Source organism: Eulemur rufifrons, chromosome 29 (genome assembly GCF_041146395.1).
Source record: "Eulemur rufifrons isolate Redbay chromosome 29, OSU_ERuf_1, whole genome shotgun sequence".
Classification (NCBI taxonomy): Eukaryota; Metazoa; Chordata; class Mammalia; order Primates; family Lemuridae; genus Eulemur; species Eulemur rufifrons.
In genome coordinates, this window is record NC_091011.1 from 80,428,516 (window position 1) to 80,500,604 (window position 72,089).

Below are 72,089 nucleotides of genomic sequence, written 5' to 3' on the forward strand. Positions count from 1 at the left end.
CCTCTCCTCTCCCCAGCGATCCTTTTGTGTGTGTCAACCGTTAGGGAATGGGATGTTAGTCTGCAAAGCTGGCGGAACACTGTACTGCCCCCAAATGTGTGTATTATGTGCAAATCTTGCGTCTGACAGCAATGTTTATGGGAAAGAGTTCCAGGATCCTAACCTGCCCGCAGCACTGGCCAGCGCCGGGAGCCCTTCTGCAGGCGTGGCCTCTCTCGCTCGGCCTTCGATTGGCCCGCCTGACCCCGCTGCGGTTGATGCGAGAGATGAGTGGCTGCTTCTGCCTTTCTCTCCCCCCCACTTTTTTTTTAGCCATAGCTATGGTTACCACGTCTCTCTCCGCCTCCCTTCATCTACCAAGAAGACGACTGGCCATTGGCTGCCTTGGCCAAGGCGATCAGTCATTGGCCTCTGGCGGGACCGGGCGCTCCCCCTTCGCCTGTCTCCCGGGTCTCTTGAGGAGCCCAGGAAGGAGGCTCCGCTGGTGCCGCCGGGTTAGGGACTCCCGGAACCGGGCTGCGGCAGTCGTTAGCCGGTCATGTCGGCCGCACAGGGCTGGGACAGGAACCGCCGGAGGGGCGGAGGCGCCGCCGGCGGTGCTGGCGGAGGTAGCGGGGCCAGCGGGGGCAGTGGGGGCAGCGGGGGTCGGGGAACTGGCCAGCTCAACCGCTTCGTGCAACTCTCCGGGCGGCCGCACCTGCCAGGTGAGTTGTGGGACAGGGCACTGACAGCTTGCGGGCACGGCTGGCCTTTTCTCCCTGGCTTTCTTGTTCTTTGGAGAAGGAAAGGCAGGCCCCACGCATAGCAGGACTGGGGATCAGAGAAAAGGGAAGGTGTCTTTGAGGTCAGGGAGGGGAACGGGAGCATCACGAAGAAAAGTATTTTTGCTCTGTTGAAAGCTCTGTGCTGAGAGTTGTGTTTTCTTTTCAAAGGAGAGGCTGCTGTCTCTGACATTCCCAAATGTTTCGCTTACTCGGTTCCCAAATCTCTTCCCCTTCCGCAGTTTGGTCTTGTAAAAGAAAGACATTGACGCCTACTTGTGGGAAATTGTTTCAAAAAGGACGCCAAATTAAGGAGAGAAGAGGGAAGCGCATTCCAAGGAGTGATTTTGTAAAATCCACCCCGAGTGTGTAAGAGTTAGGCATTCTGAAACGGGGGGCAGGGGGCGGGTGTTGGTTGGGGAGTGTATGGGAAAGAGAACCAAGAGGATTAGGGAAAATTAGTTGAATTATTAATATTTTGGAATGTCCAGAGACGGAATGGATAATGGTGTCTAGATTTTAAGGGGAGAAAAAAGAAGAGAAAGAATACACTCAGTGACAAAATTATTGTGTGTCTACCATATAAAAGCAAATGAGAATGGGGAGAGTGTACCCCATACAATTGTTTCACATTTTGGGCCACAATACCCTATTCTTGCGGTCAGATGCCTTAAAAAACAAATACAAATCAAGTGGATATGTATGTGTAGACAATTTTAAAGAGATACATTTGTGTGTAAATATTCAATCTAGCAGAAGAAAGGTAGGGGATTAAATAATGCACAGAATGTCAAATGTTATATTGGGCAAGCTCATTTTTACCAAGAAAACTGTCAGGAATGATGTGTTAATCATTCACCATGTTTTTTGTGAATAATGTTGAAGTTGACTTTATCAGTGATATATTTGTTTAGCTGATGAGTTTTGAGAACATGATGAATTATTTTGTTGATTCGTGTTTATGATGGTGGCATGTACTTCTAAGTGGTCAAAAATTATTATTTGGTTAATTTGGAAATAACAAAGGGAATTTAGCAAATCAGTGAGGCAATTGCTTTAGTTTGTGATGAGGTTATTGATGTGTGCTAGGAATATATATTAACCTATTTATATGCACCATTAAAATTAAATTGAGGCATTTGTAAGTAGTCAAATATATAATACGCCAAGAGTTGGGTTTCAGATGATAATATCAGACCGGGCATCCTAGAAATATGGGATTTTTAACATGAAAAAGACATAGGGAGAAATATTTTTTCTTATCCCAAATTAATAACAGAAAGATTTTAGTGCATTGACAGCTTAGAAGATAAATATCTTAGCAAGGACTATAACCAATTTGTCCTCTACTACCACAATCTTTAGGTCTTTGGTCTTTGATCATGGATTAATTATTATACCGTGGGCTCCATGTGGGCATTTTCAGGCTCCTAGAACCTGGGTGGTGCATTTCCCCACTGCTACCACCTGATGGCAGTGGAAGCCATGATTTCTGATGAGGGGCTTCGGTGTGGCTTTATCTCTGCATTCCGTTAGCATACAAGGCCAAGAACAGGCATTTGTCCAGAGATAAAGATAAACGTGTCTAAACGGTGAAAATTTGTGAAGTGGGGTCATGAGCCTCTTTTTTCTGCTTCCTTGACTAATATTTCATTCCTCCTTTCTTATGTAGGCGTCCTCTTTTCCTCACTCTCAAAATTGGGAAACATCTGATATCTCAATATATACTTTGAAGTTCCTTCATACCAATTAATTATTCACCCAGGTATTGCCTTCTAAGCACTCCCCCACCCCCACTTTTCTCTCTTGTATTTTGAGAGGTTTAAAAAGATTTTAGGTGATGGAGAGGAATAGGAATGTCTAGTCCTGTTTTATGGCTGACCCTGGAAGTAAAATATTTTTTTTTTAAGTGTGCTATGGTTAACTTTATCTGTCCTTTGACCTCTAATGCCATTTTCCATTTTTCATCTTTCTCTACCAAGACTTCCAGATACTGAGTACCCAGAACCCTTTCTTAGTTTTTGCATCTCTACCCTCCATCCAGCCCCAGATGAAACAAAACAACCTGGTCTTCCTGGAGTGTTCTTTCTCTCTTTCCATGATAGCATTATCTTTGTCCATCCAGTTATGCGAACCTGAAATTTGGGCATCCTTCTTAACATTTTTCTCTCCCTTGCACTTTGTGTGTAATCAGTCATCATAAATAAATCAGTATTTATTTTACTTCTTCCGTAACTCTGGTCTATGCTACCATCATTCCTAATTTTGGTCTCCTTCAGTAGCTTTCTAAGCACTATTCCTGCTTCTACTCTTGCCCTCCAATTTGTATAGCACACTAATCTCTTTTGCAAGCACAGCTCCATTCTCATCCTTGCTTACAGCCCTCGACTGGCTTTCCATTGCTCTTAGGGTAAGGCAAAAATCCTTAATGTGACCTAAAAGGCACCACATGGTCTGGTGCCTCTGTAACAGTTAATCCTGTATTATGTTCTCTTGCTCTTTGATCTTTTTTTACCTCCTTGGACATATGACATATCCTGCTTCCTCCTGCCCCAGGGTCATTGCACATGCTATTCCATCATCCAAGAGCCCTCTTACTCCTCATTCCATTGTCTTAACTCCTCTTCCATTGCATCTCAGCTTGACCACAGTTCAGGGAATCTTTCCTTGACCCTTCTGACTATTAAGTCTCCTCTCCCTATACACGCTCATAGCATCATGTGGTTCTCCTTGGGCATACTTACTATTTGTATGTGATTCCTTGATATGCATGATTCGATAATCCTGGAATAAGTATATATTATATATAGCACATATGTGTATATGCACACATATACCACACATATACATATCTCTTCTAAAATTCTAAATTAATACATTGGCATTATGTGTAAAGACATTAGTGTCTAGTGCATTTGATTAGTGGTTCAATCCCCGTTAGTCCCACTCTGGACAAATAGGTAAAATCAAAATCTTAAACATGTAAAGCAGTGGACTAGACTCTGCATTCATTGTGACAGCACAAATGGTATTTTGTGAAACCTTGTTTGAGCAGCTTGCCTTTCTACTGTTTTCTACAATACAGTAGTGATTATGTGTTTGCCTGGTAGGCCAAGAAATTGGTAGATAGCTTCTTACTCTTGAATTTTTTACTAACTCATAATCTCTATACACCCACTAAAGAACAGGGAACTGTTCTTTTTGTAGAATACACAGAGATAGAGCTCAGAAGCAAGGGAGGCGTGTAGGTAGTGGAATTCAAATTACTGTTGTGATTTAACTGTGTGTGTTTGGTTAAATACAATGTATTAGCTGGGAAAACAGCTAATCATTGTTGCTAACATAGGAACTGAAAAATTGATACAGAGGAGGAAAAATGTAACAATTAGTAGCATTTAGTTTCCTGTCCTGACGGTGCTTTTCCTGGGGTGAACTAAACCTATTGATTTTTTTTTTTTTTTTTTAAGATTTTTTTTTCCTTTGGATCTAATATACTGAGAAAGAAATGGGAGACTTTTGAATGTTAACAAGATCCATTTTAGGAATGTTTTGGGTTGTGTATTAGCCGTTCTGGAACACAAGAACAGGATTGTAATAAAATGGAATGGAATGGAAAGGAAAAAAAAATGAATAAATAAAGCTCAGTAAAGGTAATACTGAAGTCTTAACTTAAAAATTCAAGCAAGTAATATGTGTAAAAATTCAAATGGTTCAAAAGAACATATGGTAAAAGGCAAGTTTTCCTTCTATCTTTGACCCCAACTAATTAGCTTCCTTCCCTAGAAGCAACCGATGATAAATTTCTTATGTATTTTTTCCAGGTGTGTGGGGGTTGGAGATGGTAGTATTGCTTTGTTTGGATGGGAATTTAAAATGTTTACCGTCTTGCTAATACAGTGATACAATGAATATCCCTATACATATATAATTTGCATATGAGAGTGAGCCTGTCTTTAGGATAAATTCCTAGAAGTATAATTTCTGGGTCGAAGGATATATATGATTTAAACTTTGATGGATACTGTCAAATTGCCCTCCAGAGATGTTGTACCAGTTTATGTTCCACTGTCGGTGTTTATGGTGCTATATTCCTTGTTCCCTTGGTAACAGAGTGGGTTATCAACCTTTTTTTAAATTGTCGATTTAATAGGAATATTTTTCTTAACCATCTTTTCAATAGGTATGAGAGCCATGTTTGTTTCCTTTATCTGTAGTATATTTATGCTTTTCGTTCATTTTTCTTAATTAGTTAATTATTTTAGAGACGAGGGTCTCACTTATTGCCCAGGCTGGCCTTGAACTCCTTGTTTCAGGAGAGCCTCCTGTCTCAGCATCCCGAATACCTGGGACTACAGGCATGCACCACTGCACTGGGCTTGTTCATTTTTATATTGGGATGATTCATATTATTTATAGGAACTCTGTGTTTTAATGACATTAGTTTTTATCCTTTCACACATGTTACAGATTTATTTTCCACAATTTTTCATTTGTCTTTTGACCTTGTTTAATTTTTTCAGCAGAAATTAAAAAATGTTTTGTAATTAAATTTATCAGTCTTTCTCAGCTTAGGTTTTGTGTCATAAGAAAGACCTTTCCCATTTCAATTATTTCTAATTAAAATTAAAATGCATATTCTTATTTTTTCACCTGATACTTTTACAATTTTATTTTTAAGTTAAGGGCACTTATCCATACAAAATATAAATTGAGTAAAGTATTGAAGTAGGAATCCAACTTTACTTCTCTTCCAGGTGGTTACCCAGTTATCATACTATCCTTTATGAAGTAGTCCAAATTTTCCCTACTGATTTGAAATGTTGTCTATAGGTGTACTTAGTTCCTACATATAATTTGGGATTATTACTAGACTTTTTACTGTTTCATTTACCAGATTATCTAATGAGCCCATTCTTTGGTTATTCTCTTCCCTCATTCTGCTTCCCAGTTTTCCTGGGAAATGTTCCTTGTTTATTTTTCCATAAAACTTAGAATTAGCTAATCAAGCCCCCCCCATCCTGTTGATATTTTTATTGGTACTGCATTATATTTGTAGATTGATTTAGTGATAATTGACATCTTTTTGAGGTTTAAGAACAGGATCTATATTCATTTCGTCTGTTTAAGAACAAGATATGTATTTATTTTTTGTTGTTCCAGTCTTCTTTTGCATCTCTCAATAACACTGTAAAGTTTTTTTTTTTATATATAGGCTTTCACATTTCTTATTATGTTTATTCCTTGGTGTTAAATCTTTTCTGTTGCTATTATTAATGGGGTTTCTACTTCTATTTTTTCTCTGGTTGTTTGTGGGAATGGTATTCATTTTTTAATATTAATTTTGTACCTAGGTACCTTTGGAATTCTAATGTTATCTGTAATAGCCTCTCAATTATTTTTCCAGAAAATAGAAGTTACAGCTAAATAATATTACCAAATAATAATAATTTTATCTTCTTTCCATTTTTAATACTTATTTCTTTCTTTTGTCAAATTGATTTGGCTAGTACTTTCCAAAAATATTAAACTGTAAGATAGTAGTGAATCTTTGTTTTATTCCTGACTTCAATACGATGTTTTTAATGCTTTCGTATTAAGATTAGATCTGCTCTAGCCTGGGCAACAGAGTGACACTCTGTCTCAAAAAAAAAAAAAGATTAGATCTGGCTTTAGATTAAAGTGTATATATTTTATCATGTTAAAGTGTCCAGCTATTATCATTTTAAAAGATTTTTTTAATCAATGGAAGTAAATTTTGCCAATGCTATTTCAGCATCTATGGGAATTATTATGTAATTTTTCTTCTTTGATCTACTATTATGGTGAATTGTGCTAATAGATTTACTGTTACTGAACCATCCTCCTCGCTGCCGAATCAACTTGCTTTGTCTTTGTGTGTTATTTTAAATATGCTGCTGGGTTCTGTTTGCTAAACTTTGCTTAGACGTTTTTGCATCACTCCTCATAAGCATTTTAGTTTTCTTTTCTATGTGTTACTTTTGTTGGATTATGCCACTTTCATAAAATTATTTCAAAGCATGTTTGCTTTTTCTATGCATTCCTCCCCACCCCCCACATCTTTCTGGTTAAATGACATTGAAGTTAAAGATTTAGTTGTATTCCCCATGCACTCATTTGGTCCCCACGGTTTTTTTTGGGGGGGGGGCGGGGCATGAGTAGTTCTTGGACAATTATATCTACTTCTATGACAATTTGGCTGCTTATAATTTATATCTTTCAGGGGGAGCTTTGGTAATTTATATTATCCTAGAAAATCATCCATTTCACCCAAATTTTCAAAATTATTTGCATGAATTGAGCAAGGTATTCTTTTATGATTCAAAAAAATAATTTCCTGTGTCTGTGACTATTTACTCATTATCATGTCTCATTTTGTATATGCGAGGTCTTGCATTATTTTCTCATTTAGAACCAGCTCTTGGATTTTTAAATATTAGTTCTACTGTTTTCTCTTTTCTTATTTATTAATTCATTTTCATTATTTTAAATCCTTCCCTTAGCTTTCCATAGCTTTATTTTTGTGGTGGTTTTTACATCTTACATTGGATGCTTAATGTTTTCATTCTTCCCATGTGTTTAAATAAGATTTCTTCTGAGCACTGCTTTAGTTCTGTTCTATAGGTTGTAGGTTTCTCATTGTTATTTTCTAAATATTTTGTCATTCCATTTTGATTTTTTGTTAACTTAGAGTCATTCATCCTTTTTAACTTTTTCTTAAAATTCCCATCTATATCTTTTTTAATAGCTTTATTGAGATACAGTTCACATGCCATATAAGTCACCTGTTTGAAGTGTACAAGTCAATGGTTTTTATTATATTCACAGATATGTGCAATCATCACCCTAATCAATTCTAAAACATTTCATCACCTCAAGAAGAAACCCTGTAGCCTTTAGCTGTCACCCCCTTATCCTAATATTCTCTTCCCTCACTCCCTCGCCCCAGCCCTAAGCAACCACTAATCTATTTTCTGTCTTTATGGATTTCTCTGTTATGGACTTTCTCATATGAATGGAATCATATAGTATGTGGTCTTTTGTGTCTGGCTTTTTTCACTTTGCATAATGTTTTCAAGGTTCATCCATGTTATAGCAGGTATCAGTACTTCATTGCTTTTTAAGATTGAATAATACTTCCTTGTGTGGACATGCCACATTTTGTTTTATCTATTCATCTGTTCATGGAAATTTATGTTGTATTTACTTTTTGGTTATTATTAATAATGCCGCTATAAACATTTTCATACAAGTTTCTGTGGACAAATGTTTTCATTTCTCTTAAGTATATTTGTAGAATTGTTGAGTCACATGATCCAATTCTATGTTCTGTGTTCAGTCATTTGAGAAACTGCCAGAGGGTTTTCTAAAGTGGAATTTTGTGTTCCCACCAGCAGTGTATGAGGGTTCTGATTTCTCCACATCCATGCCAACACTTATCTGAGTTTTTTATTCAAACCATCCTACTGGCTGTGAAGTGGCCTTTCATTGTGGTTTTTAATTTGTATTTCTCTGATGACTAATGATGTTAAACTTTTTTTCATGTGCTTTTTTTTTTTCAGGATATTATGGAGGTACAAACATTTTGGTTACATGTTATGACTTTGCCACACAAAAACCATGATTTTTGACCATTCGTATGTGTTGGCCATTCTCCTCTTTGGAGAAATGCTTATTCAGATCCTTTGCCCTATTTTTAATCAGGTTATTTGTCATTTCACTGTTGTTGTAAAATTTGTATATATATTCTAGGTACAAATCCCTTCTCAAGTACATGATTTGCAGATATTTTCTCCCATTCTGTAGTTGTCTTTTCATTTTCTTGATTGTGTCCTTAGAAGTACAAAAGTTTTTAGTCTTGATGAAGTCTAATTTATCTATTGTTTTCTTGTTGCTCATATTTTTGGTGTCATATCTAAGAATCTTTTGCCAAATCCAAGGTCATGAAGACTTATTCCTGTTTTTCTCTGAGAGTTTTATAGTTTTGCTCTTACATTTATGTCTTTGATCCATTTTGAGTTAGCTTTTTTTTTTTTTTTTTTTTTTTGAGACAGAGTCTCACTCTGTTGCCCGGGCTAGAGTGAGTGCCGTGGGGTCAGCCTAGCTCACAGCAACCTCAAACTCCTGGGCTTAAGCGATCCTACTGCCTCAGCCTCCCGAGTAGCTGGGACTACAGGCATGCGCCACCATGCCCGGCTAATTTTTTTGTGTATATATATTTTAGTTGTCCATATAATTTCTATTTTTAGTAGAGACGGGGTCTCGCTCTTGCTCAGACTGGTCTCGAGCTCCTGACCTCGAGCGATCCACCCGCCTCGGCCTCCCAGAGTGCTAGGATTACAGGCGTGAGCCACCGCGCCCGGCCCAGCTTTTTTATTTGGTGTGAAGTAAGGGTTATCTCAACTGCCTATCTAGTCCCAGCACCATTTGTTGAAAAGACCATTCTTTCCCCATTGAATGTTCGTGGCACCCTTGTTGAAAATCAGTTGACCATAAATTATGTGTTTATTTCTGGACTCTCACTTCTATTCCGTTGATCTGTATGCCTGTTCAGGTGCTATTACCACACCGCCTTAGTTATTGTTGCTTTGTAGTAAGTTTTGAAATCAGGAAGTGTGACTACTCTTATTTTATTCTTCCTTTTTCGGATTATTTTGGCCATTCTGGGTCCCCTTCAATTCCTTATAAATTTGAGAATCAACCTGTCAGTTTGTACAAAGAAGTCAGCTGGGGTTCTGGTAGACATTGGGTTGAATCTGTAGGTCAGTTTGGAGATTATTGCCATTTTGGTAATGTTAAGTCTTCTAATACATGCACATGAAATGTTTTTTCCATTTATTTAGATCTTTAATTTATTTCAACATTGTTTCGTGATTTTCAGGGTCCATTTATACCTTGCTTGTCTTTCTCAGTCCTGTCATCCATGTCCATTACTATGTTTTCAGCTGTGTCTATATTCCTTTGTGCTACTTCTAATGACGATTTCATTTCTGTTTTGGTTTTATTTTTCCCTTCCATTTCTTTTCGGCTTCCTGACTGCTTATATTTTATTTCTTTCTGTTTTCTGTTTTTCTTGGGGTAGAATCTATTTTAAGTATTTTATACATTTGAGACATTACAAATTTTGGTAAAGCCTATTGTCTTCCATCTCCTACTACCACCACTATAAAAGGAATACAAGATTATTTTTATATTTTGAAGAATATAGAAAAATTGATACAAGGGGAAAATCATCCATAGTAATTTCACTTAAAGACAACTATATCAACATTTTTGGTATTTTACTTTGCTTTTAGTTTTTTATCAGTGAATTATGTTTTATTTAATATTACATAAATAATTATTACATATCACCAGTAGGAACTTGGGATTCTCTTAGAAGTGTTCTATATTTAAATGTTTTACTCACAAGCTTTGTTTATGTTTTCTATTATTTTATCAGGAGGTGGAATCTGTTTCTCAGTTGACCATATGAATTACCTATTAGGTTTTTCTTCTAGCTGGTGGCCTATTTTACCTCTCTCTTTGACTGCCAAGCTTTCAGAAAGAATAGACTTTGTTGTTTATTCTAATTTCTCTCTTTTTTTTCTCTTCTATCTATTGTAGTATCACTTCTGCCTCCATCTTCCACTCGAGTGTTCTCGCTAAGGTAATAACTTCCTAATTGCTAAATCCAGTAGATACCTCTTAGTCTTCATCCTACTCAACTTCTCTAGAATTTTAACTATCTGCTATGCTAGACCCTGGGGATACATAATAATTAGACAAAGTTCCTATTCCTGAAGAGCTCTTAGTTATTCTTTTATCTCTTGAATGTCTCATTAGTTTTCCTTTATCTGCACTTTAATATTGATATCAGGAGTATATTTTTGTTCGTTTGTTTGTTTTCCCTTCCTACTCTTTTATTTTCCCTGAGTAATATCATTAATATCCTGACAACATCCAAATCTGTCTCCAACTCAGACCTCTCTTTCTGGCCCATTTGCCAGTGACCACTAGACGTTTCCACCGAGTGGCTGATAAGTACCTTAAATAGAACATGTCTGAAAAACAATTTGATCGTCTTTCCTGCCAAACTTGTTCTTTATCCTGTGCTCTTTATCTTGATTATTTTAATGGCTACATCATCAGTGTAGTGAATCAAGCCAGAAACATGGGAATCACATTAGATTCCTTCCCTTTATTTACCCCTTATCCAATTGGTCACACAGTCTTGTTGATTCTTCCTCCTTATCCGTACTCTATTTGTCCCTTTCTAGCTCTCCAGCCTCACCATTTATGTAACAACTTGCAGTTTCTTGCATTATACTGTTTCGTGATTCTGTACATACCATTTCTTCTTCCTAGAGTGACATTCTCATAATTGTCTCTAAGACCCACCCAAGTATACCTTGATCTATACAGTGCTTTTTCTATTCTTTCTTAATAAATAGGTTACATTTATTGAGTAGTTACTATGTGTCTGGCTCTGTTCAGGGTGTTTGACAGCATTAACATATTTCATGCTTATAACCTTGGGATGTAAGTAACTTTTTCACCCCCTTTAGTGATAAGGAAATGAAGGCTTAGAGAGAAGCTATATAATCTACCTGAAGTTTATACAGTTCACAAATGTCAGAGTTAGGATTCAGACCCAGTCTGTGAGCTTTTAAAGCCCATGCTATTCTGCCTCTTTGTGCTACCACTTTCATTAGTGTATACAAAAGACCATAGTACTGTACTTACACTGAATTGCAATTATTTGTTTTCAAACTTACCTGCTTACTAGTATGGGCTGCTTAAAGGCAAAAATAATGTCTTATTCCCTATTATCTTCTACAGAGACTGCAATACTGCCTGGCTCATTGTAGGCTTTTAGTAAATGTTTATTGAATGAGTTAGTAATTGTCAATGTCCCTATTTGTTCTTGCAGGAAGGTCCAGTTTAGGTTATTTTCCATTTCATAAATATATTTTATTTTTTTACCTAGGAATTTAGCACATACAGTTTTTGAATGGCTTTTCTAAATATTCTTTTTTAGAATACAATTTAATGTTGAATATTATCATTAATAGTTGTAGCATCCTTCCACTTGTGCCTTGATTCCATCTCCTCCTGCCTTTTCAGATAACTGACATTATTATTTCTTTTCTGTCCTGTATATTCTTTCTCCCCATTGAATCCTTCCTATAGTATTTTTTTTTTTTTTTTTTTAGACAGAGTCTCACTGTTGCCTGGGCTAGAGTGCTGTGGTGTCAGCCTAGCTCACAGCAACCTCAAATTCTTGGGCTCAAGCAATCCTACTGCTTCAGCCTCCTGAGTAGCTGGGACTACAGGCATGTACCACCATGCCTGGCTAATTTTTTCTATATGTTTTTAGTTGTCCAGTTAATTTCTTTCTATTTTTTAGTAGAGATGGGATCTCGCTCTTGCTCAGGCTGGTCTCGAACTCCTGACCTCGAGCGATCCTCCTGCCTTGGCCTCCTAGAGTGCTAGGATTATAGGCGTGAGCCACTGTGCCTGGCCCTTCCTATAGTATTTGAACTTGCTTAAACTTTATCTCTTCTGATCCGCCCCCCCCAAACCCCACTTTTTTTCTAGAGTGCAGTGGCATCATCATAGCTCACTGCCACCTCAAACTCCTGGGCTCAAGTGATCCTCCTGCCTCAGCAGCTGGGACTACAGGTGCACACCACGGCACCTGGCTGACTTTGTTTATTCTCCTCAAACTATTTTAAGGCAGTTCCCCACTTTTTTTTTTTTTTTAAGTCTTTAGTGGTTTTGTACTCTCAATATCATTAGACTTTTACCAGTATCTATACTGGGCAAGCTTGTAGACCACATAAAGGTTATGCTCACTTAAATATGTTTAAGTGTGACTTCCTGTTATTGAACTCATCCTGCTTTCCCCCCAGAAGTTTTTTTCATTAATTTTTTAAACTCAAAAATATTATATATAATGGTAAAATCAAGTAGTATGCAAGAGGGGAAAACTTTCCCTTCCACTCGAGATCTCTAGTTTTCCAGTCTGTCTCCTCAGAGGTATCATCTGTTAGAGTTTCTGGTGTATCTTTCCAGAAATAGATTTTATATATATATATATGCATATATGTTATCTTCATTTTTAAACAAATGAGAGTACAAAAACACCTGTCTTTTTTTTTTTTTTTAACTTAAAAATACATTTTAGGGATTGTTCTGTTAGCACACTTAGATTCATCTTATGCTTCCTCCTGGCTGAAAGTATTTTGTTAAAAGAATGTGCTATAATTTACCAGCCACCCAATTGATGAGTATTTAGATTATTTCTGGTTTCTGTTATTTAAAAATATTGCCGTACATAATGATAAATATTACCAACTTACCTTTTAATATCTGTGTTTTTTAAATTTTCTTCAAGTTATACAATTTAAAACTTCACATTTACATTTATCCCTTTATTTTACTTAACTTTCCCATTCAGCTAATCTTTTATGCCCTTATTATGTTTTATCCCTGTAATAATATTAGCTAGGCACTTACATAAACATTTACTCATAACCCAATGAGGGATAGAAACTATCATTTTCCTCTTTATAGGTAAGGAAGCTGAGGCACAGAGGATAAGACCTTGTCCAAGGACGTATAGCTAGCGAGAGACAGAGCCAGGATTTGACCCAGGCAGTGTGGTTCTAAAGTCCATGCTCTTAACCACTATGCTGCACTCTTCTCTGCCCTCTGCCCTTCCCAGATCTTTTTATTACTACTACCATAATTCAGGCCTTCACTGCCTTAAACAGGACTACACTAATAATGTTTTTTGCCATTCCCAGTCTTCCTTTCCTAATCCATCCTATATATTGAGACAAGATTAATCTTCCTTATGCACAACTATGGTCATATTGCTTCCCAGATCAAAATCTTTCAGTGGCTTCCTGCTGCATTTAAAATCCAGCCCAATCTGATCATGTTCTTCCCTTTTATATCGGCTATCCATCAGTGATTTTGCTCCACACTTTATCTGAGATGTGAGCATTGAATTGTCTGTAAGACTAAGTAGTGAAATTAGAAGTATGATGACTAGCAAGAAAGTGAGATAAATGGTCTTTGGAATTGAATGGTACTTTTTCTTTGTTTCTTTTTTTACCCATAGTAGCTCCTGCCATATGGTTTCATCAACAAACTGTCTACTCAATTAATTTGGATCAGATGTGTAATTGATTAAATGCTAACCACAAATATCTTGGTGTCACATAAAACAAATTCCTTGAAACAACACACGTATAAACAAGCCTAATGCAGGAATATGAAATTTCTAATGTACACTCCAAACTCAATACTTTAGAAAGAAATAAAATATATTTAGCTTTGAATACATGCATACATATAAAACAAAACATTGAAAACCATTCAGAGAGATAAATAACTTCTTAAAGCTACATCAAAAATTTTTCTGCTCAGTTATGATTTTAAGTCCTAAACTTGTCTCTGCATTTATAGAAAAAAATAATGCAAGTATTATTGCGAAATGTTATCTTTTGAAATTCTTATTTTGGAGTAAAGAATTGCTGTTATTTTTTATTGTAATACTTTATGCAGATGTCTTACTAGAAATCATGTGTCCTTTGGCGGTAATCATACCTGACTTCTTCTAGTTTTATATTTAAGATACTCTCATTGTCTCTCTGCTTTTTTGTATAACAGGATTCTCATCAATTATTCAAAATAGCTTGTTTTTAAGTATTATGCTTTTTTAAAGTTTAAAAAATATCAGATATTAAGAATTTGCTACTTAGTAACTATTATTTGCCTTTTGCCCAGGTTTAGTTCAGTGTAAACTTTTATTGCCTTTGGTCGAGTCTAGGTATTTTCTTGGAAGGCATTGCATTTGCCAATAAAAAATGGTGGCCTGAGAGAAGAGAAAGTGAGTTCATAAAGAACAGTTGTGTCTTCACTTTCAAAATTGATTACTTTTCTGGTTTTAATCAAGGAACAGAATGAGTAGCAAAAGTAATCAATGACATATCTGGATACACCACTTAACTATTGGAATTTGCAGATTTTCTTCTGCTTAGTTCCTCAGTTTCCCTTGAAGAAACAGTGAGGGCTTCATAACTCTAAAGATCTATGCCTCTTTGGTGTTCTTTAAAGGAGGTAGGTTGCAAAACTTTAGTTCATCAGACATTGTCAAAATATATTAATTTAAAAAATCTGTTTTTCTTAGTTTCCTGCATTTATACTCCCCTAGCCCATAATCTTTCTCTCTCAAGGATGTTTTTAGATAGGCTTCTATGACTTGGGATGTGAACAAAAAGAAGAATGTTTTTTGGAGAGAATGGTTATTCCCTGTATACTCAAATTAAGGTGCGATAAAAAGAAAAGACTAAATAATGTATTCTGATCTTGAGTGGGTTATTACAATAAATTTTTATTTCATTATAATCAGGATTCAAATATTTAGTTCTTAGTAAAGAAACTGGGTTACTTTTTAGAGTTTTACGTCATAATTTATATTCATTTTATTTTTTATTTATTTTGTTTCTTTTGTTGTGTTGTTTTTGTTTTGTTTTTTTTTTGAGACAAAGTCTTACTCTGTTGCCTGGACTAGAGTGCCGTGGCGTCAGCCTAGCTCACAGCAACCTCAAACTCCTGGGCTCAAGCAATCCTTCTGCCTCAGCCTCCTAAGTAGCTAGGACTACAGGCACGCACCACCATGCCCAGCTAATTTTTTCTGTATATTTTTAGTTGTCCATATAATTTCTTTCTATTTCTTAGTAGAGATGGGGTCTTGCTCTTGCTCAGGCTGGTCTCAAACTCTTGACCTCAAGTGATCCTCCTGCCTCGGCCTCTCAGAGTGCTAAGATTACAGGTGTGAACCACCGTGCCCGGCCCTGATTGATTTTTGAATATTAAATCATCCTTTTTTTTTTTTTTTTTTTTGAGACAGCGTCTCACTCTGTTGCCCGGGCTAGAGTGCCGTGGCATCAGCCTCGCTCACAGCAACCTCAAACTCCTGGGCTCAAGCGATCCTCCTGCCTCAGCCTCCCGAGTAGCTGGGACTACAGGCATGCGCCACCATGCCCGGCTAATTTTTTCTGTATATATTTTTAGTTGTCCATATAATTTCTTTCTATTTTTAGTAGAGATGGGGTCTCGCTCTTGCTCAGGCTGGTCTCGAACTCCTGAGCTCAAACAATCCACCCGCCTCGGCCTCCCACATCCTTAAATTCTTGGAATAAATTTTACTTGGTTATGACATATCCTCTTCATATAACTTTGATTTGATTTACTAATATTTTATTTAGAATTTTTGTGCCTGTGTTTATAAGGGATATTAATCTATAATTATTTTTAATGTTCTTATCAGGTTTTGATACCAAGATTATATTATACTAGTTTCCATAACTGAGTTTCTTTATTCTCTGTAAGTGTTTGTATAGGATAGGTATTATCTCTTTCTTAAATGTTTGGAGGAATTTACCAGTGAAGCCATCTAGTATTCTTAAGTTTTTTACACAATACTTAAATTTATATTTTTCTATCCATATCTGTATTAATCACTTTCTTTATCCTTCTTCTGAACAAGACAGACTTTAAACTTCTTCTGCTTTTCCTTCTCGCAACCCCCCTTCCTACCTAGTCAACAGTTATTCCTGTTGATATCAATATAGTTTTGAATGTTAGTAAGGTTTTTGTTTTTTTTTCTTCCCAATCAGTGCTTATTTAGATATAAAGATTTTATGGTTTTTCTGCTTACTCTTCTCATGCTTTGTTTCTTATTCTTGGATTAAATTTTATTTCAGATATATATCTTTGAGTAATTCTTTCTTGAGAAGTCTAAGGGAAACAAACTTTTTGGGTCCTTACCCATCCAAGGATCTTGTTCACTCTCCTTCTTGGACAAGAGTTTGAGTAGGTATAAAATTCTATATTTTAAAGTATATCCAGTTGTCCCAGGACCACTCGTTGAAAAGACTATTTATTGCCTACCGAATAGCCTTGTTACCCTTCTCAAAAATCAATTGACGTAGATGTTTTTGGGTTTGCTTCTGCACTCTCTATTCATTCCATTGATCTGCATGTCCATCATTATGCCAATACCACACTATTTTGAATACTGTATCTTTTTAGTAAGTTTTGAAATCAGGAAGTATGTATGAGTCTTCCAACTTAAACTTCTTTTTCAAGATTGTTTTGATATTCTGGGTTTCTTGCATTTCCGTATGAAGTTCAGGATTAAACTTGACCATTTCTGAAAAACAAACAAGGCAGTTGAAATTTTGATAGAGATTGCTCAATTCTCTTTTGGATCTCAGCTTTTTAGAAGTCTTTTTTTTTTGTTTGTTTTTTGTTTTTTGTTTTTTGTTTTGGGGACAGAGTCTTGCTCTTTTGCCCAGGCTAGAGTGCCATGGCGTCAGCCCAGCTCACAGCAACCTCTAACTCCTGGGCTTAAGCAATCCTTCTGCCTCAGCCTCCCGAGTAGCTGGGACTACAGGCATGCGCCACCATGCCCGGGTAATTTTTTCTATACATTTTTAGTTGTCCAGCTACTTTCTTTCTATTTTTTTAGTAGAGACAGGGTCTTGCTCTTGCTCAGGCTGGTCTGGAACTCCTGACCTCGACAATCCTCCTGCCTCGGTCTCCCAGAGTGCTAGGATTACAGGCGTGAGCCACCGTGCCCAGCCTCAGCTTTTTAAGAATATATGCTTTTCTACTTTTTAATATTTGGGTCTTGATTTAATGCTCATTCATCTTTATTTGAGTGTCCTTGTTAGCATTCCTGTGAATATTACATCTATTTATTGCAGCGAGTCCCCACTGATTGTGAGTAGGGATGGAATGTGCACTGAGATGAAGTGTACTGGTCGCTGTTCTTCTTCAGTGTGCCTCTTACCTCTTCTGTCTGAGTGTTAATATCCACACAGGTCTTTGTCCTATCTCTCTGATCCAGGTGTTCATACTTACTATTCCTAGCTGGAGAGTGTTTGTTGCCACTGTTCCCATCTGGGAGCAAATACCTCTAGTCTACAATGCTTGAGTTAGAGAGGGTGGGAGGAGTTGATCTTCTTCGTAACTATTGTGCTACCGTCCAATCAGTCATGCTGTAAATTTTGTCAGTTGTTTCATTTCATCCAGCTGTCTTCCACCTCTGGGCTTAGTTTTACCCTGAGAGCTACTCTCACCATCTGCCCTAGTCCTCTGCTCTTCATATATAGGAATGTGGTTTCCTCCTTTAGTCTGATTCTATCAGTTTATTATCTTTCAGTGATTCCTTATAGTGTTAGTCCACTAAGGGCATTTCTTGCTTTCTTTTGATTATGGATTTTTTTTTTAATGGCTTTTGTGTCATTTGGGAGATTTGGGGGGAAGGTGAGCTTGCTTGCAGTGTGCTTAGCCTACCATCTTGATTCAGTCTGTGAGCATATTATATTTACAGTGAAGTAAACTTAGTAAAAAGGAGAACAAATTTAAAAACCTAGCAAAAAATAAAATTATTGATGAAACCATTGGGGAAATTATGGTTTTTGTTTTGAAGGGTAGAAGCAATCACTAATGAAGATTGGCACTTTGCATATATAAAAATTAAAACTTCAGTGAACAAAAGTTCAGACCAGGAATATATTTATATGAAATTGGAAAGACATATATTTCTTTAAAAATAAAAAAAACCCATTTTTCTTGGTGTTACACTGCTATGTTGCTGGTTTCTCTTTTTTCCTGCTCTTTGGGTGAAAGAATGAAATGTGGGTTCTGAGGCCAGTGCCTACCTTGCTTGAAAAACCTGCATGGGGTCAACATTAGCCTCTGCCTGTGTTGGTTGCTGAGAGAAAAACATGCCAAAGATGTTTCACGGAAGCTCTGAGAAAACGTAAAAAAGGATTTCAGATTACAACTTTGATTCAGTAATTTTTAATGTTATTCCCTCAGTGTTATTCTAAAGTAGTTTTATATTTTTGCATTATAACATAATATGTCTTAGAATTTTTGGATAACATAGAACGGGTAATAACCCCAGCCCCAGTCATAACCACTGTTAACCCTGGTATGTTTCTTTCCATTTTTTTAATCATTTTTTAAAATTAATATGGTATTGTTTTCCTTCCAGTCCAAAAGTAATACCTACTCAGTGAGAAAGCTTGGAAAATAAAGATCAGCATAAAGGGGAAAAAACAAAAATGACTCATAATGACCATCCAAAGATAACCACAATTAAAATTTGATGTATATCTTTCCTGTATTTTTCATGAATATATAAACACTTTTCTTTACTAAAATGGTATCATAATTTAATGTTATTTTGTACCTTGCATTTTTCATTTATAATACATTGTGAATGTTTTGTCATGTTAATAGTTTTGTATATACTTTTTAGTGATGTGTAGAATATGAACATATTTAAGCATGTTTATTTAGCATACTTACTTAACCATCTCCCTGTCATTGGACATTGAAAATGTTTCTAATTTTTTACCATTATAAATAATACCATAGTTAATATCTTTGTCCATACATCTTTCCATGCATCTATGATTGTTTCTTTAGGAATAGATTCCTAGAAGTGGAATAGCTGGGTCAAAGGGTATGTACATTTTAATGCTTTTGATATAATAAAAATGTCAAATTTTAAGCTAATCACTTGTTATATTCTGTCTTGTATTGCTATCCAGTTGTTTTATGTGTCTGTCTTGTCTCCCTAATTAGAATATAAGCTTCTTGAGGACAAGGGAAGTTTCTTATACATCTTATGTATCCTTTGACAGTGTGATTTACGGTGTTGAACTTGGAGTCATCAACACATACTGTATTGATTTAAAGCAGTGGTTCTCCAGGCTTTTGAATGTCATAAACCTGTAAATTAAAAAAAAATATGTACGTGTGTATATATATTTGAATAGATACAGGCTTACAAATTTTCTATTTTTCCAAGAAAGGATATTAAAAAACAAAAACATTTCATCACCATCATTTCATAAATTAAAGAATACTTACCAACAAAAAAGTTCTAATCTCTGAAAAAAGGATAGGCCTTTAAATAGAACATTTTAGTTTTTTGAAAAACTCATCTGCCTTGTCCATATTTTTCTCATTTTATGTTTGGTGAATCTTCACCTTAGCCTAGCAGTAGACTGCAGACCAACATTTGGGAACCACTGATTTAAGAGACTTAGAGTGTTAAAAGATAAACCTTTTTGCAAAATAGATAATTCTTCCCCTTGCCCACGAGTCTGTCTTCTCTACAATACTAAGTAAATGTGCCATACATTCTGTGTAATGCCATTTCATTACACATAATTTGTATGTCTCCTATGTACAGGTTCTGTAGTAAGCAAACTAGACCTTGCTAATGAACATCTGAATATATTTCCAACTGCCAAAAATAAAAACCATTCTCTTTCTAGGGAATCTGAGACAGGGTAAGTGTGGTATAATGGAACAAGGGCAGGTTTTACAGTCAGAGGCCTGGGCTTGAATCCTGGCTCTGGTGTTAAATCACTTAATTTTCCTTACTTGTAAAATTATGATGGTAATATCGTCTTCAAAGTGTTTTTATAGCCCCTGTAACAGCAATTACTGCACTGTAATGTAATTATTTGTTTATACATCTGCCTTCCTCATAAGACCATGGGCTCTTAAGAGTAGGAGGCATAGCCTTCTTTTGCAACCCTGGGTTGCCTGGGACTCCAGACATTGCAGATGCTTAATAAAATGACTGTGGAATCAATACAAGATTGTTGTGAGAGTTATATGAGATAATATATGTGGAAGCTCTTTGTAAACTTTAAGCATTATACAAATGTTAATTGTTTTTATTGTCAATAAGAACTGTTTTTGGTAGCTATCGAAACTTGAGGAAAAGAGAAAATTATCACATTTAACAGTTCCATAAATGCATTGAATTTTTCTTCTATTTATAAGAGAACAGTTTTAATTGGGGTTAACATGGAGCTAATTTGCTTCCTGGGGAGGTAGATGAACTCCTCTCCTTCCTTCCTCCATGGAAGTGCCAAGATAGTAAATGTTTGTTTTATTTAGTTGCTATCATAAAATTTAATTATAGTAGGATCACCTTATTTTATATTTAAAGAATGCTACCCATTGCTTTATCTTCTTAACCATATAATTAATAAAAGAAGGATACAAAACCTTCAAGAGAACAGGAGCCTATGTTACGCCCAATTAGTTTTGGTCAGATATCTTTTTTTGACATAATTGACTTAAATAAATGTCATTGTTTCTAATGTTCGTAAAGCTTCTGTTAATTTTTGCCTACAAGATGGCATTGGTGATTACTGAGTGCACATACTATTGAACCACACTTCTGAAAAAAGGTGCACACAATTGTTTGAGGATAAGAGTTAAAAACTTTTGTCACAGCTTATATATTAATTTAATTTTGACTTCTAAAACAGGGTTAAATGCTACTTTACATCACTTTCTTTCTGTATTCAAGTATTGTTTTGTTTTCTGTTTTTCTGTCTTTATAACTACAGTAACTATGTATTATTTGCCATGTGTTGTATGTGTCTGACTTATTGCTGATGATTGTGGTAACAGGTAAGAAGAAAATACGATGGGACCCAGTTAGGAGGCGCTTCATTCAGTCCTGTCCCATCATAAGGATCCCTAACAGGTTTTTGAGAGGTGGGTGATAACTAGCAAGAGATCTATGCTTCATATGGGTTAAAGGGAACTTTGAATGAATTTTCTAAATCCAAAACTCTGGTTTTTAAATATTGTCTAAACAGCCAATGAAACAATTGGAGTAAGAAAGGTCTAGAACTTAATTTTAAACCTATGTTTCTTGTAGGCCACTGTTGGGACTGTAATTATAAGTTTTGGGGAGTTAGAATCACTTAATATGTATTAGATGGTAGAAACCAGTAGTGTTCCACTGTAACCATACTAGAAAGAACTTTGGGTGGATAATTTATAAAATATAGGTATGGGAAAGAATTTTCTAAATATAATTCTAAGGAAGAAATAAAAGATTAATTTATTTGATGATAGAAAACAAAAAACCGCTTATGTCAAATACCATAAATAAAAAGATAACAAGGGAGAAATATTTATAACAAATGGGTTATATTGTGAATATATAAAGAGTTCTTATAAATCAATAGGTTAAAAGCAGATGTCCTAGAAAAATAGGTAAAAGGATATGAGTAATCAATTTGTAAAAAAGAAATGTTAATAAAAATGAACAAATACTTGTTTTCACTATTACTATAAACATGACAATTAAAACAATAAGATATTTTCACTTACTAGGTTGACAAAGGCTAAAAATAAGAATACTCAGTGTTGGCAAGGGTATTGGGAACATGAAGCTCATATGTTGAAGGAAGTATAAATGTTATATAGCCTTTCTGGATCCAATTTGGCCATATGTATCAAAAACCTTAAAAATGTTCATACCCTTTGACCTAGTAATTCTTACTTTTAGAATGTTGCAGTCCTTCTACTTTTTATTTTTTCCACTAAAACATACTCCATACTGAATAAAGAAAATCTCAAGAAGGTTGAAAATTCTGGTTCACACTGTTTTTCTAGATATAACAAATTGTCAGACAAGCATACTTAATGTTGTAATTTAGACTTTATGAAATTATTTATAAGCCAGTGTATCTAATTTTAACTGAAGAGATTTTAAAAATAACCTAGGAAAAAATCCTGTAGCTGCTATAGATGTTTCTATATCTAGTGCCTAACCTATTTTTAGCAGTCAAGCTCTAGAGCAGGAAAAGAATAAAATCAAGCCTAAATTGGTCAAGATAAGATACTTAAGATAATGTGCTATCTTTTATCATAAATAATTTTATGATAATTTTATTGATGAAAAATTAAAAGACAATTTTAGTATTATGTGACAAAAAAACCATTGTGCGCACATTGGCCAAGCAGGCATGTCTAATTCTATAATATTTTTTCTTTTTTCTATTTATAAATTAGAATGCTAATTTATTGATTTACAATGAGAACTCTAACTTGGGCTGAACAAAGCATAAATTAAGCTTCATTATTTAATTATATTACTATTATTTTATTATATAAGCATAATTAAGAAATTAATTAGGATATAGAATTCAGTATAATTATATAAAAATATAAACATAAAAATAAAGGATATAGTAACACAACTGGTTATACCTGGATGGTGGGATTTTATTTTCTTTTGTATATTTTCTGTTTTTCAACTTTTTAATCGTAAAAAAAAGATTGCACAGGTAAGTTTCATACCATTGGTTATTTGTAAGCTCTCAATTGTCTGAAATAATGGCTGGGAAAGATGATCTCTGACCTTGTTGAGAAGTGAGGCGGTAGTTAACTCAACCTTAGCAATATCAAGATCACCAGTGGCTTTATCTTAGTTCTCACCTTCTTTGACCTGTTTGTAGTGTTTGATACTGTTGACCACCTGCCCTTTCTTAAATTTTTATCTTCTTTGGGTTGTTTTATTGTACAATCCTAGATGTTTTCTTCCTGCCTCTTTGATTGTTCATTCTGTTTCCTTCGCCAGCTTCTTTCTTCTCCCCTCTAAAGGTGGGTTTTGCTCCTGTGTCCTACCCTTCTCTCCATTATCTCCTTTGGTTGTCTCATGAACTTTCATAGGCTTAACTATCTTCGTTTGTTCGTTCGTTCATTCTTTCAGTATTTGATTACTTCCTATGTGCCAGGCACTGTGCTAGCTTGATGATCTAGATAATAGAGAATCAGGTAAACAGATAATTTCAGAATAATATGAGTGTAATTCTTTGTGGTAAGTGTCCTGATAAGGTAGTATGGAATGGGAGCACACAGAAGAGGTACATGACTCAGCTTGGTGAGAGGAGGTTGAGAGAGGGGTGGCCATCAGGATGACTTTTCAGAAGAGATGTGCTGAAAGGCTGAGTAGGTGTTAGCAAGGGAGGGTTAGAACCTCTCAACCCATGAGGACCAAGCAGCTTGAGTAAAGGCATTTAGGCAAAACAGGGCATGGTGCTTTCAGAGCTATGGAGGATATTCAGCATTAGGATGGGGGAAAGGGTGAACAGAAGAAGCTGAAGAGGGCACAGATCAAGTCGGGCATCACCCAAGTGGAGTTTTCAGGATGAGATTTGGTTTTTTAATGGGTGAAGAGATTTAATTGAAAGACAAGTTATGAGATTATTACAGTTACCAGGATGAGAAATGATGGATACAGAAATTAAGGTAATTATAGTAGGAATGGAGAGGAGGAATTGATTTGAAATATTAAGAAGTGGAATTAGATAAGACTTGATGACTAATTGAGGAGAAGGAGGTGCTCTTCATCAGCTGTTATATAGGTGGATGGAGGGGCAGGTTTTAGTGAAAAAATGATAAATTCAGTTTAATCTCTCCAAACCAATAATAGCGTATTCTTTAAGACTCAATCTGAGAGTTATTCCAGGGAAACTTCCTTGGCAAGCCTGTCCCCTCTTTGTTCTGATGGCACCCTTTGTGAATGTGTTTGTATCATGGCACTTACTGCACCGAATTGTAGTTGTTTCTTTACTTGTCTGTGCCTCTCGTTAGACTGTAAGCTCGGTAAGGGCAGGGACAGTAAGATGGTGCCTTTCATTTCTTTATCTTCAATTTGCAGCACAGTGCATGTAGTAGGTTTATCATATGTATATGAGTTGAATTGAATTATTAAACAGGCTGCAATCAGGGAGGAGGAGGAGACTAAAATTTTAGTACTTTCTCAACTTCTTTCTGATGGCGGTGACAATGAACTAATGAATTGTTCAGAACATGAAAATGCTATTGTTTAATGTTTCATTAGTTTTTTTTTTTTAATTTATCTATACTTTTCAAATAGTCATTTCCAAGCCTCTCATTTGGGGAATCCTTTGCATTACGTCTCTTGATTTTGATTGTAGACAGTTTCATAGGGCCCGTTTCCTGTCACTAGATTCCTTCACTAGATCCTGCATCTTCTCTAAAAGATACCAATTAAAAGTGTGGTGTAGTGAAAACAATAATACCTATGTAGCAAAAACAGTGGGTTTCCATTATAAGATGATGGACTAAACATACCTATTTACCTTCCCCTGCTTCTCAGATATCATTGAAAATGACAAAACAGACATAAAACAAAGAATAAATCATCATTGTAATAAAAAAAACAGAAAAGGGAGACTCTAAAGCTAAATTACCTGTGTCTGAATCCAGGCTCTGCCATTTACCATCTATGTGACCTTGGGCAAGTTGCTTATTCTGTTTTTGCCTCAGTTGCCTCATCTGTAAAGTTAGAGTTATTTTGAAGATCAAGAGAGACAATATATGCAAAATACTTAGGAAAATTTTTTACATGTGGCAAATGTTGAATTAATGTTAGGTGCTGTTATTATTATTATTATAATTATAATGCCAGAAATTTTGAGGAATTTCAGGGTAATAGAAGGCAGTTGGAATTATATTGATTGAAGAACCAGCACAGAATAAAATGCAACCCAAAATAGGTGCTCCTGCTGCATGACAGAAATCAGAGAATTTCTTAGTAGAGCTCTTTCCTGAAACTCTAAGTTTATAGACAGCAAGTATAGGAAGAGGGAGCAGGTTTGGGGGAAGTTGGAACATCAGGGCAAACAAAGAACTGCTTTCAAAACAGTTACTTTCCCTACTCCTTCTCTCCCCCCTTTCACATAAAGAGCTCTAGCAATGGCATTCATTCCCAGGATAAAGCCATGAATTCTTCAAGCAAAGTAGGGGATTTGCTTTGGGGAGGTCATTGTGAGCATGCACTGGGATTGGAGAGAGTGCACAAAGCAGACCCTTAGGTAATGGACCTCCACAATAGACTGGATGAGGACGGTGGAGTGGGGGGAAGAAAAGAAAAGCAGCTCCATCAAGGATTGGTGTACATTAAAAGATCATACCATCGAAATATAGCTTGCCCTGTTTTGGCAATAAGGTAAAACTGCTTTCTTTTTCTCCACTTCTACAGGGAAACATGTCTGTCACTGTACCACTTACTTGCAGAGACCCCCCAGTCAGACAGACCTCCCATTTGGAGGTTTTGGAGACTGATTAATACAACTGTTGAGGAGACACATATTTCTTACCATAACTAACCAATGTGTTCATTTATTATAATAATATGAATAGGTGATCAAGGTTCGCCAGACATTTGAGGGAAACTAGACTTAGAAGAGAGTGACTAAGATGAACAAATAAAACAGCTGCCCATGGTGGGAACAGAGATAACGAGGAAGCAAAATGGAACTTTAGGAAGTTCAAATCACAGGGGGTAGCCTCACAGAGCCAAGAGTGAATTGGATCCATAAATAAAAAGCCAGCTGCCATGAATAAAAAGTAATAATTAACAAATTAGTTCTATGTTGAAGAATTGATTGCTGAAATAAAAACTCAGTTGGAGGGCTAAATAATAGGCTTACAACCAGTTACTTTTCATGAAAATAAAGTAGAGGAAATAGGCAGACCAAAAAGACCTACAGATAGAAAGTACATGAGGAAAATGTATACTGTGAGGATAGATCTAAGTGACCCAGTATCCATTTCACAGGAGTCAGAGAAGGAAAAGCAAACAATGGAAGGGAAAAAATAAAGAAATAAAGAATAGTTCCCTCTACTGAAGAAAGACTCTTAGTTTTCCAGTATAAAGGGTATACCAAGGAGCAGGCAGGAAAAATGCAAAAACAAACCAACAAAAAGCACATTCCTATACATTACTGAACTATTTATGATTCCAGAGGTAGAAAATGAGTTACATGAAAGACTCAAGACTGAAAATCAGACTGGTATGCAGGGAATTCTCACCTGTAACATGGTTTGCCAGAAGATAAGTAAGTGCCTTTAGTATTCTGAGGGGAAATTATTTTCAAGACAGAATTCTGTACTCAGCCTTACTAATGTTTAAGTGAGGAGTCAAAATAAAAAAGATCTCCAAAAGTTTATGACATACTCCCATTATAAGAAAACTGCTTGAAGAGGTACTCCCAGTAAAAGGAAAAATCCAAAAATGAGGAAGATTTGGATACAAGAAGCAGTAGTGTGCAAAGAAACCAGTAAAACTTGAAGCTGTGTTTAAATAAAGGGACCATGAAGCCTAATATAAGTGTTGAGATTTCTAAAAATATAGAGAAATAATATAAATATGTACATGTGTGTACACACACATACACGCACACACAGTTGATCCTTGAACAACTCAAGGGTTAGGGACACTGACCCTCTGTGCAGTTATCTGCACATCACTTTTGACTCCCCAAAAACTTAACTACTGATAGCTTACTATTGACCAGAAGCCTTATTGATAACAAATAGTCGATTAACACATATTTTGTATATGTATTAATATTAAAATATATACTGTATTCTTAAAGTAAGCTAGAGAAAAGAAGATATTATTAAGAAAATCATAAGGAAGGGAAAATATGTTTGCTATTCATTAAGTGGAAGTGGATCACTGGAAAGGTCCTCATCTTTGTCATCTTGACATTGAGGAGGAAGAGGAGGAGTTGGTCTTCATGTCTCAGGGGTGGCAGAGGCAGAAGAAAACCCACATATAAGTAGACCCACTTACTTCAAACCTGTGTTGTTCAAGGGTCAACTATGTGACATTCTGTAACTAAAATTAAACAAATTGGGAGTAGTGCTTAAGGTCCTATAATTTTTTGTTTTAAAATTTACAGATGTAATATCTACTTATTAAAAGAAAAATTCAAATATATGGAAATATATAGGGTGAAAAGTGAAGGTCTTTATTGCAAGGATATATAACGAGTTTGTACAAATCAATAAAAATCTCAATCTTATCTCAATAAGAGAATGTATGAGAGGCTTGAACACATATTTCCCAATAGAAAAAATCCAAATGGCCAATAAACATGAAAAAGTGCTCAACCTCATTAGTAATGAGAGAAATGCATATTAAAAACCACAAGATATGTCTACGAACCCATAGGAATTTCTAAATTAAAAAGACTGATAATAGGTACTTAATAGAAGTGTTACCCAATTCCTGAACCAGAGCAGTTAACACACTGACTACCATGTGAGTTGTCTTTAACTCAGGTTAGTTTTGAGCCCGGGGCCTCATGAAGTAAAACCCTACGGTTGGCTTGTGAAAATCTTACTTGTTGATATTCTTATTGTTACAATTAATACTGACAATTTAATTCTAAAAACGTGGATTGTATTGCATATAACTCATGCACAGAAAACAATAAAAAATAACAAGTTAGAAAGGATCATTTTGTTTTAATAAAACAACATGGCCCCAGGGAAAAAATTTTTTTTCTAGTGTGGCAGTCAATGTGGTAAAATAGGTATACCAGGAATGATAATGGAATATTTAAAAGATTAATCATTGATAAATAAAAACAGTTCAAATATTTAAAAAAAAAAAAAAAGGCTGATAACAAGGCCGGGCACAGTGGGTCATGCCTGTAATCCTAGCACTTTGGGAGGCCAAGGTGGGAAGATCACTTGAGGCCAGGAGTTCAAGACCAGCCTGAGCAACATAGCAAGAACCTGTCTCTACCAAAAAAAGTAGAAAAATTAGCCTGGTGTGGTGGTATGCATCTATAGTCCCAGCTACTTGGGAGGCTGAGGCAAAAGGATCATTTGAGCTCAGGAGTTTGAGGTTGCAGTGAGCTATGATGACACCACTGCACTCTACCGGGGGTGACAGAGCGAGACCCTGTCTCAAAAAAAAAAGCAAAACTATTTGGCAATGGAAATGAACAGACCACCTCTACCAACAACAACAATGGATGAATCTCAGAAACATAATTGTGAATGAAAGAGCCCAGAAAGAATACATAGTATATCATTCTATTAAAATATACTTCAAAACTAGGCCAAAATAAACAATAAAAACAAAAATAAAATATTGTTTAGGGATGCATACTTAGGTATAATAAAGCTATAAAAAGATTGCAAATTTTATGATCGCCATAAAAATCAGGAAATAGGTTACCTCTAGAAGTGAAGTGGGGGAGTGTGTTGGAGGGTGTGGTCAAGAAGAGCAGGCGAGGGCCTCTGGGTGCTGGCAATATTCTGTTTCTTGACTGGGATGATGGCTCTATGTTCCCTTTTAAATAATTTGTTAAACTTTATGTAATATTCTGTCTCTTGACCTGGATGATGGCTGTATGTTCCCTTTTAGATAATTTGTTAAACTCTATATTTGTCATATTCTATTATATTTCTTGACCTGGATGATGGTTATATGTTCTCTTTTTAATAATTTGTTAAATTCTACATTTATATCTATGTACATTCCTATACATATATTATATTTCACAATAAAAGGAGTTAAAAAAAATCAGAGGTCCTGCTTCACATCTTCACTCACCTTACTCCCCTTTCCAGAGATAACCACCATTAATAGGCAACTTTCTTTCCATATGTGGTTTATTCTTAATAATGTTAGAAAAATAAAATTTGTGGTTTTTTGGAAAGTGTTAGGGGTAATAAGATGTAGGTCTAGGAAAAAAGGAAAGAAAAGAAAGCTTGATTATTTCAGTAAAGTCAGAAAATTAGAAAAATGAAGCAAAGAATGATAAAAAAAATAATGTAAGATGGCAGGGAAATAAAAAGAAAAGAAATCAAGATCAAATGAGCTTTATCTGTGGGATGTGTTAGTTTACTACTTTAGTAGGTTAAAAGGAAAAGAGTGTTTGTCCTGGCATCAAAAAAAGCATTTAATAAAATTTGGTACTCTGTGTTCATTTAGTTAATGAACCCTTGTGACATATGTGCTTTTCTGTATGTTACATTTGAATATAAACTTTATTTTTTTTTAAAAATCACATACATTCCTGGTAATGAAAAAAATTTCTAGGCATCCAGGGATAAAAGAAAATTTATTATTATTATTTAATGGTAGAATACAGGTATCTAAAAGAAACCAATAGCAAACATCATATATAATGGTAAAAACCTTACCAGTATCCTCATTAAAGTGAAAATGAGAGAAAGATGCCCACTATCTTCTCCTTTATTCAGCCTTCTTCTGGAGGTTTTAGCCAATACAATAGAAGATCAGGAAAAAAAAAAAAAAAAAAGAAAGAGGTACACATATTGGAAAGAAAGGGCTGAAAGTTAGAATTAATAGCAGATGATCTGATTGCCTATAAACTTCAAGGTAATTAACTAATGATATCTAATACTAGAGTTCAGAAAGCTGGCTGGATAAAATTTAGACTTGCAAAAGTAAATCACTTTCCTGTATATTAACAACAATCAGTTAGAAAATAAAAGAGATATCTATCTCTTCACAATTTTATGGAAATTTATAAAGTACTTTTAAACAAGAAGAAAACAATGAAACTGTATTGATGGACATCAAAAAAGACAGGAATAAATGGCTAGAGATTGTTACTTCATGGAGTGCCCCAAATAAAATCCCCAAGAGACTTTTAAAATGTAATCTTTATTTTGATATTATTTCAGACTTATTATTTCAAGAATGGTAAAAAAATTCTTCTGGCTGAGCGGGGTGGCTCACACTTGTAATCTCAGCACTTTTGGAGGCCAAGGCAGGGGGATAAGCTTGAGCCCAGGAGTTTAAGACCAGCTTGGGCAACATAGCAAGACCCTGTCTCTACAAAAAATTTTTTAAAAAATTAGCCGAGCATGGTGGTGTGTGCCTGTGTCCTAGCTACTGGGGAGGCTGAGGCAGGAGGATCCCTTGAGCCCAAGAGTGTGAGGTTACAATGTGCTATGATGATGCCAGTGCGCTCCAGACTGGGTGACAGAGTGATACCCAGTCTCAAAAAAAAAAAATCCTTCACCGAGATTCCCCAAATGTTAACATTTTATCTCATTTGTTTCATCCTGCTCCCCCTCCTCTCCCTTTCCCCTCCATGCATAAAACATATATACATAGATATATGTATATGCATATTGCTTTTCTGTTTCAGCTATTTGAGAGTAAGTTGCAGACATGATGGGTTTATGTCTGAAATACAAATGGGCCAATAAACATGTGAACTAGTAAAATAAGAGAAATGCAAATTAACCTGACTCCAATTTGTACCCATCAGATTGGCACAAAAAAAGGATAAAGACAGCATGAAAAAATAGGCACTTCCATACCCATTACTGGGAGTATAAATTGGTCCATCCTTTTTGGAGAGCAATATGGTCCTATAACAGCAGTGTAACTATAACAATTTTAAATGCATATTCCGTTGACGCAGAAATTCTACTTCCAGAAATACTCAAGCACTTGCATATGAATGTATGTAGAAGAAGCTTTATTAACAGTATTATTTATAATAGTGAAAACATTGGGAACAACCTAATCATCTGTGACATTATCTCAGATATAGAGCCTTTTTCTGCCTTTGGGCTAGAAACTAAAACCCATTTCCCTGGTTGCTGTAAGCTCCTGCTTACTCCCTGGGGTAAAGAGCAAGTGCTTGTGGCATGGAAGAGAAGATGGGTCAGACATCACAGGTACACATCTCTTAGCTGCATGTTCCCTTCTGGATACTATGAGAAATAACTTCTGCATACGGGTTCAGTTTTAATTTTTTACTTTTACATTTTCTAATGGAAGTTCCAGAATAAGGTAAACCAATGCTACGGAGATTTTATTAGCAGCAAGTAATTTTTAGGAAAATGGGATTTGCACATGGAGAATTTGGGGGAGGATTTAAAGAGCTACTTTATGGACTCTAAACCCAATTTCATTTTTGTCAAAGTTGAGGAGTCTATAATGAAAGTTAATGCTTAGTCTCCATGGCATTAACCCCGACAACTTCCCATAGTTACTCAAAATGAAATGGCTTTTTAATATTTAGTCACTCTTAAGCTATAAATATGAGAAAGAAATCTGTAGTTACTGACTAGAGAGAGGATTTGCCTCTTTACTTCCAGCTATAAGGATCCTTGACAGGACGTCTAATGTTTATCAAACATTAATTAAATGCTCTTTACCCAACAGTTTGATTTGCACAGATCTTTTTTTTTTTTTTTTTTTTCCTTTTGAGATAGGATTTCTCTCTCTTGCCCATGCTGGAGTACAATGGCACAATCATAGTTCACTGCAGCCTCAAACTCCTGGGCTCAAGCGATCCTCCTGCCTTGGCCTCCCAAAGTGCTGGGATTATAGGCATGAGCCACTATGCCCAGCAGATCCAGAAATTATTAACAGAAGCTAGTAATTAGGCTAGACCAGCAGTGTCTGATAGAAATATTATGTGAGCCATAAAATTAAACATTTTCTATTACCCACGTTAAAAAAAGTAAAAAAGGTGACATTATTTTTATTTAACTCAGTATATAAAAAATGTCATTTTAACATATAATCAATATAAAAACTAATAATTTTACATTCATTTTGGGGTACTAAGTCTTTGAAATCCTGTGGGTATTTTACATTTAAAGCATGTATCAGTTTGGACCAGCCCTGTTCAGCTGCTCAATGGCCGTATGTTATGGCTAGTGGCCACCCTGTTGGACAGTGCAGAGCTAGACTGCAAGCTCCAGAAGACAGAGATAGTAATCGTCTTATGACTGTATCCCCTGCACCTACCACAGGCATGATACATAGCTGGTGTCCAGTAATGTTTTTGACTTAATGAATGATGGGTAAACATAAAACCATCTTTTTACTGACTCCTCAATGTATAATCTGTGTGAGTTATAGTTGTCCCAGAAATAGTTGGCAATAAACTTATAATGGAATACATTCTCTGCTGAACAGCCATGTAGAGACAATCTAGAATATACTATATTTATTTTCATATTTGCCCAAAAGCAGCTTTAAAAATTATGTATTGGCTTCAGGTAATACAGCAAATGACATTATAGAATTCTTAGAGTTCCTCTCTGTTGACCATAGTAACTCTGTTATGTTTTTTCTTTAAATTTGTCTCATTAATTCTTAGAGCATTTGTGTCTTGAGAAGACCATTGCATAATCTAATGCTTGTCTCCTGAATCATATATCTCTTAAGCATAATAATATCAAAGTCCACTGAGAGTTGGACACTGTTTTAATCACCTGTGTTACTGTTTACTTTGACCTGAAGCTAAAGTCAACAAAACTTGTAGTACCAATTATGTATCTCCAATTGTTTTAGGTGTCGCGGGTGATACAGGATAATTATTATACATGACCTTTGCCCTTGAGGAGCTTATAATCTATTTGGATGTGAAAAATGAACAGACAAATGCCAGATTAGCGGATTCCCAACTGTTCAGTGTTTTCTGTGTGCCCTAGGTTTCATCATAGAAAGGTGAATAGACATACATTCCTCTTCCCTCAGCTCACAGCCTCCTAGAAAGATGCCTATACAAACCAATAAACATCCTTTAACATAACACATGTAATAAATCTATGAGGTACAGTAATAATATCCCCATAGACAAACGAGGGAGCTGAGAACTCAGTGAAAGTCAGTGCCTTACTCAAGGCAGCAGTTAGAAAGAGCCTGGATTCCAATCTAGACATCCATAGGAGGGAGCCCTTGCTCTTGTGTCCATACCACACTTTCTGTGGTTTAGTACTAGAAAGAGAAATTGAGTTCTTCCTTTAAGGTAAATCACAGCTCATTAGTAAATTTGCCAATTGATTATAGTTTGCCTAATATTAGATTTGTGTGTTTACATAGGCTTATTAATTGTACATGGATGCCCTGATATTTGAGTAGTATGGTACTGACCTGGAAGGCCCTAGGATTTGCCTGATGAGAAAGGGCTGCATGGGCTAGCCGTGGAGGCATTTTCACAACTAGGGACTAAAGCGTAGGGAGACCAAGCCAAGGTGTAAGAGAGGGCTGCTGTGCTTTCCAAGCAGAGACCAACTTAAACAGGCAGTAGTGAGTGTGAGAGAGAAGGCAGGACAAGTCTAGTGGGGGAGAGGCTCTAAAACTGCGGTCCCCAATCCCCGGCCCACAGACCGGTCTGGTAGGAAACCAGGCTGCATCACCGCCTGAGCTCCGCCCCCCGCCAAAAAAAATCGTCTTCCTTGAAATTTAGGAACCCGGCACACAGCAGGAGGTGAGCGGTGGTGAGCAAGCCAGCAAAGCTTCATCTGTATTTACAGCTGCTCCTCATTGTTGGCGTCACCGCCCGAGCTCCGCCTCCTCCCTGCCCCACCCCCACCCCCGACCCGTGGAAAAATTGTCTTCCGTGAAACCAGTCCCTGGTACCAAAAAGGCTGGGGACTGCTGCTCTAAAATGCTGGGCAGAGGACTTGGTACTTGAGGGTGAGGAACCATCAAAGATGCTCAAACAGGACTAAAGGTTGGACCTGAGTGACTCACTCATTTTTGTTTTGTTTTTTTAGTTGCTCTAGATATATGCAAAATTTCTTGTCAGTTCTTGTTTAAAACCATACCCTAGGAAGTGGAATTTTGACTTAAAAAAATAAGGCCCGTATTAGGTTGGTAATAAATGTTTATTTGTATAACAGATGTTTATTAGGTGTCTAGCATTGTTGTAAATACTAATTAATGTCTATTAATAGTATCTATTACTAACATGTAAAAGTAGATGCATCTTTAGGGCAATAAACAACTATGGTAGCTTCTTATGCCATCCAATATATATGTAAGCATCTTTGGTTCTGAAGCTATGTGAGGGTTTGCATAGGGTATAAAAAATTGTAAGGATAATATAATAGAAATAATAATTTTTTTTTGTTTTTATTCTAAAATAAACTTGAAGTAATTTTTAGTGAACTAGTTGATATAATTTAAACTTCAGAAAGCTTTCAAATATAAATTGTAGAAATAGCTTTTCTTAGTAAAGTTCTTAATAGGATGAAAGATGTCCTCTGAGATAAATATAAGGATATTCTTTGTTAACCACCATGATATCTGGAATGGTATTTAAATTCTAAACTTTGCTATAACTCCTTGACAGCCAGTTTTCATTTTAAGTATATAATTATATCTTGTGGAAAAACCATAGGTTTTGTGTATGTATATTTTTATTTATACATGACTCATTCACATTTGTGATTATATTTATGTAGTTCTCTAATATTCACAGTTTAATTTAGTTGGCCTGTGTTTTTTTCCTCCTCTAAGGAAATAAGCAAATTTGTCCTGTAAGCTTTTGGGTGATTATTTGAATCTTCCCCGATTCTCTTTTAAAGCTAAAATGGTTGTTACCTAATTTTGTTTGTGCTTTTAATCTGGTAGGCCACTGTGGAAAAATGTCCTCTTCTCTCCTAGGCCACAGACCTCCACCAGCACGAAGTGGGCATCGCTGTGTGGCAGACAACACCAATCTGTATGTGTTTGGAGGTTATAACCCAGATTATGACGAGTCTGGAGGGCCAGATAATGAAGACTATCCTCTCTTCCGGGAGCTTTGGAGGTATCATTTTGCTACAGGAGTGTGGCACCAGATGGGCACAGATGGCTACATGCCCCGGGAATTGGCGTCTATGTCACGTGAGTGCAAGCATTTCTTCCCTTCACTTTATGAAATGTCTGAGAGGCCAGGTTCAATGTCACATGCTTCTTGTTAATAATTTCTAATACTGTAATATGATTTAACCCTGTGGATGGATAAGCTTTTTATTAGGATAATAAGGCAGCATGGTGATTCATAATCACTTGGGTCCTGAGTTTGAATCCAGCTGTATACCATTTGCTTGCCAGATACATTTTAGCTTTAATTTCCTTACCTGTAAAGTGGGATCTTAGAGGGTTCAGTATAAAGTATCACATATATTTGATCTTAGCCCAAAAGGCCAAGAAGCACTATAAAGTATCATATATATGCTAGGCAAAATGTAGTAGAAAATCAACAAATGGGACTTATAATGATGATAATTAATAGCTATCAAGTGAAGTACAGGCATACCTCAGAGATATTGCAGGTTCCGTTCCAGACCATTGCAATAAAGCAAGTCACACAAATTTTTCTTTGGTTTCTCAGTACATATAAAAGTGATGTTTACACTGTACTTTGGTTGATTAAGTCTACAATAGCAATATGTCTAAAAAAAAGTACGTACCTTAATTAAAAATATTTTACTGCTAAAAAATTCTAATGATCACCTGAGCCTTCAGCAAGACAATCTTTTTACTGGTGTAGGGTCTTTCCTCAATGTTGATGGCAGCTGACTCATCTGGGTAGTGGTTGCTGAAGATTGGGGTGGCTGTGGCCATTTCTTAAAATAAGATGACAATGAAGTTTGCTGCATCGATGGACTTTTCCTTCCATGAAAGATTTCTCTGTAGCATGCAATGCTGTTTGGTAGCATTTGACCCACAGTAGAACTTCCTTCAAAATTGGAGTGAGTCTTCTCAAATTCTGCCCTTGCTTTATCAACTCAGTTTATGTAATCTTCTAAATCCTTTGTTGTCATTTCAACAACGTTCATAGCATTTTCATCAGGAGTAGATTCCATCTCAAGAAACTACTTTTTTTGTTTATCCATAAGAAGCAACTCCTCATCCATTCAAGATTGATTATGAGATTACAGCAATTCAGTTACATCTTCAGGCTTCATTTCTTTCTTTCTTTTTTTTTTGAGACAGAGTCTTGCTTTGTTGCCCGGGCTAGAGTGAGTGCCGTGGCGTCAGCCTAGCTCACAGCAACCTCAAACTCCTGGGCTCAAGTGATCCTTCTGCCTCAGCCTCCTGAGTAGCTGGGACTACAGGCACGTGCCACCATGCACGGCTAATTTTTTTTTTCTACATATTTTTAGTTGTCCAGCTAATTTCTTTCTATTTTTAGTAGAGATGGGGGTCTCGCTCTTGCTCAGGCTGGTCTCGAACTCCTGAGCTCAAATGATCCACCAGCCTTGGCCTCCCAGAGTGCTAGGATTACAGGCATGAGCCACCACACCCGGCTGAGGCTTCATTTCTTTTTCATTTCTTTTTTTCTTTTTCTTTTTCTTTTTTTGATTCGTTTTTGTGTTAGAGACAGGGTCTTGCTATATAGCCTGGGTTGGCCTCAAACTCCTGGGCTCAAGCTGTCCTCTAGCCTCAGCCTCTCAAGTAGCTGTGACTAACAGGCACGTGTCACTGTGCGCAGCTCAGGCTCCATTTCTGGTTCTAGTTCTCCTGCTATTTCCATCACATCCATAGTAAATTCCTCCACTGGAGTCTTGAACCCTTCAAAGTCATCCGTGAGGGTTGGAATCAATTTCTTCCAAACTCCTGTTAATGTTGATATTTTGACCTCCCTGAATCACTAATGTTCTTAATGGCATCAGGAATGGGGAGTCCTATACAGAAGGTTTTCAATTTACTTTGCCGAGATCCATCAGAAGAATCACTGTCTACGGCAGCTATAGTCTTACAAAATGTATTTCATAAATAATAAAACTTGAAAGTTGAAATTACTGTTTGATCCATGGGCTACAGAATGGATATTGTGTTAGCAGGCATGAAAACAATATTAATCTCCTTGTACATATCCAAGAGAGCTCTTGGGTGACCAGATGCATTGTTAATAAGCGGTAATATTTTGAAAGGAATCTTTTTTCTGAGTATTAGGTCTCAACAGTGGGCTTAAAATATTCAGTAAACGTCGCAGCTGTGCTTTCTTGCAGGCTTTATTGCTCCATTTACACAGCACAGGCAGAGTAGATTTAGCGTAATTCTTAAAGGTTCCAGGATTTTTGGAATGGTAAATGAACACTGGCTTCCACTTAAAGTCACCAGCTGCACAGTTACATTAGTACCCTCTTTTGTGTTTTTTTTTGTTTTTGTTTTTGTTTTTGTTTTTTTGAGTGAGACAACGAGTCTCACTCTGTTGTCCAGGCTAGAGTGCCGTGGCGTCAGCCTAGCTCACGGTAACCTCAAACTCTTGGGCTCCGGCGATCTTCCTGCCTCAGCCTCCCAAGTATCTGGGACTACAGGCATGCACCACCATGCCTGGCTAATTTTTTCTATTTTTAGTAGAGATGGGGTCTTGCTTTTGCTCAGGCTGGTCTTTAACTCCTGGCCTCAAGCAGTCAGTTATCTTAGTTAGATCTTCCAAATACCTTGCTACAGCTTCTATAGCAGCACTTGCTGCTTCACCTATAAAGACAGTTTCTTTCCTTAAACCTCATGGAACCAAACTCTGCTACCTTTCAACTTTTCTTCTGCAGCTTCCTCGCCTCTCTCAGCCTTCATAGAATTAAAGAGAGTCACGGCCTTGCTCTGGATTAGGCTTTGGCGTAAGGGGAATGTTGTGGCTGGTTTGATCTTCTGTCCAGACTAGTAAAACTTTCTCTGTATCAGCAATAAGGCTGTTTCCCTTTCTTACCATTTGTTTGTTTACCGGAATAGCACTTTTAATTTCCTTCAAGAACTTTTCCTTTGCATTGACCACTGGCTAACTATTTGGCACCAGAGTCCTAGGTTTTGGCCTATGTTGGCTTTAGACATGCCTTCCTCACTAAGCTTAATCACTTCTAGCTAAAAAAAGTCAACCTTATAGAAGTAAAAAGTAAGACAGAGGTTGAAAAGGGTAGGGGGAAGGAGGGATAGAGAGAGATAAAAAGCTCAGTATCTTGCAAAGTACGATGAAGTAAAGTGCAGTGAAGCAAAGTGCTATAAAATGAGGTATGCCTGTACTTCACACACGTTATCTATTTAATCCTTGCAGCATCCCTGTGATGCAGGTACTGGAATGATTGCCACTGTACAAATGAAGAAAGTGAGTCTTTAGAGAGGCCCTAAGGGTAATGGCTAAGGGTCCAGGCTCTGGAGCCAGACTGCCTGGGATGAATCCTAGCTTGGTAAGGTTCTTTTTAGGAAAACTTTTGACAAGTTATTTGTTTATTTTTTAGAGATGGGGTCTTGCTATGTTGCCCAGGCTGGTCTCGAACCCCTGGGCTCAAGTGATTCCCCCCACCCACCTTGGCCTCCCAAAGTGCTGGGATTATAGGTGTGAGCCACTGCACCCTGCCAGACAAATTATTTAAACTGTTCTCTACCTCTGTTTTATCATTTATAAAAATTGAGAATTATTAATAGTTCCTACCTCATAGGGTTGTTGTGAAGATTAATTTAGGGAGGTTAAATAACTTTCCTGAGGTCACACTGTAATTTAAACCCAGCCCTTGCTGGCTCCAGAGCTCATGCTGTTGACTACTGCACTGTATCAATTAAAGAAGTGTTTTAAAAAGAAAGCCACTGAAATAATACAGGAGCACTATTTTGAGAGAGAGAGAAATAAAAAGAGAAAGTATGTGTGAGAGAGTAAGTGAATCTGTGTGTGCGTGTGCGTGTGCGTGGTGGCAGGAACATAAAAGATACAGAGAGGAAGAACACCAGCATTGACTGCAGGATCTTGGTGTGTTTCTTTTTATCTGGTAGAGGATTAAAATGACAGAAGCCATAATTTTATATGCAGAGCTCATTTCCCCGACAAAAACAGAATGATTCTTTAATCCCTTCATCATGAGTCCCACTGGGTCTTTGCTTCTTGGCTAAGGCAAAGATGATCTCTGCTTTGCTACACACTTGAACTGTTTTGAGTAGTAGTGTTATAATGTAGTTCACATAATTCAGTATTCTTATACATAGTATTTAGTGAATTCCACAAATATGTATTGACATGTGAATTATACCATACATTCTATATAGTGTGAATTAGACCTTTATCTGCACAACTTTATAGTGCAGGTTACGTATCCCTCACCCAAAATGCCTGGGACCAGAAGTGTTTCACATTTCAGATTTTCTTTTGATTTGGGGATATTTGCATTATACTTATCATCCCAAATCCAAGCATTTCCACTGAGCATGTCACTGCTCAAAAAGTTTCAGATTTGGGTGCATTTTGAATTTCGGATTTTCAAATTTGGGATGTTCCAGCCTATAGTTAGGTGTCAGTGGTTCGGGCTGTCTCACGAGAGCGTTAAAGCAGATATTTCTGAGTTTCTCAGATGTTCTGGGTTTACGTAGGAACACATTGCCGGTAGCCAGTATGTAAATGAAATTTGTGATTTTCCTTCCCCAGTTGTGCTGCATGGAAACAACCTGCTAGTGTTTGGAGGTACGGGCATCCCATTTGGTGAGAGCAACGGCAATGATGTCCACGTCTGTAATGTGAAGTACAAGAGATGGGCTTTGCTCAGCTGTCGCGGGAAGAAACCCAGTCGCATATATGGACAGGTACTAATTTGTGGCCAGTTATGGGGGATTTATTTGTTCATATTTTTTGAGTCTGAGGACGATGTCAGAATATTTATGTTGCTACCTTTTGTTTTTAAATGGAAAATGAGTTCCATGTGGTTAAGTATTGGATTTTTCAGTTCTGATGTGAAATTACAATTTGTAAATCTAGTTGTTTGCCATTTCCTTTACTTCCCCACCACCCCTCAACTCTTTGTTTCTAATTCAGTTTAAGGTCATGACCTAGACCTGTATGGAAGTTCGTTTCAATGTCAGAAACTTACCTCCACCCTGTGCCAAATGAGAGATTGGGCTCCACTATGGTCTGGGTCTTGTCATCTTTAGAGTGATAGGATTCTTTGGAAAGTTTTCTGACGTAAGTATTAGAGTAGATGATACTCGGTCAAGAGACTTTTACATGGATCTGAGATAAAACCTAAATCATGTAGAGATTAGTTTAGGTTCCAGTGCTTCAAGCCTTAGGTCTGAGAAGTCATATTCAGAAAAGTGGGGAGCAACCCATTATACATCAGAAACTCTGTGACAGTAAAGGGCTAAGCTCAAAACAACCTAGCTTTGGCTTCTTTCTCAACTAGCCTAGCGTTAAGTACTGATAAATGGCTTTTAAGCTTTCACCTCAAAGTTATCCATTTCCTGGATAATTCTACCTTCTATCATAGGAGGCATTTAAACTCTAAGAAATGGCCATAACAATAGCAGAACTGACATTAAAGAAGAATCTGATGGAAAATACCAAGTTCCTTGGACTGCCAAATTTAGACTTCCTACGTAAGGGATTCTAATGGCTTATTTTCATATCTGTTTCTTCTTCTTGAGAGCATTTTTCTTCAGACTGCTTATAAAGAGAAGCAGCTTTCAATGGAAATGCTCATGTCCTGGGTCTATAAATTCTCTGATTGGCTAGGACCCTTAAGGATCATCTTGCTTGTCTAGGTAGAACTTGCTTTCCGTTGAGTACAGCTTTACCTTTCTATAGGTATTTTCCAGGTTCTAAAAATAATCTCTGGATCCTCTAAAGTCTTTAGCTCTTTAAGGGTCTGATTTTTTTAAAGATTAAAAAGTAAAAGAGAATTTCATAAAACCTGATTCGGGGGTATTCTGGTAAGTTGACTTCTTTAATCAAGTGTTAACGAGTCAGTCTTCACCTTTCCTTGTTGTCCAGGCCATGGCCATCATCAATGGATCCCTTTATGTCTTTGGAGGGACAACTGGCTATATTTACAGCACAGACCTGCACAAATTAGATCTCAATACCAGAGAGTGGACCCAGCTGAAACCAAACAACCTATCCTGTGATCTACCAGAAGAGAGGTAAGGTTCAAGGATTAAAGCTTATTTATTCTTTCTTGCTAACATTTGGCCTCTTTTAGAGTATAGGCAATATGAAGAAAACCCTTTGGCCCTAGTTAAAATAGCTAACTAGCTAGTGGATCCCAGGTCCAGTAGTAAGCAAGGATCTGTAGTACAGGCAGGTCTTCTGGTGAGGAAGTGGTATTTCCTTCCGAACTGTAGAATTTTTTCATGTCATTTCTTCTTATACTTTAGTCTTTTTGCGTTAGGAAGATAGTAACACTTTGAAGAAGAAACCAGTGGTAGTGGTTGTAACTAAATTTCATATTACAGGCAAAATAATTACTTTCCAGTTACTTTTTAATTTTCCTTCTTAACTTGCATATTAGAGTTCTTTGACTCATTTGCTCACAGATATATCCTCAGTATAGGGCACAGTGCCAAGCCCACAGTGGTACCCAGTGAATGCTGATTAGATCAAAGGAAGGATAGATGGAAAGATGGATGGATGGATGGATGGATGGATATGTGGCTGGAAAGGTCATCCATTTAAAGTGCTCTGTTAAAAACACTCAGATATCACATGGTTCTCTCTAGTTGTTATATTTTCTAGTAAGTAGTTCTAGATCTTTCACTTTTCTTTCCAAATAACAATTGCCTCTTCTTGGAATTAAACTCATTGAAACACGTGAAGAGATTTTTTGCCCCTCCAGTTTAAAAGCGAAGACAGTAAACAATTTTTTATTCACTCTATTTAGATTAATCCAATGTCTTTGTTACATTTAAACAAAATGGCATATAGGTGCTAAGGAAGAAGTTTATTGAGGTATATTAGTGGGCTGATTCTTGCAAAACTACCGTAAGAGGTCTTGGGGAGATGGCCTGTTGCTGGAATGATTTTAATATAATTTATTTTGTCAACACCAGGGCTTTCAGGAAAAGGAAGAAATAGATTAAGTTTTCAAAGCATTTTCACATGGTTGCTTTCTTTGAATCATTTTATGGACATATTGTAAATTGTTTTAGCTTCTAGCTACAATGCTGGATAAAAGTTCTGGTAGGTGTTTCATATTGTACTCAAAGCTCCACGTAGCACAATTTTCTGCTAAATAAGTATCTTAATTTGAAAACTCATTGTCTACAGTCTCTAATTAAATGTATGCAGATCACTTTAACACTCTGTAATAATTTTCTCCCTTATACAAAGTTATCACAAAAGATTATAGAAAATACAAATAAGCAAAATGAAGAAAATAAAAAACAATATCTATACTCAGAGGTAAAACCAGGGTTAACATTTTGGATTATATCCTTATAGTCATTTTTCTGTGCATGTTTTGAGTATCTATAAATTTTTAATGAGATTATAGCTTATCTGCTCTTGTGTAACTGACTTTTTTCAATTACATGAAAAGTTCTCAATATATTAACCATCCTATATGAATTATTATTATTGGTTGCATATTGATCCATTTTATACATATTCTATAATTAATGCAACCAATTCACTATTATTAAACACTGGTTGTTTCCAATGAATTTTTTTTTTTTTTTTTTTTGAGAGTCTTGCTGTGTTGCCCTGGGTAGAGTGCGGTGGCATCATCATAGCTCACTGCAACCTCAAACTCCTGGGCTCAAACCATCCTCTTGCCTCAGCTTCCCGAATAGCTGGGACTACAGGTGCACGCCACTCACTGCACCTGGCTGATTTTTCTATTTTCAGTAGAGACAGAGTCTCACTGTTGCTCAGGTTGGTCTCAAACTTCTGAGCTCAAGCAATCCTCCTGCCTCGGTCTCCCAGTATACTAGGATTACAGGCATGAGCCACCATGCCCAGTCTTCCAATGAATTATTATCATAAATAATGATGTAATAAAAACCTTACAGCTAAATCTTAGGTAGATCATTTTTTCCAATTAATTATAAATGTATTTTATTGTATATTTTCAGATACAGACATGAAATCGCACATGATGGGCAGAGGATTTATATCTTGGGAGGTGGTACTTCCTGGACAGCTTATTCCTTAAATAAGGTATATTTAAAAAAAAAAGAAAGAAAGAAAGAAAAAGGGGAGAAGGAGAAGGATAAAGAGAGGCATGTATCATGCTAAGCAAGGCAATCCTGTTATTTTAGGTATTTTAATATTTTGGCAAGTTCCTCATCAACACCTAGTTTGTGTCAGAAGTTCTTTATATTATAGGGTCAACTCTGTGCCCCTGTTATGCTTTCTTGTCAACAGTTGCATTTATCACACACTAAAAATACTTTAGGAAAATTATACCCTTATGCTGGATGAGGAAGGTGACTAAAAGGAAGATATAGTAGCTTACATGGAACAACTAATTGGAATTGGAACTAGGGTTCTCAGAACGTCACATCCCTGTCATCATCAATGCCGTGTAACTAAAAAGACAGGCTTGTTTTTGGGCTGCACATCGCTAACTTTAGAAAGCTGAGCTCTGAAGGGCTGTAATTTATCCATCCCTGTGGCATTTCTAAAATGTCATAGTTACATATGCCAGGGAAAATCTAGATTAGGCTGCAGAGCTCCTGGCCTGCCTTGGAACCTTAATGGTCCTTTTCAAGTTTTGTCAAAACTGTATTCCCGTGCTCCCGTACCAGCACTTGCTTTTTGCTGTTACTAAAAATGATTCATGTTCATTGCAGAAAATGTGGAAGTTGCAGAACAGCATACAGAAGAAAATCAGGAATCATGTGTACTTCTGTTTCTTATTCAAACATTTTTACATTTTTCTTTCATTTTTTTCTGTGAATTTTAAAAATTAAAATCATGTATGTGCTTAATTTTCAACTGCCTCGTTTAATGTTTTGCCTTATATTAAAATTAGGTAAGATCAGAAAAAAGCAAAACAAAAGAAGAAAAACTTTTCAACTAAGAATATATGTTTGCACAGACTGTTATTAAAAGTCCAGTTTTCTGTATAAAAAAATCAGTGTACGTTTCTGCATAATTTTGCTATGTAACTAAAACTACTCTAAAAAATGAAGTCTATTTTTTAAAAATCTATTTTTAGGCTAGCTAAAATTAGTTATTTATCTATGTATGTGTTCTTTTTTTTCTCCAAGATCCATGCATACAACCTTGAAACAAATGCGTGGGAGGAAATTGCAACAAAGCCCCATGAAAAAATAGGTAAATTAAAAGTATTGATTCATTTATCTTTAACAAATGTATATTATCCTTTTACTTGTTTTGGAAGGGAAAAAGTAATTTTATTGAGTTACATGGCAAGTAAAATATCTGTTTAACTGGTATTAGAAAATACTTGTATTTCTTAACCCAATTATTATTCTTTCTTAGAAATTGAGTAAAGTGACTTTTTTTTTTTTTTTTTTTTTTGAGATAGGGTCTCATTCTGTTGCCTGGGCTAGAGTGCAATGGCATCATCATAGCTCACTGTAACCTCAAACTCCCGGCCTCAAGTGATCCTCCCACCTTGGCCTCCCAAAGTGCTAGGATCACAGGCATGAGCCACTGAGTCCGGCCTAAGCAAAGTGACTTTTAATGGAGATTGTTGAATTCGGTGGCAGAAGTGGTTGAAATATGGGTAGGATAAGAAATAGGAGCTTAAATCAAGATCTGCCTATCTTTTTGTGGGTAAAAGGGCTTGGGAAAGCCACTAGTAACCCCTGTGCCCCTCCCCCACCGTTTCCCTGGCACCTTAGCATTGTACTATGTGAGGAGACTTCTGATGGCTTTTGAAATATGGGAGGATTGGAAGGACTAGTCGATGGTTTGCTTAATGCAACAAAGGGATTGTTTTGAGTTATTCATAGTATGCCTTTCACTATCTCATATCAGCGTTATTCCCAGTCTTTCTGTGAATAATAGAATTTCTGTGTTTATGTGTTTGGCAGGTTTTCCTGCAGCCCGAAGGTGCCACAGTTGTGTTCAGATAAAAAATGGTAAGGATTCTAAATAACATTTTCCTTCCATTTCTGTAATTGTATGTGCTAAAAATGTCTTATTTCCTAATGATAGCTCCTCAAAAGAGATACATAATTTTCGGGGGAGTTTGTCTCTTACAGTTTAAACTTAAAGGAAAGGGAAACCCATAGAGTTATGTCTCTCTTATAGCAATTTTCATAAAGTAAACTAGCACAGTGTTTGGGTTCCCTCAGTTATAACAGAGCTCAAAAATTTGTGATAAATAAGCTTTTGCTGCACCACCTGATCGTTTAGCACCCCACCTTAGCAGATGTCCGTGATTACGGTCTTGAATGCTTATGCAATAGAGACCGCAGTGAACATTGTATTCAAACCGTAATAACTCCTTCAGAGTGCTATTGCATGAAGTTGATTCTGTTCTGTCTGATGCCATATAGAAGTCTTAGCTCATTCTTTGGCCATATTACAATAAAGGCATCATATGGCATCAGAAAGCAGCTGTAGCTGCTTTATCTAAATGTGATAAATGACTCCTCTTTGGATAACCTTCCTGTCTTTTAATTTACAGCTTATTTTATAGTTGGGGATAGCTCCTTAAATTTTTCTGGGAGGAAAGTGTATATAAATGAGTTAGATAGCCTGTATTCTTTCAGCAGCTTAGTTCAGATTTAAACTAGGATTATTCTGCCTTCTCTAGTACAGAGGGAGTTTTTATTATGCTTCTGCTTTGGGGATAAGATTTATAGATAGTGGCATTGTTCAGCTTTGCCTCTCTGAGAATGGAGCTGTACTTTAAAGTTTTCCTTGAATCCTAGCTATAAAAAGTTTCCAGTGCATTTTATACTTTTTAATTAAGTATTGGCTTAAACTCGATCTAGATCTGAATTAAGACATTTATTCATTTAATTCTTTGAGGCCAAGCACCATACAAAATGGAATTCAGTCTTAGTTCTGGGCATTTAGTTTGAAGTTTACCATAGCCTTTGTTGCAAGTTGTCTATTTGCCTAATTAGTTACAAATAACTGATTTCAGCCCCCCAAAAAACACATAAAAAAACCACCTTTCATTTTAGGAAAATTTTGTTCCTAGTAAAGACTGTATAGATCAAATGAAGTTTCATATTGTCCTTTTTTGGCTGAAGAAAGCTTAGAAGAACCTCTTTTATGCCCCCAAACCGAACATTGTGATGATTGTGTCTCCTGAAGTTAAATGTCTGCATAAAGGACATTTGTCTCTATGGGCAGATATTCTTGTATATTCTTTCCGGGACATTATTTTAAAGAAGAATTTGCAAACTGGTGACCTGCAGATGTGTTTTGTTTGGCTCATATGTGTATTAAAATTGTTTGAATCAGTGGCCATCACTTAAAAATCAAATGTTTCTTTTTTTAAAAAAATCCACATTTCCAGCTTCTTTTGAAAAAATGGCAGATATAGCAATTGCCAACCTGACATCCCCCATGGTGTCAAATAGCTGGAACATGCATAGCTATCACCTCTTTTAGAGCATAAGCACTCCTGTTTGTTTTCCCTGGACCTCTATTTGTTTTCCCTGGACCCCCTTGCTGGTTCACTTTTTGTGCCTGGAACCTGTAAGTATTTGAATTTGAGAACCATGACGTGAAGCCTCCTTAGAGGCTTACATACTTAGTCCCAGTAAAGAGGCTGACATAGTGTCCTGACTCTACTGAGGGACAAGACAACAGCATGAGAGACTGCATAGCTGAGTTCTCTGTGTTAGGGGCGATCCACTTAACTGGTCCCATGTCAGCTGGCCATATGATCTACTGGAAAACATGCGATAGCCTCTTTTCCTTCGTGTGATCTTGGCTTTCTCTCTTCTTGATAGATGTATTTATTTGCGGGGGCTATAATGGAGAAGTGATCCTGGGAGATATCTGGAAATTGAATCTGCAGACTTTTCAATGGGTGAAGCTCCCAGCTACCATGCCAGAGCCAGTTTATTTTCACTGTGCAGCTGTTACACCAGTAAGTTTTTATTTTCTTATCTTCCTTACACAGTTGCAGATGATAAGGAAATCTTCTTAAAGATACTAGTAAGAAAAAAGATCATGATATCAGAAAACCCTGGATTAAGAATGTGTTTTTGAGGCTGGGCACAGTGGCTCATGCTTGTAATCCTAGCATTCTGGGAGGCCAAGGCAGGAGGATCACTTGAGGTCAGGAGTTCAAGACCAGCCTGGCAAGAGTGAGACCCCGTCTCCACTAAAAATAGAAAAAATTAGCCGGGCATGGTGGCACATGCCGGTAGTCCCAACTAGTTGGGAGGCTGAAGCAGAAGGATTGCTTGAGCCCAGGAGTTTGAGGTTGCTATGAGCTAGGCTGATGCCACGGCACTCTAGCCAGGGCAACAGAGCAAGACTCTGTCTCAAAAAAAAAAAAAAAAAAAAAAAAAAAAAGAATGTGTTCGTGAAACTTCCTTCCAAAGCTTGCTCTTCCTCTGATCAAAAGGGAGAAAAACCATCATACCCAAATTTAAAAGAACAACATAAATATAAAAGAAATGCCACACGTGGCATTCAGGCCCCAGACAGTGATTCAGAGGTTTTCCTGGGAGGGCAGAATAGTTTTGCCCCCGTGATACCGTATTATTGAAGATCCTGCTAGTTTCTCGAAGGCAAAGGCCTTTAGTTTCATCTTTGTCTTCGCAGTATTTGGTACTTTGGTTACTTAATTATAGTCTTAGTTTAATGTTAGTTAATAGAAAGTGATTTGTTGTTAAGTAAAAAAATAACCTATAGTTTTGTCCTCAGTAACTCATTCATTATTTAAACCCGTTTGATATCTACACCATGTTGGGATCAGTGAGAAATTCTTTTTGTTTCACCTCATCTTGATTCAGCCTACTATGCTTTTTTTGTTGTTGTTGGCTGAATCTTCTCCCTTGCTATCTGTTTCTCTCCCATTTGAGTTTGTCATCTTCTGACTGCCATCTATTCATAGGCTGGTTGCATGTACATTCATGGAGGAGTGGTGAACATCCACGAGAACAAACGGACTGGGTCGCTGTTTAAGATCTGGCTGGTGGTCCCTAGCCTGCTGGAATTGGCGTGGGAGAAGCTGCTTGCGGCCTTCCCTAACCTAGCAAACCTCTCCCGCGCACAGCTTCTGTACCTTGGACTCACACAGGGACTCATCGAGCGCTTGAAATGAGGATTTCTGGACTGTTCAGTGATACTGGAAATGTTAATTTAAAGAGACTCCTTTATTTATGGGCAGTGTAGAATGTGCTACAAAGAGGATTGGTTACCCTGATCAAGGCCTTATTCAGAAAATACATCAGATGCCTTTCCGTAAATTGGTTTTTAAGTTTATGGACATCTCACTCTCTCATGTGCTTCCCTCTTTGCTTCTCTCCTTCCTACTCCAATACATATACACATACTCACATACTCCTTCTTTCCCGAGGGAGTTGAAGGAAAGTCTGAAAGTACCTTAATCATGTTATGAATCAAGATAAAGAAATTTTTTTAGAGGAATTCTGAACATACAACCATGTTAACCAGTGTTCTACAAATTAAAACGTCATTGATAAAAACAAAAATTAAACTAAAACTTTAAAAATTCCAGCAACAGAAGCAACAAAAAGTTTGGAGGATAGAATGAGAAGGCTCACCTTCAGAATCTTGCAGATTATACTTAAACCTAGATGTTTAATGCAGTATTTTCAAGATACATCTAATTTAGTAGCTGATCTAATGGCACCAGTGGTTGACATCTTGCTGTGTGGATATTCAAACCTGTCCTGTCTTTGAAGGAAAGATAAGCAGCTCAGCAACTCTTGGTTAGTGATTTCTTTTGTCATCCTTATAGTGCCAGTGATGGTTAGAGTTGGCTTGTTGTGTATCTTTGATGTTGCTTTTAGAAATCACGGCACCAAGAATGTTTGAAATTGAAAAGCTTGTGGTGATCAAAGTTCTTCATTCTGACAGTTTTGAAATTCTCCTATGTTTATTAATAGTTCTAAATATCTCTTTGACTTCTTCATGGGGAATTGTAGACCCTAAATATGTGGTGTAAATACCGTGGGACATAAACACAGGCGTGTGAGAGAGGCCAGGAAAGAGCTAGGCAGAGAGAGCCTGCACCCTCGGGGCTCGTTAACTTGGCTTCTACTCAGGCTATGGTCTTTGACTGTCGTATTGGCCATTTTCTTTTCAGAATTTTCGTTTCTAATCTCTGGACCATGTACTTGCCATTTCCTCGGGCGGTTTGTCCTTAAGTTTTCTCTTAGCTTCTTGCCTCCTTTTCTATCTGCTTTAACGTACATGGTGCTATCATTGTCTAGTAATTGGATAAAAGGTCTTGGGGGAAAAGCCACAGTCATCCTTCCTGAAGAACCAAGTATCGTTTAAAAACAAGCATGAAGAAGGAATTAAATTGAGGATCATTTGCTTTTTTGGTGTGAAAGTTTAATTCTGGTTTGTTTTGGTGTAATTTTTTTTAATTCTAAGAAGAGGAATGACTTAAATTTTCACTTGCTTTGCCATCAGGCTGCTAGAGGAGTTGAGCAAGTGCCGGCCATGAGCATTCAGAAGTCCATAGCTGCACTCATGCCGAAGGCATGCCAGAGGGCACAGTGCTGATCCCCTGCAGGCCACCTTACAGCAAGCGGCTCTCGGGGGATTTGGGACACATTTTTCCTTTAAGTGCCTCTTTTTCACCTAGCTTTTATAGTTATTCTTTTTCCTTCGTCTCAGAGAGGATCTCTTTAGCCTATGTGTGGATTTAAAATCACCTTTGAGTTATGGCTAAAAAGTTACCATCTGGTGTTCAGTTCTGGAGAAGAGAAAACCGTGGCCTCTAGACTTGGTTTCCTAACTTCATCTCGGCCTTATTATCACATCCCGTACATGTTGGGTTGAGTTACTGGAGCCTGTATTCTGCAAAGTCTTGTAATAACCACCCATCTGTGAGTTTAGGTCCTTTTTAGGGAGTGAGGAATGTAGGAGAGAGCCAGGAAAAGGAGCAGCTCCTCTAGGAGACCATCCACCCACATCTCGCCATTACCAGTCTGTGTGGCACTTAACCTTCTGACCTTCTGCTGCCCATGGTCAGGCTTGCTCCTTGGAGGAGCTCTCTCCAGAGCAAGGCAGTCTGAGCAGCTCCACTAGTCCAAAACAGAGCTTTGCTGCTGACTCCAGCCTGGGCTCTGCATAGTAGGTGGAAAATATCCCACAGTAAACAAGTCAGGCCGTCTAGGGTGGTGAGAGGATTTTTGTCATGGATTTATGTAGGGACCAAGGACTGAATGCTTAGCCTCTGTGCTTAGACTTCTATGGTCTTTGGGATGTAAGTGAGTCCCTAGCTCTGCTACACTAGGAAGCTGGAGAGAGATGTGGTCTGGTTCCATCCACACTTGCTAGCATCCTTTGCTAAGCCTTCTGAGGGCACTTGCCTTTGAAGTAGACTTTGGAGGCAGACCTGTGCGTGACAATTTTAGAAAAGTACACATCCTTGGTCTAAAGTGTCTTCTTTTAATATTACACTAGTAAAAATGATGTGGTGTGACCAGCACTGAGTGCTATAGAACCACACGTGTGCAACATGTTCTAGATGCCAAATGAGACTGTGTGATGACTGAAATGTAGATGACTGGACTTTTTCATAAGGGGTCATCAGGCACTTCAGTTTGCCTGTAACCAGCACTCAGAATTCCTGACACTGTTTCCTTGATTTAGGAAAGTTTATGCCTGCTGCTTCTTTGCCTCTTTGAGGTACTCCCAGCCATCTTACTACAGTCCTGTAATTTTAAGTGCAATATATAGAAACGCATATGGATATATACAGATTCTATATAGGGTGTAACTACAAAGCAGCTAGACTGCTTTTTTAAAAATATGTCTTAGGGAAGCCAGCTCATTACTTTAGAGTGAAATTATGCCAAGAATTTTAGGTGTGATTGGCTGGCTTGAACCAACTCTTGGAAAAGCTGGATTTTCAAATCCATGTTTTTAAACTCTAATTCTTAGAGATTTACTGTCCCTTGGGTTTGTTAATAGTTGAGCTTTTTCCCCCATTTTTATACTATCTCCTGTTTGCATGACTTCTTACATTTCTTTGCCCAAGCAGAAGGAAGTCCACCTGTAAGGAGTTTCCTAAATGGAGAATTAAAGCCTAGTATTTAATACTATCAGTTCTCCCATGTATACACTAATTAATCTGGGAATGTAATACTTTATTAAATGAAGAAATCTTCATTTAATAAAGTAGTTTCCACATCCTGGAAAAACTATAAACTGATACAGAAGAGATTGAAATTTTAACTATTTTTCGGGGGCTAATCAAAACTCTTTCCACTGTCAGAATCTTCTTTTTTTAGAGCCCTAATGACATGGTGTAAAAATTTGCTCTAAACCATTCATGCCCTTACATAGCTAGCTTTAAAGGTATAATAATGAACATATTAACATTTTTAAGCAAAAGGTATGTTAACAGTGACCTTTGGTTATCCAGAGTAGCAAGAGTAAATCACAGTTAATGACATCCATAGATAATCAGTGTTTCAAGTTTTCTATCAAACAGTTGATTCATTTACATTTCCTTTTCCTCCCTACCCCTTTTGCATAAATTGAATGCTGAAATTAGGAACCACGGGTGGTAATCTTGAGTGTTGATGTTACTCTTCAGCATAATCTCCTGTGCTGAGTTCTAGGCTGTCTCTCCTATAACCACCAAAGAACTCTTAGCACCTATGGGAAGAAAAAGCTGTATGATGCAGGGGAAATTCCATGATTTGAACACATTTCTTTGGCTCCTAACATATACTTGCTTTTCCTCTAATCTTGAAGGAGCCTTGATTCTTCCTTTGGATATACCTTTTCCAGTCATATAGCTTGGCATATAGGAAAGGTTGAATTATCCTTTAAGACTATGTTGGTCTTATTATTCTGTAAAACCAGTTTGTGTTTATGTGGTCTTACAGACGTTTAGAAAGTGGTACAGGTTACTGAATTGTCTACCTGCCAGCATTCTGATGTAGCACAAAAAGGTGTTTTCCTTATCTTTAAAAAACTTTTCTGACATTGAGCTCTACAGTGGATGAGGGTTTATGTCCTGTGATCATAAGCTCCACTCTAAAAATGGTCACCGCTAGCTTGAATTGCTTTGGTTCCCCAAATATGTTGGAACTCTAGGAGCACTGGCAGGGCCTGAGGTAGGCTCAATGAAGTTCTATACCCTCCCTGCATGTCACCACCGGATCACACCCAGCAAAGTGTTTCCCTTCTAAGTCCTTAGATTCAGTGGAAAATGACCTCTTCCCTAGTCTGGTGTTACAGAAGTCCTGAGTCGTGCTTCAAAAGTGGTATCTTTTCGGTGTAATTTTCATGTTTTTAATTTTTTTTAAAGTTTTTTAAAGGCCCTGCTTAGTCAGTGTACAAGGTGAGTCAGGCAATTTTCAGAGAAAAAAAACAATTTCACCAAGCTGTAGTAATTGCTGTTTTATTAGCTACACATTTAGAATACAAAGGAAGCATCAGAAAACACACTGACTTTCTCCAAAGTCACTTACTTGTACCAGAGTCTGCGCAGGAAGAACACAGGCATCTCCCTGTAAAGGCACCTGCCAATGACGAATTTACTGGAAGAATCTAGGCAAGAAAGGGAAGCCTCTTTCTGAGATGCAGTCTCTGAGGGGGAGCCTACGCTTTGCTCTTCCTACAGGATATGCTTACGCCACACACAGTGCTTGCCTTATTTTAAAGCTATTTGCCACAGTCTTGTTAAATAGTGTGGAAGTCCTTTTGCAGTCTGGTGTGCATGCTATACGATCAGGACAGCTTTTCCACCTTACCTGGTTTCCTACAAGCAAGTAGGAAATATAGTGAATTTACCCTAAAGTGTCCAATCTGTATTAATGTATCTTGTCAGTGTTTTGCTGTTGGTTTTCTAAAACAATCTGATCAATAAATCGTATCCAAATCTATTTGGCGCAAGGCCGCCTTGATTGTCTGACCATAATTTGTGTGTGTGTGAGCTCACCCATACGACATAAACATCAGTCCCACCCACCTCCGCCACCCCCTTTAACACCCCCCACCAGGGTCAGCTTTTCTCTATATCTGCCAGTCATCCACCTTCCACACCCCACCCACACCGCCGCTGTGAGTTCTTCTATCTGCTCTGCTCACCATGTGGAACTCCTAGACACAATAGTTCCCTCCACAAGGACATCAGCAAGGGAGCAACTGTGGAGCAGGCTACATCTCACATCCCTCGTCCTACCCCATCCCAAATTCCCCAAACCATAGCTATACAAGTTTGTATGAGTGTATCAAGGGTTATTCTGAAGGGCTGGAGGAGTATGGCAAATTCGAAGGGAAAATGTGAACCTATACACTCAGAGTCATGTGATTGTCTTCATGATTCAAGGGAAAAAGCCCCAGGAGGAGCTGAGTCCTGTGCAGGGGTCCTTTGGGGATAAAACCACAGTTCTTAGCTCTGGCCTTGGTCTTCCAGATTTTTCCTTCTCTAAAACCCCTGCTTTATGATGCTTCAACCTCTAATCCTTCTCCAGCAGCCCGTTTCCCCAAGACTGTTAAGTCCAGAGTAAACAAGAACGCTCCAAGGCTGGTCACTTTTAAGGGCTGCCTTCCAGAATTGCATATATGCCTCTTAATTTTTCAGTATTTCTGTTGGCTCAACTATTGGATCAAAAACACTTTCCAAGGACAAATAATCTTAGATACTATAATATAAATCTAGAAGGAAGAAGAGAAACAATTTCTACCCATCATCCACCTTACAGTTAGTCCTTTACATTTATTATGCAGAGCAGTCTTCTTTCCTTTAGTTTATTTCTCCTGCCTCCTCTAAATGATACTCTCCTCCAACCTACAAGGAATGAGAAATGGACCCCACAGTCCAGGGTTGGTGAGGAAAAAAAACAAATAAAAGAAATGGACCCCATACCCCTTAGTCTTTAGACCAGCCAGAGCTTTGAAATGGACTCTCGATTGCATCTGATTTGGTTCTTAGATCATCTAGCCCCCTCTTGGCCTAGGGGGAGGGTTCCAATGGCTGAGTTGGTTTGGGTGGTTTTGTTATTCCTGTTACATGTATAAAATTCTAGTTTGTCAAAATGCTATTACTAAGCTATTGTAATAGAACAGTACAACCACATTCTCTTGCATTTAGTCTGCAGTAATTGCTTGAGGGAAGAGGATATTGGTAAAACCATCTAGTTTTCATACTACCTTCAAATGAAAAGCCCAGGTTCTAGCCCAGCGCTAGACCAGTAGAGCTCTCTGCAGTGATGGAAATGTTCTATACCTATACTTTCCAATACGGTGGTTGGTAGCCACGAGCCACACGTGGCTAATGAGCATTTCAAATGTAGTTGTTGACTGAGGAACTGAATTTTTAATTTGATTTAATTTTCATTGATTTAAATGTAAATAGCCACATGTGGCTAGTGGCTACCTATCAGACAATGCAATTCTAGAAAGAGATAACCTGGGGGGTGGGAGACCAAGGTTCCACTCAGTCCGTAACTGCCCTGTTCTGTATGCAACTCACTTTTCTCTGGGTCTCTACCCATCTGTCAAATGAGGAGGTTGGCTAGATAATCCCCAAAGTCCCTTTCAGATCTAACCTTTTGTATTTATGATATTTGGCTGAAGCCCTGGAGTATAATGGTACCACATATGTACAGCACTAGGACTAGACTAGCATTATCTCTTGACCTTGATCTTGATATTAAGATCATTGATCTCACTATGATGGGAGGTCTGTTGCACAAGCCAGATAGTTCCTTAGTGAGTGCCACAGTCTAGATACCCACTTGCATGATGCAGGTTCCAAGTAAAAGGTCTTACTTGAAAACGGAGTAGGGACTAGAACACGACCAACTGCCAGGCCCACCTGTGACCCACTGGTTTCAAAACCATGATGCATGCTCATTACACATACAGATTCCTGGGCCCAAATCCCAAAGATTAAGTTTTAGTAGTAGTATTATCTTAACAAACTCTTCACTTGATTCTGATTCAGCTGGTTTCAGACATTTAGGAATCCCTGTCCCACAGCTGAGCTAACTGGCCAGTGCTAGCCAAGATGAGAGACTCTGCTACTTTACTTGTTACTGTCATACTTAATTATACAGCAGGGGACTTTACCACAAAGGCCAGAATGAACATTTCCCAATCCTTGCCCTGTTTGCACTCAGTGTAAAGATGGCAGACTAACGACATAAGCTTCTCTCCTCTTCCTTTGGGAGAACCACCAACATAATAAAATGGCCCTAGTTTCCTTTTCCCTAAAATGGTGCTAGTAATAGTAACCTATCCCTTGGCTTAAATGAATAGATACGTTAAAGTGTTCAGAACCGATGCCCGCACATAGTAAGCATCATATAGGTATTGACTATTGCTCTCTATAGTTGATGGAACATGAAATAAGAGTGAAGTATTTACTAAAAATTACAAAATTAGTTAATAAGGAAACTAACCATAAGAGGCTGAGGGAGGGTAGGTGGTGATGCAAGTGAGCTGAATCCCCCTCTCTATGGCAGGAACATAACACAGAATGTCTCAAATTGAAACAATAGCCAGGTAAGCATATTAATTAGAGCTGTAAAGGTAGCTATCAGGAAAAGGAAAAAAAAAAAAAAACAACAAAACAACCACAGCCCAAAGAGCTCACAGTATTAAGACTAAGGTGGGAGGGAAGAAGGGTTGCAGCAGGGACTGCAGGTTTTTAAGTGTATTCCTGGCCTTTTTGTTTGTTTTTTCCTTTTTCCCCCTTTCTAAAGAATCTTTCATAGCTTTCAATTTAACTCTTCAGAATACTGAGAGTCTGGGTCTCTCCTGACTAAATCAGGCTGTAAAGGATTGGCTGACTCAAAGGATGCAGCTGGAGTATTCATATTTTCAAGTTCCTCATTGATTTGGATGCAGCCTGACTGGTCCTCGGTAATCTTTGATTTAAAAGCTGATCCTAGAGGCTAGTAGAAGGAAAAAATGGAGGGGAGGGAGAGGATTTTTAAAAATATACACACTGTCAAGTTTGAAGTATGGTTTTATCCAGTTGCCCAAAGCCTATTCCTCACCATCCTGTCCATTCATAAAAATCAAGCAAGAACATTGTACCAGGCAGAAGTTTTTCCTTTCATATACTCCACAGACAGTTGAGAGGAGGTGGAGGGCTTGCAAGTTACTTGCAAGTGACATGCAAAGCAGACCCAGCAAATCTGCTCATCCTGCGCAAGCCTAGGGGCTGGCCTCGCAGTCTCAAATGCAAGATGAGACAATCAAACGCTAAGATTCTCCAGCAGCCCATGCAGAAAGGAAAGTGCCAAGCATGGCTCAGTCATGGAGGGCAGTGACCACCCCAGTCCAGCTCCGGGACTAGGGAAGAGAGAAGGACAGAGACAGCTGGGAGTTCTGGCCACTTAACTATTTTGGGACTTCACAGAGGCCAGGAGCTTTAGAGCAGTACTGCTGATGGCATGCAGCTTGTGTCACCTTAGAGGGGACAGGCTGGTCAGTTTATCCTCCTCAAACCTTCCCCCTAAAGCCGTCTGGCTGTGAGTGTTGAGGAGGCGCTCACCAAGACTGCCAAGGATGTGTTCAAAATCTCCCCACCCCACTGTCAGGGAGCAAACTTATTTACTCTACCAGCCCCAAAGAAATACATTCTTCACAGAGGCCAGGAGCTTTAGAGCAGTACTGCTGATGGCATGCAGCTTGTGTCACCTTAGAGGGGACAGGCTGGTCAGTTTATCCTCCTCAAACCTTCCCCCTAAAGCCGTCTGGCTGTGAGTGTTGAGGAGGCGCTCACCAAGACTGCCAAGGATGTGTTCAAAATCTCCCCACCCCACTGTCAGGGAGCAAACTTATTTACTCTACCAGCCCCAAAGAAATACATTCTAGGCCATCCAGGCATCTGCTGCATCTGGGTTCTCATGTACTACCTAAACCTTGCCCTGAAACAGCCAAGATAAGGTCATGGTTCAGGATGACAGCCTCTGCCCCTTGCTCACCCTCCACTGCCCAGACTTGCTCTTGCTGCCCACAAAGATGTGGGAGGTTGTTCAGAGCTGCCGGCACACTAGGGCGTCCAGGACGAGAACTCCAACTTCACACCTGATGAACCTCTCCCCCACCTCGCAGCTCAGAGCCCAGTCTCTGCCTCCCTGCCAGGTCAGCCCGGCATTTTCACAGTTCGTTTTCTCCTCGGCAAACCTGTGTTGGATCGTAGACCTAAAAATCTTCTCCCCATTTCACAGATTTGTAGGCCAAGGCAAGACTAGTTAAGTGGTTTGCCAAAGGAGTTACCCAGACCCCCAAAGCCCAGAAAAGGGTGCCCATGTCTGCAGTCCTGTGAGGTCTCCTTCATAAAAACGTTTCATCGTCCCGGGCCCGGCGGCGGGTGGCGGGCAGATGAGCCGCAGTGTTACCGAGAAGACCCTGACGGAGGGGCGTGGGGGGAGGCGAAGTCACCCTGGCTTCCCGGGGCGGGTGGGGCTCGGGCCGCCGCAGCGCGCCCCGCGGGGAGGAAGAGGCGCGCTTTTCGGGCTGCGCCAAGATGGCCTCGAGCTCGCGCCCCGGCAGCGCGAAGAAGCCGTCCGGGCGGCCGCTCTGCCTCCCCCTAGCGGGGAGCCGGCTGGCGACGCCCCGCCGGGAGGTGGACCCCAGCCTGGAGCCGTCCCGCGCCCGGTTCACCCCCGGCCGGCACGTGCCCCGCGCTGGGCGGCTGCGGCGCGGGATGCTGGGCATGGGGGGAGCGCCCGGGCACGGCCAGCGAGGGAGGTCACCCACGAGGCCCACGGGCCAGAAAGTTAGGGAAAGCCTCTGCGACGACGGGAGCTAGGAAGTGGTGAGAAAGAATGCTGCACCAGAGACCAGGGCGTGCCAGGCAGGACCCAGCTTCTGGTTTCTTCTGGAAGGGGAAGAAGCCATGTGGCAGGAGCCAGGGGAGCCCCGGGAAGAGGCAGGCCCGAAAGGTCACGAGGAGCTGGCTGGAATAAATGTTTGGCTTCTCCTCTAAGAGCAGGGGGAAGCTGTAAGCCGGAGAGCCCCCCAAAGGACCCCTCCGGCCGCCGCAGGACCATGCACGCAGGAGCAGGACCCGCCGCTGGTGGGAGACCGCAGCGGTGCGGGGAGGGGCACAGGTGCACACGGGCGCGCAGCAAGGGCTCCATCACCCCCCACCTCAGCAGGGTGCCCTTGCTGGGGGACAACCCGCAACCTGGGCCGCCCCCCCCCCAAAGGCTGTGCTGACACCACGCATTGGCAGGGAGGGACACTGGGCGGAACTGAGGTCGTTTCAGACTTCTCCACTAAAGCTGCCCCAGGGGGCCCGGCCCCCCCTCCCTGCGCAGCCCACCAAGCCGCTCTGGAGAGACTTCCGGACCGGAGGGGGAGCCTCGCGGAACCGGATCGATCCGGTTTAGGGCGGGCAGACTCCCTCCTCACGCTCCCCCGCCCGCGGTGCTCAGCTCCTGCGACAGGCTGGTTTTTGCCGCAGTCCCTGACCAAGGTAAACAGAGAGGAAGGAGGAGGAAAGAATGCTCTGTTTCCATGGCAACCCAGAGGGCCGTCGCTGTGGCTCTCCAGGATGTGTGAGGGTGACTTCAGGGGGGAGAAAAGGCTCACTGGAGAAGTGACAGGGAGGAAGGACCCTTCCTGTGCACACACCGGCGAGGGTCGTTCTGGAGCAGGATGTGGGCCTGGAGGGGGCGGGAGGGAGAAGGGTCAGGCACCCTCAGTGGAGTGGCAGATGAGCAAAGGCCTGGGGACACACCAAAAATGCAAGCACACACACTCTTCTAGCAAGTCTCAATCCAGGGAGCAGAAAACAGAGATGCCAGAGCTCTGACAGCTCCCCAAACCTGCACCTCGCTGGCCCTTTCTAGAAAACTCTTCCATTTGGCAGCTCAGCCAAGGGACAACCACAGGGATGGGACCCAGAGTCCCAGGGACCCAGGCCCAGAGGCAGGTGGTGTCTGAAACAGGACCATTGTTCCCCAGCTGTTCCCTTGCTGTGCTCCCCCTCTGTGCTCCCCAGAGGCCTCCAGGGTGCTCTGGTCCCTCCTTCAGACCTGTCCTCCTCCCCAGGAAGGCGGACATGTGATGTGGATCATGACTGCTAGAAAGGCATCCTTTTGCCGAAGGTGTGAGTGTGATGGAACAAGGGTATAACTCCTGCATGGGATTCTAGGGGTGGGGGTCACAGAGCGGTGTCCCCCTACCCCTCCTGGAGAACAAGGACTGTCACCATGTCACTGGCTGCTGACTGAAGCCCTCGCTGATCAAAGCCTTCCACACACTGGGTCTCCTCTAGAGCAATGTCAGGGAATCAGAGACCTCGTCCAGGTTCAAGGCTTTGTACCAGAATCTTCTCTGCCTTGTTCTTGATCTTTCTGTGTTCCCAGAGCCTGGCACATAGTAGGTGCTCAGTACACATGGATGGAGGGAGGGATAAATGGGGCCACGGGGTCAGTTATGTCCTTCACCCATTCCCTTCCAAACAGTAGGAAGTGCCACAGCCTTAGAAGAAGCTGGCAAAGTGACGTAACAGCTGCTGGTAAGGCACACAACGGGATGCACAAGGGTAACTATTAAGAAGAAAAACTAGCCCGGGTGTGGTGGCTCACGCCTGTAATCCTGGCACTCTGGGAGGCTGAGGTGGGAAGATCGCTAGAGCTTAGGGGTTCAAGACCAGCCTGAGTGAGACCCCATCTCTATTAAGATAGAAAAATTAGCCAGGTGTGTTGGTGTGCGCCTGTAGACCCAGCTACTTGGGAGGCCGAGGCAGGAGGATCGCTTGAGCCCAGGAGTTTGAGGTTGCTGTGAGCTGTGATGATGCCGCTGCACTCCAGCCAGGCCAACAGAGCGAGCCTCTGTCTCAGAAATAAATAAATAAAAGAAAAAGGAAATCTAACTTTAAAAAATACTGAACGTGGATGCTGCTGCTTCCACCAGGCCTGGTGGCCCCAGCCAGGCATTAAGTATCCTATGTGACAGTGTCAATAGCACGATTGGAAAGACTAAAGTCATCCAGAGGCCCAGGCCCCTGCCTGTTGTGTAAAGCAGGCCGGACCCCTACCCCATGCCAAGGACTTTTGGGGATTGTGCATCATCTGTGGCAGGGAGGCAGCTCTCTGTGGGCTCAGCCCAAGTGGAACATGCTGGAAGGCATCTGCCACACCAAGGGACTCAGAGCAGCGCACTGGGAGGAGATGCAGGGATGGGATGGGGAGAGAGGAAAAAGCGGAAGGGACCCCCTCGTAGAACCACACTAGCTCCTCCCACACAGGGAGACTTGACACCTGCCGCCAGAGGCTCCATGTGCCCCTCTGCTTCCTGTGGCTACTGCTGTTCCTCGCTGATCTAACCAGCAACAACAGGTTCTAACAGTTCCATCAGTCGAAACCCCTGCTTGCACTGTGAGTCACCTTCAATTTCCTGCCTGCCTACCTCTTTCCTGATTGACCTGATAAATTCAGGACAGCTTTTATTGCTTTAGGCAAAAAACTGCCATTAAGATTTACAGAGCCAAAAGCTGGTACAATGTAATCTTCAGAGTAATTTACATAGTGAGTTTCAAAAGATGAAAAGTTAGCATTTCGGAGGTAATTTCATAAAAGGATTATCAGATTAATCACTATGTCAATTTAATAGTGATGTCTAAAATAATTAATTAGCTTTCTGGAAGTCAGCAATGCAAAAAGGGACTCTGAAAAGAAATACAAATGGCTATGTCAGACAATAAGTATGTTTTGGGCAATAGATCTTGGGAGAATTCTTGTTGGAATTACCTGAGTGGAATGTCTGGCGTGAGCTTATTGGCACAGAGACAAAATAAGAAAGTTAAAAGCCCTCGGTGTACTCAGGTCTCCCGGAGAGCCTCCTGTGACTGTGGAGCTTGTCTGTACCTGCCCAGCAAAGGATGACCTGCCACGTGTTGAATTGTCCCACGACACCTGGAAAATGTGTCTTAACCAAGCTGTGAGTGTTGACAGGTTTCTCTGATGGGAGATCCAGGTGTGAATTGCAGCCTGCTGGTGAAATTACCTGTGCGTGCTGCTTCAAGGTAGATAGAATACAATCTACACCATCTGGGCTGGTTGTAAACACGTTCTCACAGTCTGCACAGCGCTGCCCCGTCAGCTCCCACATGGCAGGGCAAGGCTATATCCTTAGTGGGTGCTATGGGTGAATCGTGTCGTGGTGGTGTGTGCCTGTAGTCCCAGCTACTGGGAAGGCCGAGGTGGGAGGATCACTTGAGGCCCAGAGTTCAAGGCTGCAGTGTGCTATGATTGTGCCTGTGAATAGCCACTGCGCTCCAGCCTAGGTGACGTAGGTGAGACCTCGCCTCTAAAAAAAAAAAAAAAAAAAAAGAACAAAAGATACATTGGAGTCCTAACCTACAGCACCTCAGAATGTGACCTTATCTAGAAATAGGGTCTCTACAGAGATAATCAAATTAAAAGGTCATGAGGATGGGACCTAATCTAATATGACTGGCATTAGATACAGACACAGACACACACACACACACACACACACACACGCGGAAAACAGCACGTGAAGATGAAGGCAGAGATCAGGGTGATATCTCTGTAGGCCAAGGACCACCAAAGGCTGCCAGCAAACTACCAGAGCTAGGAGAGAGGCATGGCACGCATCCTCCCCCATGGCCTTCAGAGGTAAGCAGCCAGCTGACACCTTGATCTCGGACCGCCAGCCTCCACAACTGGGAAAGAATACATTTCTGTTGTTTAAGCCACTTCATGTGTGGTACTTTGTTCTTGCAGCCCTAGGGAATGAATACAGCACAGCCTTGTAGGAAGATTCAAGACTTCGATGTCTTTGTTCTGGATGTCCCTGAATTTTTTTTTTATTTTAAAGAAAAACATTTTTTAAAAAACACAGGCTCAAGGCAGAACGTAAAGGTATGACAAATCTGGATAGTAGGTACAAGAGTATTCTCTGTTATTCACTATACTTTCTCTTAAAGAAATAAAAGGAGAAAGACTCAGGTTCTTTCTACGGGGCTCGCTGAGCTGGAGCTGCCGGCCGTGGCCTCGGCTGGGAACAGCAGGACACGTGTGCCGGGATCCAGCTGGCCGAGGTTTTAGTATGAGCCTTGCAGGAAAACTGGGTTTTCCTCTGGGGCTTTAAACAATAGTTGAGTGTGGGTCTCAGCAATTCTGCTTAGAAATGTGACCTGGTGGGTTTTGCCTTCCTCACCTCTAAAATGAGAGCATCCACCCTCAAAAGGTTGTGCAGATCAAGCACAAGAATAAAATCAGGGTGGCCAGGAAAGTGCCAGACCTATGGTAGGTTGGCAGGAGTCTGGTTAGATCCGCCTGGGGGCGTTGATGCCACATTTAACAGCCACCTGAGGAGCACCACCCTCCCAGGTGCCCCCAGCCCTCGCTGACCTTGGTGGGGGGGTCTTCCCCAGGCACGCAGCTCACCCTCCAGGGAGACTCCCCACCACCTCTTCCCCCACAGTTTGGCCCCCCTGCCTGTGTAGGCTGAGTGCTTCCTGGGTGGGTGACAGCCAGTTGCTGCAGCAGGGACACCAGTGACCCACCCAGTACCAAGGGGTGACGCTTCCACAGCCTGTGGAGGGGGAGTCTGAGGAGGGGCAGCGGGGTGAGAGGGGAGCCAGCCAAATGGCTCCAGGCTGCAGGTGTGTCCTTCGCTGGGGAGATTCACCTGCAACTGCGGCTTCCTCCACAGCCCTCTTGGGGAGGAAGAGCCCAGAGCCCGAGCCCCAGCTCCAGTTTCGGTCCTGCCTCCTGGTCCATCTTCCCACTCCCTGTGCCTTCGCACCCCGGGGCCGTGCGGATGGGGCAGGCACTATTCCACCACTGCGGAGAGGGCGTGTGGGCATCTTCCACCCGGGGGCTGCCCTGCCCGGTCTAGAAACTTAGCTCCCCTCAGGGCTCCTTGAGAAAGGGAAGGCCAGCGTGAACCACCAAGGCTCTGCTCCTGTCTCCTCGACTGTCACCCGCGGGGCGGCGTGCCTCTTCTCCGTCTCTCCTTCACAGACTGATCTCAGGTTCTCGCCCACGAGAACCTGGCTCCAGGAAAAGGAGTGGTAAATCCTAGACTTGGGCTTGGAGGAAGAATTAGGGCAGTGTGCTTGTCTCTTCTACCAATGTCATTTATTTCCTGCTAGACTTTCCCACGTTTCTTCTCTGGGGGCCTCCTGAGGGGCCTTGACCTGTCAGCTGAAGATGCCGCATTGGAATGTTTGGCTGGGACTGGGAACAGAGGAGGGTTGGCTTGGGGCAGGGCCACGGGATGCAGGAAGCAAATGATACTTTAGATCTAAGCCATTTAGGGCCGTAACTTTTCTTTATTTAGGAAGTTGTGTTTTTTGTAAACTTGGATCCTAAAATGGTGTAATCACTCATCTTCCCTGGGAGGGAAGTCAGGCCCAGATGGTGTGATCCATTTCCTATCCACTCTGGCAAGGTCACTGTAAGGGCCAGCTGGTGGCATCCTTCTTGTTTTAAAATCATTTAATTTTTTTAATGTTCTACTGATTAAAGTCCTTAAATTCCAAGAGGCCAGATGGGAGCCAAATAATATGGCCCTTTCGGTTTTCTTTTAATGAGATTGGGATTGGGAGAGAACTTGGATAGGACTGAGATGGTGAAGCATCTACTGGGTACCCTGGGATCCGTTGCTCAGAGGGCTTGGCAAGCTGTGAATTACTTTCATCCTCCTTCCTACAGAGAGTGTTGTCAGTCTCTATTTTCCAGAAGATTCTTGTAATGGTTTCTGTAGGACTTTGTATTTCACAGGCTTCAATGAAAATGGGACTCAGGGCCAGGTGCGGTGGCTCACGCCTGTAATCCTAGCACTTGGGGAGGCCAAGACGGCAGGATCGCTTGAGCCCAGACCCCGTCTCTACTAACAATAGAAAAAAAACCAATTAGCCGGGTGTGGTAGTGGTGCATGCCTGTAGTCCCAGCTACTTGGGAAGCTGAAGCAGGAGGATCGATCGTTTGAGCCCAGGAGTTTGAGGTTGCAGTGAGCTATGATGACACCACAGCACCCTACCTGGGGATACAGAGCAAGACTCTGTCTCAAAAAAAAAAAAAAAAAAAGTTAAAAAGAATTAAAAATAAAATTGGACTCAGCTTGGGGGATGGAGAGGCTAAAGGCCTGCCAAGACATTTGATCCTGCAAGGCCCCAAAGCTTCCTCTCCACCCAGGGGCTGCGTGGCACGTGAGTGTGGAGAGCGGTATGGAAGATGTGCTGTCCCCTCTCCCAGAGCTGCCTGGGGACCAACAGGAGGCACAGCTCCAGGGCCTCTCCTGCAGAAGGGCAATCAGTTCTGCTGGGCTGGAAGCAGCAGTAGCTGGGCTTGAAAAGAGCCAGGCGCAGACACTCCGCAAACTGACCAGGCTCATGGGCCTGCCCTCCCCACGTCACTCTCAACCAAGCTGATGAAGGGATAGTGCTCTGCCCGCTGCCGCCCCTGCCCGTGGGCTCAGCTGTGCCCACTTCTGCTCTGGCTCTGCCAGGAGGAGCCTGGCCCTCACCTTCTTGTTCATCGAGCAGAACAGGAGAGGGAGGGAGGGCCAGGTGCACAACCCAGGCAGGTGTGGGTGCTGAGGAGGCAGCCGAAGGCATGTGGCCATTGTAGAGAGGGCCCCACCCACTCCAGGAACTCCCACGGGCTCCAAGGGGCTCTCCCGGCCCTCAGCTGTCTCCATTTCATCCCAGCCAGCAGTCTGGCACGGGCTGTGTACAGAACCCACCACAGACCCCGGGAGCAAAAAGGAAACAGAAAATGTGTTTGCTCTCAAGGACATTATAAAATGGTTAGAAAACACAAATCTACCCACAAAATGGCCTGAGACAAAACACACCCAGTGGCAGTGAATATTTATACTGCCTAAACCAGGGGGCTTCGAAAGGGCAGAGTGCGATGGGGCCACAACAGGGCTCATCAGAGGTGACATTAAAAGTTCAAGTGAGCCAGCACGTGAGGACAACTGTGGCCCAGGGAGATGTTTGCTACCAAGCATCAAGGGGATCCAACCCCCCTGAAAGTGCACCAGCAGGTGGTGACGAAGATGGGCCAACGCACCCCACAGGTAGGTGTTGGTGCCAACTTGCCGGTGCAGCGGTGGCTCTCAGAAGAGTCACTTGGGGACCTTGTTAAAAGTGCAGTTGACAAGACCCCGGCCCTCAATGTTCTGATGCAGTAAAACTGCAGGGCCCAAACTTGCATGTTCCGTGAGGCCCTGGGTGGCTCTGCCGAGGCAGGGGCTGTGGACCCCGCTCTGCAGCAGCCTCGCCCAGGCCACCTGCAGCAGCCTCGGGACGGTCAGATAAACGAGGAGGAGGCTGCGCTCTGTGAGTCCTCTCCCTGCCCAGTGCCACGCACACCCCTGCGCGTGCACACACCACACACACACATACACCCCTCACCTCCCTGCACACCCCCCCACACTCACACGCCCCATGTACACCAGGGGCCATTCACCTGGGCCCTGGTGGGAGTCTGTGATGGGGACTTATAATCTGGGACTCGAGGACTAGTTTGCCACCCACGCAGGGAGGCAGTGAGCAGGCGAGGAGTCGTGACAGTGGCTCCCCCTGCGCATTTGTGCCATTAGAGACAAACTAACTGTGTAACTGTGCAGTGACGCCAAAGTCCCTGGCTCCCGCCCCCTCGCTGTGCCTGCCTCTCCCTCAGCGCCCAGGGTGACTGATGGCTGCGGGGCAGGAAAGTGAGCAGCCAAGGATGACAACGGCGGCCCCCGGCAGATTAAGTGTTCGATAGATCAATAGATTGGCTGGCTGACGCAGAGGCAGGGAAGGACACAGTCATCCTTCCGCCCACGGCAGTCAGGCAGGGGGCCGGGACACGACAGCCCACGCTGGCTCGTCCCTCTCCTGGGGCCGCCGAGGAGGGGGCCCAGTCCCGCTTCCCCCACCTCCCGCCCACTAGGGCAGACAGGCTTCTGGCAGGAGAGGGGCAAACATCAGTGACAACCAAGGGGGTGGGAAAAGCTCCCTCGACCTCTGGGGACACAGGCACAGCAGTGGAGAGGATGACACCCAGCATGCAGCATCAGAGCAACCGCCCGGATCCAGGGAGCAGCTCTGGAAAGTCAGCGGGGCTGGTGCTCGAACAGCCACAAGAACCAGGAGGAAGGAGAGGCCATTTTGGACCTTCCTCCCTCTCCCTGCCTGGGTCCGAGGCAGCCTATGTGGAGGGCACAATTAGGGGCAGAAGCTCCTCCTAGGACCCCCGCAGGTCTCCCACAGCTCCAGGCAGGTGCTGCCACCGTCTCCATCTTGCCCGGTCAGGGCCTCTCACCAGAGCTCAGGGAGAGGGCAAGGGGAAGAGGGGCAACTTTGTAAAGCATCTTCTAGAAGCCTGGGCCATGGAGCCCGCCCCTTCTCTGGAAAGCGTCTTCTAGGAGCCTGGAGTCCGCTAGCCAGTGAAAGCCGCGGGAATCCAGGTGCCTGCAGGACCAGGGGCCCTGGCCGCTGGACAAATGACTCAAGCTCTGGAGCCCAGGGGAGGGGGCTGAAAAAGTTGGGTTTCTATTCTCACAACTCCCCATGTTACAGAGGAGTGGTCACCAGCCCAGAAGTCCTTGGAGAGGCAGGGGCAGCTGCGCCTGTGTGGCCATGGCTGCCTCTGGGGCTTCCCTGGCAGGGCCACAGCACCTCAGGGCGAGCCAGGAAAGGGCACCCTCCCTGCTGCAGGCCCAGGGCAGCCCTGCACTGCCGCCTGGCCTTCCAGGTTCCCCCGCCCCGGGGGTGCCAGTTCCGCTTTGCTCTTCTCCACCTCAGAGCAGTGCTGCGAGGGTGACCAGGGCACGAAGGGGACCGGGACCCTACCAGCTGCCGCTTCCCTCACAGCTCGGAGCTCTCTAGAAACCAGAGTCCCTTGGCGTGTGGTGGGGCAGGTGCTGGTGGTGGGGCGCAGTCAGGCCCACGCAGAAGCTCTGGGGGACAAGCAAGGCCCACGGTGGGGGCAGCACCCAACTCTGGTTCAAGCTGGGAGCAGGTGACCATTGGAAGTCGGCTCCTGGGCCTCTCCTATCGAGGCCCTGCGGAAACCCTGGCACCTTTCCCGGTGCCAGCTGTACAGCCTGGCACGGAGTCTGTGCCCAGGAGAGCCCACAGCGCCCACGGCTGCCCAGGGGACAGGATGCGTGACTGGCTCCTGTGCTAATCACGCCCTCCCCTCCGCCTGGCCTGGCGCACAGCCTGCCTGCCCCTGCCATCTGACGCCTCCCCGCCTGCCCCCACTCCCAGGGACACTTTCATCTGTCCCTACTGCTGCCTCTGCTCTGTGCAGCCCCCACACCCCCAGCCTGCTGCCTCCCACTCCAGCCTCCGCCAAAATGACTGTCCTGTGTGCCTGTCAGGGTGAGCCCTGGGTGCCCAGCAGGGAAGTCCTCCCATAACCTCCCCGTCCACCTCAGCACCACGGGCACAACCCCAGCCTGGCGGCGTCCCTCAGGGTGCAGTGGCCACACTCCCCCCTGTCAGACCTCCATTAGGCCTCCCATGACCCTCCCTAAAGGGAGGCAAGAACAGGGGGGGCTCCTGTCTCTGCTTTGACCAGAGGCTGGAAGAGTCTAACCCAAGTAGGCAAGAGGAGGTCCAGGGAGCGTCAGGTGAGGCCTGTGACGTGGCACCAGAGCCAGCCTGACCGGGGAAAAGGAGAGGGGAGGAGAAAACAAGCACAGCGAGAACATGGGCAGAGTCTGGAGGCCACACTTCTAGAGGCTGCTGACACCAGCACAAAGCCAGGCTCGGGGCACCCGCAGGCCCTCGCTGCGCTTCTCGGTCTTCAATAAAACAGACAATCCAACTGTTTGATCTCCAAGACCACTTCTAAGTTTTTCTGAGCCATGACAAGAAGGAAAAAAAGTCTCACCTACAAGCTGAAGCAGCTGGAAAAGCCAACGCTACTTACATGTAGTAAGTACTATAAACAGCGCCTTTATTTTGTTAGGCTAAACACAGACCTGGCTTTGCAGGCCTGCGACCTAGGCAGTCTCATTGGGCTCTGCCCTGAGAAGGGCCCCGGAGCTTGGTTTAATGCTCTGCTATGGCTGTCTTGAAATTCTTGAACAAGGGGTCTTGCAAATTACGTAGTCAATGCTGGCTAAAAATACTGGATGTGACGTGCCAGCACTATTTTTTTTTTTTGAGACAGAGTCTTGCTGTGTGGCCCTGGCTAGAGTGCAGTGGTGTCTTTACAGCTCACTGCAACCTCAGACTCCTCGGCCCAAGCGATCCTCCTGCCTCAGCCTCCCGAGTAGCTGGGACTACAGGTATGTGCCACCATGCCCGGCTAATTTTTCTATTTTTTGTAGAGATGGGGTCTTGCTCTTGTTCAGGTTGGTCTCAAACTCCTGAGCTCATGCGATGCTCCCACCTCGGCCTCCCAGAGTGCTGGGATTATAAGCCCGAGCCACCACACACAGCCAGCAATGTTTTTGCTGTAAAGGATTTTGGTGTCTGGAATACAGAAATGTTGAACATTTCCTCATTTCCAGTGCCTGTGGGAGGGGAGGGTGAGCCAATTAAGGAGTCACTTGGTGAGAGTTAAATTTTCCCAGGGGACTGGTAAGTTCCACATCCACAGCAGTTACCATCCCTGGAGTCAGGTGTAGCCAAGGCTCTGGGGGTTTTATCAGCTCTCTCCTGCAGCGGCAGACTGCTGCTGTCTTCTAGTATCTACTTTCTCCTTCTTCTGTAGTGTTAGAATTACTAGCTGGATATGGCCATGGCCATGGGGAACAAAAACTACTTTTCCCAGATTCCCCTGCAGCTGGATGTGTCCATGTGATTACGTGCTGGCCAATGGGATGCACATGGAAGCGCCTGCCACCATTCAGGAAACTTAAGAAACAGCTGGTGTATACCCTCTCTTCTGAGTTGTATTTCTGATCTATAACATAGCAGGAAAGTTTTAAACCCTTAGACTAGAGGGGTCAGAAATATATGTGCTATTCATTGTCTCATTTCACAGTAGAAATTTGGATAAGAGTGAATTGGCACCTAGTTGTCCTTTGATGTTCAGTTCATAAAACAGGAAGGTGAGACTAGTGTTCCATCTCTGAAGGGGGTGTCAGTGGCGGGGGGAGCAGATATTCAGTAAAACCTAGGAATGTGCAATGAAGAAAAGCTGAGCAGGGTGATAGTGATGGTAAGTGACGGGGGGGAGGGTGCAATTTTAGGGTGGCAAGAAAGGGTATGAAGAGGTGATGCCTGAGCAGGGATCGGAACGAAAGAGCTATTACAGACAGCTGAGAGAAGAGCATTCCAAGCAGGGATCCGTTCCAGCTGTTTTGCCAAAAGTAAGGATCTCCTACTTAAGGTTCAGACTCGTATTTCCAACTATCTCCACGTGCATGTTCCAACAGCGGCTCATATGCAACGTGTTTAAAATTTTTCTTCTACTCCAAACCAGTTCCTCTTCATTGCTCTGTTACTGTTATTTGTGCCACTTTCTTCCCAATCACCCGCACTGAAATCTTGTGGAGTTGTGTGCACTAAGTCCCCAAGCTGTGACCATTTTCTTCTACAGATGCTCTCCAATCTTTTCTGCCACCTCTGGAGTCCAGACCCTGGATTACTGCAGGGGCCTCCTCATGGCCTCTCTGCCTTCAGCTGCTCCTGCTTCTGTCCATCCTGACTGCAGTCAGAGTTATCTTCCTTCAGAGCTGCTCAGATTTAAGTTAATGCCCTGCTCACAAACTTTCAGAGTCTCTCTCAATAAAGTCTGAAATCCTGAAACTCATGAGCACCCTTCCTTCCAGTCCTATCTGCCCTTGCTCCTCCAAAGCCAGCTGTTTGGATTCTTCACTTTTCCAAAGATCTCTCTTCTTCTCCTGTCCTTGTGTCTTGATTCCTGCTGCTTCCTCCTCCTACTGAAATTCAGATGCCTGCTCTCTTATGCAGTCTCTCCATCAGCTGCCCACTCAGCTGCGCTTTCTCTCCCTTTGTTCTATATGATTTTATTTGCACCACTTTTTCCCCTGTACCTTTTCAATTGTAAAAGCAATCTAACATTGAAAAGTACTTCAAAAAAATGAAAATGGGAAAACAATCACCCATATTCCCACTTCAACAAGTGAGTTCACATTTGGACATTCTCTTCTAGTCCTTGGCAATATGCACGCATAGTTTTACATAATTGTATTCACAGTAGACATACTGCTTTGATTTGTTTTCACTTCTATCCAACGTTTCCCCCATCTTTCTACATAGTCTTCAAAGTTGTAGGCGTTTTAAAAAGAGGTCAGAATAAAAAGTCTTTTAAATGATTACAGCATCTCAAGGTTGTATCTCACAGTTTACTACAATTTATTAAACCATCTTATCACTAGACATTTGGATGGGTTTTGTTTTTAGCTGTTATAGAAGTTATTTGAAGGAAACAGGGATGTACCCTGTCCTCTTTGTATTCCTGTATCTAGAAAAATACTTCAATCAATATTGATTGGATGGACTGACGAATGAACAAGTGCACACAACAAACACCTTTAGGCATAACTACTTTTTTCTGTTGAGCATTTTCCTAGGATACATTTTCCTGGGATCAATGAGTCAAAGAGCATTAACATTTTTTTGGTATTGCACATTATAGCAGATTGTATTTTCACAAAATGGTCACACCAATATATGTCCCATCCTACATGCCATGATGTGGGACATTCCTCCACTGAGTGGTGGGGTCTGTGTTCCCTCCCTTTGAAACTGGCTAGTTCTTCGTAGCTGCCTTGATTGACACAATACAGTGGAAGAAACAAGGAACTTCCATAGCTAGGTTATAGATAAAAGGCAATATACTTCTGCCTCTCGCTCGTTCTCAGCCACCATATTACAAGGAAGCCCAGGCCATGTGTGGAGGCCAAATATGGGCATTCCGCTGATATCCCCAGTTAGGCCCCTAATCAATACCTAGTATCAACTGCGAGACATGTGAATGCACACGCCTTGGGACGATTCAGTCTTCTGGTCCCAGACATTGTGGAACAGAGAGCAGCCATCCCCATTGTGCCCTGTCTGAATTCCTGTCCCATAAAGAGAGATACTAAATGGTTATTGTTATTTTGGGGCAATTTGTGATGTTGCTGGAATGACTGGAATGCACATGTAGTTCCACGATGCATTCCCAAAGGGCAGTGCCAGTGTGCAGCGCCACCAGCAGTAAAGGGGTAAGGCAGATTCACCACACCGTCATGAGCACTTTGGCTCATGAGTCTCTGTGGGGGCACTTATCTCTCCAAATCTTATCTCCACTTCTAAACTGTCAGCTCCTCAAGGGGTAAACATCACTGCATTCCCGCTCACAGTTCTCAGCACAGTGCCTTGTTCATAGTAGGCACTTGGGAGTAAATGCTTATATATTTGTTAAAAGTATAGATAACTAGGGTATGCATTTGTCTGATCATCCTGACCAGGAGACACAGCCTATGACTGTGGATTAGACTGAGGCTATCTTGGCTGCCCCATCAGAGGAAACAGACTCCAGAAACACATTCTCTAGTTCAATCAGACACATACTTGGAGAAAACACTTCAGTGTCCCAGGGAACAGGATTACAGTATCCTGTGACCGGGTCAGAGCCTTCCCAGCCCTCGTATCTTGCATCCACCCCAACACAGCTCTAACAGGGAGGGATTATAAGTTACCATCAATTTTGCATCCTACTGAGAAACTGGCAGATAATGTACCTAAATGGCTTCCCCCACCCCCACCAGCTGTTTACACAACTTTTAGCTAGTGAAAAAATTTTCACATAGCCTAACAAAGAGAAGTGCATGGAAATGTCAAGTGAGCCCTTTGGCCTTCTTTTCTGTGAGTTTAGATTCAACCACCTAATTGCCAGCTCCTTGCTTCTTTTCTTCTCCGCCACACTTCTACCCACCAGCCAAAGAGCCCTCCATGGTCTTCAGCATGGAAGGCACACTCTCCAAAAATTCCAGTGCAAACAAAGAAAAGGGTTTCAAGTGAATTCTACTTAACCCAATAATTAATTCAACAAATATTCACTGAGCAGCTAACACACACCTGCACTCAAAGACATCAAGA

At 40.9% G+C, this 72,089-nt stretch overlaps 1 protein-coding gene across 2 annotated transcripts; it reads left to right on the plus strand.

Moving 5' to 3' along the window:
- The first annotated feature begins 482 nt into the window (after positions 1-482).
- Positions 483-52,727, plus strand: KLHDC10 (kelch domain containing 10). 2 transcript variants are annotated; one of them, XM_069461607.1, is made up of 10 exons: positions 483-704; positions 21,294-21,380; positions 34,900-35,121; positions 39,638-39,792; positions 40,976-41,124; positions 43,054-43,138; positions 44,194-44,260; positions 44,986-45,033; positions 46,867-47,006; positions 47,982-52,727. In XM_069461607.1, exons 1-10 carry the CDS (start codon positions 539-541, stop codon positions 48,189-48,191), a joined length of 1,329 nt encoding a protein of 442 aa, XP_069317708.1. In that variant the 5' UTR covers positions 483-538; the 3' UTR covers positions 48,192-52,727. The 2 variants fall into 2 exon arrangements, with proteins under 2 accessions (XP_069317708.1, XP_069317709.1); XM_069461608.1 differs by lacking the exon at positions 21,294-21,380.
- The last annotated feature ends 19,362 nt before the right edge of the window (positions 52,728-72,089 follow it).

Bases quoted from the DNA above. Each gene is read 5' to 3' on its own strand.
- KLHDC10 (XM_069461607.1), top strand. From the start codon at position 539: ATGTCGGCCGCACAGGGCTGGGACAGGAACCGCCGGAGGGGCGGAGGC. The intron at 35,122-39,637 runs GTGAGTGCAAGC...TTCCTTCCCCAG, and splicing joins GGAATTGGCGTCTATGTCAC to TTGTGCTGCATGGAAACAAC. The intron at 44,261-44,985 runs GTAAATTAAAAG...TGTGTTTGGCAG, and splicing joins AAAGCCCCATGAAAAAATAG to GTTTTCCTGCAGCCCGAAGG.